This window comes from Python bivittatus, unplaced genomic scaffold, assembly GCF_059951505.1.
Source record: "Python bivittatus isolate LINGU-HERP-01145 unplaced genomic scaffold, Pbiv_v1 ctg000470_np1212, whole genome shotgun sequence".
NCBI lineage: Eukaryota > Metazoa > Chordata > Lepidosauria > Squamata > Pythonidae > Python > Python bivittatus.
In genome coordinates, this window is record NW_028277065.1 from 2,701,365 (window position 1) to 2,773,453 (window position 72,089).

The following is a 72,089-nucleotide window of genomic DNA, read 5'->3' on the forward strand; positions in this document are numbered from 1 at the left end:
TTAATAATATTATTTGTAATAATACCAACTTTTGTTCATTATTATCTACATTTATTTAATAAGGAGCACAGAGGAATATACTGCCAACCACACTGTAGAATTACATTGTAGAATGTAGAATTACATTGGTAGTCTTCTTAAATGATTTTAATTCCTCAGTATTTCTTAGAACAAACTGAAATGTTGAAGTTGCTTGCTACATGACGAGTTTCAATCAATGACATGTATTTCTTACCTAACAACTTGCTGAAAATTACAAATGGATCAAAAAAAGAGAAGTGAATGTTTTTCATAACATTTATATTGTAGTATCTTCATTTGACTGAACTTACCAGCTGTAAGCAAAATATCAGTTTCTGAAGTTACAAAATGAACATTTTAACTGATATTCCATCTTTTATTGCAAATTAATTTTGGCATGGAATTAAACTGGTTTCCCACTCTCCACTCATGTCTTTACTTTTTACATTATTAAACAATTTTAATGAAAAGACTTACACTGATCCTTACACTGAGGATATGCTCACATAACCCCTTTTACTTCTTTCACTATTTATCATTCTATATGGTTCATTTTAGTGAATATTCAGATGTTCTTATCCTCTAATTGCATCATAAAATTCAAAATGTTTCATGCTTTTTTGTGGGTGTTCATCTCCCATTAACAATCCAGTATATAATAGCAAAATCCTGATTTCGTATGTTTATTTTTTTTATTTATTCATTTATTTATATCTCAAATTTGTCACTGACTATCTCACTGCTAAGCAACTCTGGGTGGTTTACAGTAAAAATAAATATTATTTAAAAGAGAATATTGTAATTAAAAACACATTACACAAGGTTCCTATATGAATAATAAATAGCATCCAACAAGCTGATGTTAACTAAGAGTAGATTCAGGGAGCATTTTCAAGAGGAGCATCTTCAAGGGGCCAGCCACTCCCAGGGTGGGTTGTATCTCCATTCACTCCATGCAGTACAGTATATCAGATTTATATGGGCTGAACTAGGGATGAACAAAATTGTTTTCTGTTTAGTGCTTTTTTAAAATCATTTTCTGAATTTATTTCACATGAGCTCTTCCAATGTTCATATAACTCCAGGATATAATGATGAAAATGTAAAACAGCAAATTGTTTGGCTCATTTGTTTTATGTGTTTTTCTTAATAAATGGCATTTATACTTACATATGGTTTTGCAAAAAAATAAAAAAATAAAAATCCTAATACATAATATTTTATATGCATTTTTAAAATCAGTGTATGGCTTTGAAACCTTTACAGAATGTCAAGGGGGTGCAGACTTTCACTAATGTGTAATTAAGTCATACTAAAGATTTTGCAAGCGATCTTGACCCAATGATTCATTTTGAATATATGAAGACTTAGAGATTATTCAGATATACTTGTTTCTTATTTCTTCTTTCCAGATCAGCCCTAATGCAGGAAGTAGGAGAAAATGAGACTAAAGTGACTGAATTTATCCTCATTGGCTGGTCCAGTAGAACCAAGTCAAGGACAGTTTTAATACCAATTTATATTGTCTCCTATTTTGTAGCAATTGCTGGAAATGGCCTCATTGTCTTAGTAGTCATACGTGATCCACAGCTACACAAACCCATGTATTTTTTCCTTAGTAACCTCTCAATTATTGACCTTGGACTCACAACTGCCATAATCCCACAATCCATTGCCAATTGTTTAGTGGAAAGGCCTGTGATGTCTTTTGCTGGGTGTTTTACCCAAATGTATGCTATTCTTTTATTTGGCACAACGGAATGCTTCTTCCTGGCAGTCATGGCTTATGACCGTCTCATTGCCATCTCCAGGCCACTGCACTATACTTTCATCATGAACAGAAGAGTTTGCATCTTCTTGGCTGCTGTTACATGGGTTGCAGCCTTTATGCTTGGAATAGTCCCTTGCCTTGGAAAGCCATTGAGATTTTGTGGAAACAATGAAATTGACCATATTGGATGTGAAGTGAAATCTATCATGAAACTCATTTGTACTGATACCTCTTCAAGCCAAATAACCATGTATTCCACTAGCATATTTGGGCTCCTCCTTCCCCTTGGCTTTATCCTTTTTTCCTACATCCGCATTCTTCAGGCCATCCTAAGCATGCCCTCAGAAGGAGGCCGAATGAAGGCTTTTTCAACGTGTGGGTCCCACCTGTCTGTAGTGACTATATATTATGGTGTCGCCATATTTACGTATCTTCTTCCTCCAAGTAAGAAGATGCACGAAATTGAAAAAATACTTTCTATCTTTAATACCGTGCTTACCCCTGTGTTCAACCCCTTAGTTTATACCCTCCGAAATCAAGAGGTTCTGGGGGCACTAGGAAGAATTCTCGTTAAGAACAAGCCTGGCATACAATATTAGAAAACATCAATATACAATAGCTCTTTCAGCTGTCAGTTTTCTTTGTAACATTGAACAGTCTGATATATCTGTTGTGTATTTTCTACATGAGGCATATTACAAATCAATGGTGGAAGAATGTGAAATCCCTTTCCTTTTCCCTTTACTAAGTGCAGCTTTAAAAAATTCACTGCAGTATTGTGGTTATTGTTATTGCTTTCCCAGGCATCTGGACCAAATGTGGCAACCTGCTGAATAGCTTAATGGACTTATAGCTCTTTTTGAATAAACTTTGAAAATAGGAAAGTTTTTTGGATGAAATATGTATTCAGCTGTTGCTGTCCCTCAGACAAAAAAATCATTACCATTGGTACGGACAATAATGCAATTTTTATTAGCAGTTCAAAAACAAATACATGATTATTTAGAGGGCAGAGCATAGTTGGGTTTTTGGCATGAAGGAGTAGCTAAGATTCTTCCATTTATACTTAAAAAAAAAATAAAAACAGAACAGCACAGTCACATGCTGTTATTAACTCACTGGGGCATCTTTACAATTTAGGGGGAAAAAAGTTTCAGAAATACACATACAAACACACACACACACACACACACACATTCATTAGAGAAATAGAATTCCAATATTATTTCCCACCATAAAATACAATGTCAGTGTGTGCTATGTAACCATAGAAAGCTGTTTTCTGACTACAGAGGTTTTGTTGCATGTAAACAAGTTCAGAATCTAACACAATATTTCTGCAATTACATAAAGCCTTATTTAATCATTTATATATGTTCTGAAATCAATCTATCAATCTATATTTGGGTGCAAATCTACACACACATAAAAACATACAGATCTCTCTCTCTTTTTTTATTTATATTTATTTTAAAAAGTAACAGAATAAATCCCTAATCAAAAGGGAAAAAAAGGAAAGAAAGAAAGAAAGAAAGAAAGAAAGAAAGAAAGAAAGAAAGAAAGAAAGAAAGAGCAAGAAATAAAAAGAAAAAAATTAAAGTTTAGAAATATATAAATGACTTTCAACCTTCTTTTCAACAGATGATTATAATCTTATTACCCCTCCTCCCTCTTAGAAGTTATACAAATCCCATCAGCCCCTCATTAATCCACATCTTTCTTAATCTTCAAATCCATAAAACTTCATTTTATTTCTTTCTTCTTTCAGCAAAAAGTTCATATAAGGCTGTTTTTCTCTGATCAAGGAGGAAAGTTTTGCCAATTTGGTGAATTCTGAATTTTTCACAATCCATTCCTCCACTTTGGGAATGTCATTATTCTTCCATCACTGTGCATACAATAATCTTGCTGCAGTTACCATATACAAAGTCAGTCTACCATGAATCTTTTCTAATTCATTGTTCATAAGTCCCATTAAATACAGTTCAGGTTTCTTAGCAATATTACTCCCTAACAACTTTGCATCATTGCATGAATTAATACCCAAAATTTCTTAGCTTTCTCACAACTCCACCATACTGTACATGATAAAATGTCCCTTCATGATTTACACATTTCCAACACTGGTTTGAAATACCTTTGTACATTTTGATAATTTCTTTGGTGTCATATACCAAAGATACATTATTTTATTTTTTTTAAAAAAAGATCTCTTAAATAGTGACCCAATGTAAATTTACAGTAATACCAGTTACCCACATTCTGTCCATCTCTATAATACAGGAACGATGGTGCTGAAAAAATAACTTTGCGGCCCTTTACAACCATTTAGGACCTTTGCAGCATCCTTTAGTCATGTGATCACCATTACAGTCAGTACTCATCCTGTGCTTGACCTGAGATTTTTCCTTCCCCCTCCCCTTGGAGAGAGAGTAAGCTACCTGCTCTTTTACACATCGAAACGAATGAAATCACACTGGAAGCCAGGACTGGGATCCATCGGCACTCTACGCAAACAGCTTACAGTACTCTCTTGAAATCTCTTCCTCTCCAATATTTCTGCACTTAGAGGGGGAGGGACAAAAAAAAAAAAAAATTGTCTGACCCTTTCCTGCTGCCAGTGCGATCACATTGCTCTCAACATGTAGAAGAGCAAACAGCTTACTCTCTTGAAATCCCTCTCCAATCTCTCTGCTCTGGGGTCGAGGGAAGAGTCAGGCAAAGAAGAGATGTCTACAGAAATCACTTGCTTTTTTTTTCTCCCCCCCCCCCCCACAAACCTGTTCATGAAATAATCTAAACAATTCTGTTTCCTACAGAGGTATATTTGATTTAAAAAATTATTTCAACTGTTTCTAATTGTCAAATTAATAAAACTCCAAATCTGACTATTGCTTTATCCCGTTTTTACCATTGTTAGTCCAAACTCCAGGCAAGCTTTTGCTTCTAAATTCTCTTTATTTCCTCTGTTTCTTAACTTTTAATTTTTTTCATGGGCTGAAGGTCTACACATTTGCTTGGTATTAGTTTCTCTGTTGCCCCAAAAGTCTCTATTCACTGTACATTCTTTTTCCAAAAACTTGCTTTAGAAACTAGACTCAACAAGCCCAGTGACTGTTAACAGTCTCCATCTGATGTTTTGAGCTTGGTGTTGTCTTTCATGGCTCCTGGTGCTTTACTCAATAGTAGCTGACAGCATCCCTTTGGATCTTGCCAGTTTTCTCTCAAGGAGCACCCTCCAGAGCACAGATGGGTGATCTCACGCCTTCCTCCTTGTCTGTGGAAGATCCATTCACTAAGTCATAAAGCCCATCTACCAGCAATCTCCTCAGCATCATCTCTGCCATTTAGCAGAGGTGTGTTAGCCCACCATTGTTCTACCCAGAAGCCTCCAACGTACACGCCTATCTCTAGGGCTATATCTCCATGTCCACATGTGGGTGTTTGTATGATCAGTTTGTCATTTTTGAAATGTGTATATCACCAATAGAAAGCTATATAAGATAGGTCTTCAGCTGTTGGAAAGTAAGAACTAGGTCACCATTATGTTAACCAGAAAAACATACATAATAAAACAATGCTTGACCTATGATAATATCTTGCCCCGTATATTAACCAAATCTATTATCCCTTTCCAAGTATTTTCTATGAACCCCCATAAAATAATTGTTCTCCACTGTCATGTGTATACATTTACTGCAACTCACTGTTTCCAAGTTTTAGAAGTGGCAAAACTTTCGAAGATAATGAGGCATTGGGGAATATGCCTAAAGAGAACAAAGTATGTGAGTGTGTTTCTGCATATCCATACACATATTGTGATTTTGACTGATTATAATACATGCACTTTTAAAATGAAAGAAAAGTTGTTTGCCATTGACTGAAGAGATTCTGATTCTCCCTAGATTGTCATTAAAAGGATTTTCAATATTAATTTTTCTAATAGAGCATAAAGTCTTCCTGCAAGATCCAGTTACTAAGAGGTATTTAATATTAATCTTCAATTTTAAAAAATCTTTAACATAGGATATGTAGTTTGAGGCATAATTAAAATGTCTCTATTTTTTTCATTAAAAATAGATGTATATTTTATTGTTTTATTGTTAAAGAAGAAAACTTGACAGAACATGGAACACAGTAATAGTAAACATGCATTCAAGGAAATTAGTGCATTTCTTTTAATTATGCATTTTATTTCATCATATTATTTGTAATAATACCAAATGTGTTCATTATTATTTACAATAATTTAATTTATATATAGCCTATCAAGATATTTTGCTAACTCCAAAAGGACAGGATTACATTGCTTTTCTTCTTAAATTATTCTAATCTCTCAAAATCACTTAGAACAAACTGACATTTTTAAGTTGTTCAGTACATGACCAGGTTCAGTTAGCAGCATATGTTTCTTTCATAGCAGCTTCATTAAACTTACAAATGTAACAAAAAAATAATGGAATGCTTCTCCTAGGTTACTTATTATGGAATATTTATTTCACTGAACGTTTCCATTGCAGGCAAAGAATCTGTTTCTGAAATTCTGAATTAGACTGCTGGTTCTTCTTTCATTGCTAGGAAACTACATGTTATAACAATATTTTTGCTTCAGGGTCCCTTTGAAAATATCTTCTAAACTATTGGGAAATATTGTGAACATGAGAAATTTACACAAGTAACCATATATCTACAAAATATATCTTTAAACCATAGAGAAGAAATAATGAGACATTTGGGAATATACATAAAGGGAACAAAATAGTATACTTTGTCTTTTTTAAAACTATGGATATTATTTTTAAGGTAAAAAATGTAGTGACCATGAAACTAGTGTTTCTTTTTCATTACTATTAATATTAATGAGTTGGTTCTGTCGTAAGTGCTCTATTTTGTATGTTAATGAATCAGAAATGCCATTTCTTCAAACATGTCTTACTTCACTGATCAAATATAGAACATGAATTAAAACATGGTTCTGTCCTACAGGGAGACCATTTTAATATAGGAATGTGCATTTAGTTCTTCAGTTTTTCACACATGGGATTCAATTCATAATTCTGTTTTGAAATGAAAAAGAAATGTAAAAAATAACATTTTAGTTACTTGTTCCATTAATTTATAACAGCAGTATGACCAATGTATTATAATCAAGTATTTTCAGTGGAGAAACAGTCCCAGCTGATTTGATAGGATAAGATAAATTTCTAAATTTTCTTACTAATTCTGTAGCTAAGGAGGATTAATCATTAATTAATCATTGATAAATATTCTTACATATATTTAATTAAACATCAATCTAAATTTATTTCCTTTCATCATATACCTACTTTGTATATAACATCCTGGTATATTAAATTTGGAAAATTCTCTCTCTTACTGTCTGTCTTTCAGAAAAATCAAATAATGTTTAATAACTCTGTACATATAATGTAAATTCCCTGCTCCCACAACTGAATAATTTCCATGTAGTTTGCAGTTTACAATTTTTCCACATTATTTCATGTGCTTATGTTTAAAGTTTTGGACATGATTCAAAATACAATGCACCATGATCCCTCTAGCTGCAAACCTAGTTTTGCTCAACTTTAAAAAACTAAAATAAATTCATGGGATGAAGCTTATAGGGAGAAAAAAATATTCAATTTTCTCACACAATCAAAGGCACCACTGTATATATGTAGGAGAACTAGGAAAGAATTAGGACTAAGTTATGTGAGGAGAATAAGGGATCATATAGCTGTTATTGTACCTCAGTAATGGAAAGCTTTTGGTTTTTCAGCTATTTCTAAGTTCTAACTCCCAACTGACCTGCATTGGATGGACCAAAATTTCTTTACCTTTATTGTACATTAATATGATCTATCAGATTTCAGATATCTATAATGTTTATGAGATAAAAGAAAGGAGAATTTCCATGATTTGGCAAGAACCCAGATCACCTAAGAGGAAGAGCTTTCTTCTACACATAGATCTACTATAGAGGTTTCTAAGTAGGAGGGAAAAGAAATAATTTGAATTGCAGTCTCCATATTTATTCATTGACTGCATCTTAGAAAACAGAAGTGCAGAACGTTAATTGGTTGGTTGGTTGGTTTGTTGATTTAGTCATTCTTTATCTGTCTCAAAACTTTCTTTATTCCTTCCTATCCTCCCTTCTTGTTTCTGAATACAAAGTTAATCAATATTCAGAAATGAAATTAATCTCATGCCCTCTTTAACAACCTCCCACATCCATCTATCTAGCCTCTATAGAAAGAGAATATTAATGTTAGTTTCCTTTTCTCTGCAATAGTAACTTCTGCAGACACCAAACTGGAAATCGACAATGTTCCTTGAGTCCTTCCTGATCATTCATTGAAAACATACTTCACACACTTAGAAATGGATCATTTCAGAGATTAAACTCTATTCAAGAGCTGATTATATCAAAAGAACACTCCCATGCATTTTGCAAATGTTGAGACCTATGGCTGAGAAATGGATGTGCTTTTGGATAAGTAGACCAAATAATTTCCATCTTCTATTACAGGGTTTCATGCATTACAGAAACTTTCTCTGGCATTTGTTTGTTCTGTGCAGAGAGTTTGCTGTATGCAGCAGAATTAAATCAAAGAGTACAATGATGCAGTCAAGGTTTTCTTTTCTTTTTTCCCATTCATTTTCTAATAAGTATTAAAAAAAAGTCTTTGCCAAAAATTATTTGGCCTTATTTAAAGATTTCCAGATTCTTCAGATATATTTGTCTCTTTTTTCTTCTTCTCCTTTTCAGATCAACCCTAATGCAGGAAGTCGGAGAAAATGAGACTAAAGTAACTGAATTTATCCTCATTGGCTGGTCCGGGAGACCCAAGTCAAGGATGGTTTTAATACCAGTTTATATTCTCTCCTATTTTGTAGCACTTGCTGGAAATGGCCTCATTGTCTTTGTAGTCATACATGATCCACGGCTGCACAGCCCCATGTACTTCTTCCTTTGTAATCTCTCTTTTATTGACCTTGGACTCACAACAACCACAATCCCTCAGTCTATTGCCAATTGTTTAGTGGAAAGGCCTGTGATGTCTCTTGCTAGATGTTCTATCCAAATGTATGCTATTCTCTTATTTGGGACAACAGAATGTTTCTTCCTGGTAGTCATGGCTTATGACCGTCTCATTGCTATCTCCAGGCCATTGCACTACACTGTCATCATGAACAGGACGTTTTGCATCCTGTTGGCTGCTGTTTCATGGCTCACAGCCTTTATGCTTACAGTAGTCCCTTGCCTTGCAAAGCCAGCGAGATTTTGTGGAAACCATGAAATTGACCATATTGGATGTGAAGTGAAATCTATCATGAAACTCATTTGTACTGATACCTCTTCAAGCCAAATAACCATGTATTTCACTAGCACATTAGCACTCCTCCTTCCCCTTGGCTTTATCCTTTTTTCCTACATCCGCATTCTTCAGGCCATCCTAAGCATGCCCTCAGAAGGAGGCCGAATGAAGGCTTTTTCGACGTGTGGGTCCCACCTGTCTGTAGTGACTATGTTTTATGGTGTCGCCATATTTACGTATCTTCTTCCTCCAAGTAAGAAGATGCACGAAATTGAAAAAATACTTTCTATCTTTAACACCGTGCTAACCCCTGTGTTCAACCCCTTAGTTTATACCCTCCGAAATCAAGAGGTTCTGGGGGCACTAGGAAAAATCCTAGTTAAGAACAAGCCTGGCATACAATATTGAGCATTGATGTAGCCCTTTCAGCTATTGGTTTTCTATGTAACATTGAACAGTCTTTCCCTGATATACTGTATCTGTTGTGTATTTTCTATACAACGCATATTACAAATCAGATAGAATATTTGACTGAATTTGGTAGTTGTAGTTCCATATTGACCTTTAACCTTCTGTTTCTTCTTTCACTGCTAGAAAGTACATCTCATAACAATATTTTCCTTTCATCGTCTGAAAGTGATTGAATTTATCCTCATTGACTGGTCTGGTAGACCAAGTCAATTATGGTTTTGCTACCACTTTATGTTGTTTTCTATTCTGTAGCACTTGCTGGAAATGGCCTCATTGTCTTTGTAGTCATACATGATCCACAGCTGCACAATCCCATGTACAAGCCTAATTTAATCATTTATGTACTGAAATTGGTCTATCTATCTATATTTGGGTGAATTTTTACTTAGAATAAAAGATAAAAAAGAGGAGAGAGAGAGAGAGAGAGAGAGAGAAAGAAAGAAAGAAAGAAAGAAAGAAAGAAAGAAAGAAAGAAAGAAAGAAAGAAAGAAAGAAAGAAAGTGCAAGAAAGAAAAATGACAAGGGGGGGGGGAACCAAAGTTTAGAAATATATGAATGACATCCAAATTTCTTTTTGACAGATAATTACAATCTTAAAACCCTCCTCCCTCCCAGATGTTATACAAATCCCTTCAACCCCTCATTTAATCCACATCTTTCTTAATCTTCAAATTCATAAATCATTTCATTTATTTCTTCTTTCAGCAAAAAGTCCACAGAAAATAGACTCAACAACTCCAGTGACTGTTAATAGTCTCCATCTGATGTTTTGAGCTTGGTGTTGTCTTTCGTGGCTCCTGGCGCTTTACTCAATAGTAGCTGACAGCATCCCTTTGGATCTTGCCAGTTTTCTCTCAAGGAACACCCTCCAGAACACAGATGGGTGATCTCACGCCTTCCTCCTTGTCTGTGGAAGATCCATTCACTAAGTCATAAAGCCCATCTACCAGCAATCTCCTCAGCATCATCTCTGCCATTTAGCAGAGGTGTGTTAGCCCACCATTGTTCTACCCAGAAGCCTCCAACGTACACGCCTATCTCTAGGGCTATATCTCCATGTCCACATGTGGGTGTTTGTATGATCAGTTTGTCATTTTTGAAATGTGTATATCACCAATAGAAAGCTATATAAGATAGATCTTCAGCTGTTGGAAAGTAAGAACTAGATCACCATTATGTTAACCAGAAAAACATACATAATAAAACAATGCTTGACCTATGATAATATCTTGCCCCGTATATTAACCAAATCTATTATCCCTTTCCAAGTATTTTCTATGAATCCCCATAAAATAATTGTTCTCCACTGTCATGTGTATACATTTACTGCAACTCACTGTTTTCCAAATTTTAGAAGTGGCAAAACGTTTGAAGATAATGAGGCATTGGGGAATATGCCTAAAGAGAACAAAGTATGTGAGTGTATTTCTGCATATCCATACACATATTGTGATTTTGACTGATTATAATACATGCACTTTTAAAATGAAAGAAAAGTTGTTTGCCATTGACTGATGAACAGATTCTGGTCCTTCCTTAATTATCATTAAAAGGATTTCCAATATTAATTTTCTTAACAGAACATACTGTAAAGTATTCCTACAAGGTCCAGTTACTAAGAGGTATTTAAAATAATCTGTGTTCCATTAAAAAAAATATTCTTTAAAATAATATACTCAATTTGAGGCATATTTAAAATAGGCCTTTATTTTTAATTAAAAATAGAGTTATATTGTATTGCTTTATTCTTAAAGAAGAAAACTTGATAGAACATAGAACACATTAATAGTAAATATGCATTCAAGGAAATTAATATACATTTCTTTTCATTATACATTTTATTTCATCATATGATTTGTAATAATACCAAATTTGTTCATTACTATTTACAATAATTTGCTTTATATGGAGCACAGTGAGATATATTGCTAACTACAAAAGGACAGAATTACATTGCTAATCTTCTTAAATGATTATTAAGTCTCAATATCACTTAGAACAAACTGAGATTTTTAAGTTGTTCAGTTGTGAGGGAGTAAGGTTAGGGTTGCTGTCTGCACGTGGGAAGGGCACCTGCAGCCAGGCAGAAATGCTTCCCACCCCATTTCCCTCATTTATTCACTCACAACTTTACTTGCAAGCACCCAAGCCTGTGTTCCGGGTGCCTGTGATAACTGAGCCCACACTGGCCTTTTCAAGACATGCCCACATCCAGAGGCAGCTTCAACCTCCCCAAGCTCTTAGCTTACAAAAGCAAATGCTAAGACAAAGCGGGTCAGTGTGTTTGTAGAAGAAAAGAAAATCAACAAACAGCATACAGATGGGGAAGCAGAGGTGACATCTGGAGATTGGCAGCTATTACAAGCTCGCAAGAGGACTATCATTCAGCTGCCAGGACCACAAGTTATGGTAAGCAACATATCCTTGTGGGAGTCCTGCCTGCAGCTTGGAGCTTTGCTGGGAGGTCAGTAGCAACTAGAAGAGGAACAACCACCCTGAAGTAGCACCTCCCAACTACAGTAAAAAATGTTTGGAAAGGTTGTATACCGCTTTACAGACTTGTCGACTTTTGCTTGAACTAAGTATAAAAGGACTGAGTATTAAAGGCATATTTACATGGCAACATCACCTTGCAAGTCCTAGGTGGAGGGAGAGGAATAGTCTGTTGCTCGGGAAGGTGTGTGCTGCAATAAAGCATTTTGTGGAGATTTGCTACACTGTGGTGTGTCCAGTCCTCGGAAAGCGAAGTACACTCACATCAGAAAAAGGACCAGGTTCAGTTAGCAACATACATCTCTTTCACAACAGCTTCCTTAAACTTATCAATGTCTAATCTGAAAATATCTTCTAAACTATGGAGAAATAATGTGAACATGAGAAATTTGCATGAGTAACTATATAGCTACAAAGTATATCCTTAAAACATAGAGAAGAAATAATGAGACATTTGGGAATATGCATAAAGGGAACAAAATTGTATATTTTGCCTTTTTTACAACTATGGATATTATGTTTAAGGGGGAAAAAAACCTATTGACCATGAAACTACTGTTAGTTTTTTATTAGTATTAATATTAATGAGTTGTTTCTATTGTAAATGTTCTGTTTTGAATGTTAATGAATCAGAAATACCATTTCTCAAACATGTCTTACTTCACTGATCAGATATAGGACCTTGATATAGGACCTAACAACACCATGAATTAAAATTTCCTTCTATCCTACAGGGAGACCATTTTAATGTAGGAATGCGCATTTCTTTCTTCAGTTTTCTACATGTGAAGATTCAATTCATATTTTGAAAAGAAAAGAAATTTTAAAAATGAACATTTTAACAACTTGCTCCATTAGTTTATAACAGTATGACCAATGTATTATAATCAAGTATCTTAAATAGGGAAATGGTCCCTGCTGATTTGATAGGATAAGATAAATTACTGTATTTTCTTACTATTTGTTCAGCTGAGGAGGATCTTCAACATACACACACACACACACAAACACATAGAGACATTAATCATTGCTAAATATTCATACATATATTTAATTATATTCCAAATTTCTTCCGTTCCATCATATACCTATTTTGTATATAATATCTTGTTATATTAAATTTCGAAAATTATCTCTCTTACTGTCTCTCAGAAAAATCAAACAATATTTAATAATTGTGTGTACGCATTTAATTTAGATTCCCAGCTCCCACAACTGAATAATTTCCATGTAGATGAAACTGTTCAATTATTCCATATGATTTCAAGCTCTTATGTTTAAAGGGTTCAGACTTCATACAAAAAACAACGCACCATGATCCATCTAGCTGCAGATATAATTTTGCTCACCTTTAAAAACTAAAGCAAATTTATGGGATGAAGTTTATACGGTAAAGGTATTATTCAAGACTTCTTGTTTCTGAATAAAAACTTGGTGGAGACTCAAACGGAAACCATTATTAACCACTGTTTAACAACTGCCCTGTTTAACAACTTCCCATCCATCTAGCTATGCTCTATGGAAAGAGAATATTAATTTTAGTTTCCTTTTCCCTGTAACAGTATCTTCTGATGACACCTAGCTGGAAATTGACAATGTTCCTTTGTTGTTTCCTGATCATTTACTCAAAACTTATTTCATACAGAGAGACAAGGTTTACTTCAGAGATTAAACTCTATTCAAGAGTTGATTATATCAGAAGAACACTCTCATAGATTTTGCAAATGTTGAGACCCATGGCTGAGAAATGGATGTGCTTTTGGATAAGTACACCAAATAGTTTATATCTGCTATTACAGGGTTTCATGCATTTGTGAAGCTTTCCCAAACATTTGTTGGTTCTGGGCAGAGTTTGCTGGGGAGAATTAAATCAAAGAGTAAAAACTGATGCAGTCAAGAGGGTTTTTTTTCTTTTTCTTTTTAATTCATTTTCCAATAAGTATTCAAAATGTCTTTACAGTGCCAAAAATTATTTGGGTTTATTTAATAATTGCCAGATTCTTCAGATATATTTGTTTTCTTTTTCTTCTCCTTTTCAGATCAATCCTAATGCAGGAAGTCGGAGAAAATGAGACTAAAGTGACTGAATTTATCCTCATTGGCTTTTCTGGGAGACCCAAGTCAAGGATGGTTTTAATACCAGTCTATATTGTTTCCTATTTTGTAGCACTTGCTGGAAATTGCCTCATTGTCTTTGTAGTCATACATGATCCACGGTTGCACAGCCCCATGTACTTTTTCCTATGTAATCTCTCTTTTATTGACCTTGGACTTACAACAAGCACAATCCCTCAGTCTATTGCCAATTGTTTAGTGGAAAGGCCTGTGATGTCTTTTGCTAGATGTTCTATCCAAATGTATGCTATTCTCTTATTTGGGACAACAGAATGCTTCTTCCTGGCAGTCATGGCTTATGACCGTCTCATTGCTATCTCCAGGCCACTGCACTATACTATCATCATGAACAGGAATGTTTGCATCTTCTTGGCTTCTATTATATGGCTGATAGCCTTTATGCTTACAGTAGTCCCTTGCCTTGCAAAGCCAGTGAAATTTTGTGGGAACAATGAAATTGACCATATTGGATGTGAAGTGAAATCTATCATGAAACTCATTTGTTCTGATACCTCTTCAAACCAAATTACCATATATTTCAGTAGCACATTAGCACTCCTCCTTCCCCTTGGCTTTATCCTTTTTTCCTACATCCGCATTCTTCAGGCCATCCTAAGCATGCCCTCAGAAGGAGGCCGAATGAAGGCTTTTTCAACGTGTGGGTCCCACCTGTCTGTAGTGACTATGTATTATGGTGTTGCCATATTTACTTATCTTCTTCCTCCAAGTAAGAAGATGCACGAAATTGAAAAAATACTTTCTATCTTTAATACCGTGCTTACCCCTCTGTTCAACCCCTTAGTTTATACCCTCCGAAATCAAGAGGTTCTGGGGGCACTAGGAAGAATTCTCGTTAAGAACAAGCCTGGCATACAACTTTAGAAAACATCAATATACAATAGCTCTTTCAGCTGTCAATTTTCTTTGTAACATTGAACAGTCTGATACATCTGTTGTGTATTTTCTATATGAGGCATATTACAAATCAATGGTAGAGTTATATGAAATATTTTTTTCATTTCACTTCACTAACTGCAGGTATAAAAATTAGCTGCAACTTTGTTGCTATTGCTATTTCTTTCCCCAGCATCTTGATGAAATCCTACAGCCTGCTGATTTACTTAATGGACGTCACACTGTGAATAATCCCTAAGAATAGACAATGTTTCTGCATCAAGCAGTGGCTGAACACTTTCAATTTATTGTCTAAATTTTTGTGGCAAGGCAAACAACCGCAAGTTAAATTCAGGATGTTTCAAGATTACAAATAAGACGAGGTTTACCTTTACCTGATATGAGATTGTCGTTTGCAGCTTGCTGTTTAAACTGGATGAAAGAGTGGGTGACGCTGAGAAACAGAAAGTTATTGGACTTGGAGAGGCATGATTTGAGAGTTGGGTTGCACAGCTATTTATGATATGACAAAGTTAAAATTAATATAGATTTCAAAAAAAAATGTTTTATTAGGCATGTCGTTTTGAGTATTTGGGATAGATGTAAATCTAGGTTTTGTCTGAAAATGCTTTTATGGCTATCTCCATGAGAAGCACATAGAAGAGAAATGGTAATTAAGTAGAAATAGCTAAATTATGCTGACTTTTTTTTATTTTTACCAGGAAGAATTTAAAATAAAATCAAGAGAAGATTTAATATTAGAAGGATACATGTGCCAATGTTTTTCATATGTACAATTAGTAGAAATATTTAAAGTTGATGAAAGTACGTATGGTTTTGATTGTGATGAAACTGTATTTGAAATTTAGTTATGTATTAATGATGAACATCTTACTGCTAAAATGTGTAAATTTTTGTTGAGATTTGAAACTGAAGATGAAAAAGTTAAAGATTGTATGATAAAATAGGCTAAAAATGTTTGATATAATATACAAATGGAACAATAGGAAAGTATGTGGATGAAAGCGTTGACATTTACATTATGTCACAATCTTATTTTTTTTTTTTTATAAAATGATGTATCATTGGTATCTTCACGGGGAAGATTGTCAAAAATGTACAAATATATGATAACTACAGCAAGACTTTTATATGTACAAAGTTGATGGAGCTAGCTGAGATGGTGAAATTGACAGTTTTGATTAGAGGAAAGGCATTGATTATTTTTAATGCTAATTGGAAGCCACTTTTGGACTTTTTGCAGGAAACAGAAAAAAATGAAATTATGATAGATGGATTTGATGATTAGTAAAATGTATAGATTATATTAAAAATGGATGTTAAGTTGTAATCCTAGAGTAAGAGTTTAATGTATGTTTTACTTATATCTTCTAAAAGTCAGAAGTCTTTTTTTAAAATTTCCGTTTCTTTTTTTTTTTCTGCACCTGTGCATTCCTTCTATCATCTTTCTCTTCATTTCTTCTATTCTTTTTCTTGTTTATTAGTTTTTGTTAGTTTTTAATCTTTCTGTTTTTAAAATTTAATAAAGTTATGATATAAAAATCATTTATAGGTTTGTTTGTTTTTTTAAACACACATCGAAAAGCACAATCACATGCTGTTATTCACTGCCTGGGGCATCTTTACAGTTATTAAACAAAAGGATTAGGAATATGCACACAGAGATAGACACACACACACACACACAAACAGTAGAGAAATGGGATTCTATTATTATTATTATTATTATTATTATTATTATTATTATTATTATTATTATTATTTCCTACCAGAAATTGCCATGTCAATTTGTACTAAAGCTGTAAAAAGCTATTTTCTGATTAGAGAGGTTCTCTTACATGCATAAAAGCACAGAATCTAATCCAATATTTCAGTAATTATATAAAGTCGTACTTAACCATTTTTGCATGTTCTAAAGTCAACATATCTATCTACTGTATATGTGGGTGTGCATGCATATACACACAATCAGATACACATATATTTCTATGTCCATGTGTGGGTATTCACATGGTCTATTTGTCATTTTTGAAAGCTGTATATCACCAACAGAAATGCAATATAAGATAAGTCTTCAGCTGTTGGAAAGGATGCATTTGTTCAATCTATTGGTCATTTTTGAACTGTGTATATGAGCAACAGAAATGATAAGGAAGGTAGGACTTCAGCTATTGGAACATGAAAAACTGCCTCACCATTGGTGTTTTTCTTTTCTTTTCTTTTTTTTTTCCCCTTCCTTTTTTTCCCCCATAGGTGCAGGGTCCGCTTTTCGGATCAACCAAATGTTGATCTATTGTTTGTGGCAGGAATTGACTGACTGCTTGTTAACTGAGCCCAACATCGTGGGTTGAGAAAGAATGACTGGCTCAAAGTCAGCCAGCCAGCTTTCATGCCTCAGGCTTGGCTAGAACTTAACCACTAGACCAAAATTCCTCACCATTGTGTTTATAGGAATCCTATAAACCTATTAAGACGATAGTTAGATAATGGTAACATGCTGAATCCTATACTATCCAATTGTTTTTGGCCACTTGAGTGTCTTATATAGAGCCCTATAAAATAGTTGTTCTTTATTTCCAAGCTCACTTTTCTGAACATTTAAATATGGGATCAGTTCAGAAGATAGAGCCAGGATGGTATAGTGGTTATAGCACCAAGTTAGAAACTGGGAGACCATGGGTTCTAGTCTTGCCTTAGGCACAAAACCAGCTGGGTGGCCTTGGCCCAGCCACACCCTCTCTGCCCTAGGAAGGAGGCAACAGCAAACCTCTTCCAAAAGTCTTGCCAAGAAAACTAAAGGAACTAGCCTAGGCAGTTGTCAGTAATCAACACTGACTTGAAAGCACACACACATACACAGAGGTTTAATTAGACATTGGGGAATATTCCTAAAGAGAATAAAGTGTGTAAATGTATCTAAGTTTGGGTGTATGCATACACATATTGTAATTTTGACTGATTGATGATATAATGAGTAGTGTACTTTGACTGTAAAGGAAAAATGGTTTTCGCTATACATGAAAAGGTTCTGCTGCTTCCTTAATTTTCAAGTAATTGAATTCCAATGGTAGTTTTTCGAATTGTAGAGGAAATATAACTGCATGATTCAGCTGCTGAGAGGTAATAAAAATGAATTTCTGTTCAATCAAAAATGTACTTGGTTAAAATTATAAGCTTAATTTGAGATACAGTTTAGATATATCTGTAATTATCATTAAAATAAAAGTACAAATTATTGTTTTCATTCTTAAAGAGGGGATTTTGATAGAATGCCAAGCACAGTAACAGTGAATATAATTTCAAGGTTTGTTTGTTTTTAATAATGCATGTTATTTGAGAATATTTTAATCATACTAATATGGACATGAGAAAATAGCAGAAGTAACTGGATAACTACAAAATATATTTTTAAAGCTGAAAGGGGGGGGGGGGGAATGAGTCATTTAGAAATGTCCCTATAGGGAATAGTCTATTTTACATTTTTAAAAATATGCTGGTATTACTTTTAAGTTAAAGAGAAAAAAAACTTTTTTGACAGTGAAACTACTGTTTCTTTTCCATTAGTACTAGTATTAAAAACACAGTTCCATTGAAGATGTGGCTCTGTTTTTGGATTTCATTGAATTGGCCATGCCATTTCTTCAAAAATCACTTGCTGTATGAATCAGATATAGAACCTAAATTTAAATATGCTTTTGTTCCATAAGAAGATGATCTAAAAATAATATTTTGCATTTACTTCTTCAGATTTCCATATGTGGACATTTGATTCATATTTCTCTTTTGAAAGCAAATACAAATCATAAATATGTAGTTTTAATTAATTTATTCAGTTGACTTCCAAACTGTAGCATGGCCAATATAAAACACACAAGAATCTTCAGAGGGAAAATGGTCCTTGCTGAATTTATAGGGTAAAGAAAGATAATTACGGCTTGTTTTTTATGGGCTCTGTAGCTAAAGAGGATCATTGCTATTAAAGAATATGTTTTTCATATTGATCAATTATAAATATTCATTCATATATGTAATTAAGCATCATTACAAATTTCTTCTGTCATATACCTGTTTTGTATATCATATCCTGGTGTATTATATCAGGAAATGTCTCTTTCTTACTATCTATCAGGAAAATAAAAAAAGCCTTTAATGATTTTCTTTATAAATATATCGATTCCCACTCCCACAATTGAACAACAGTGGATCAGATTCTTGAAGTATTTGATATTATTTTCTGATTTTATGTTTAAAAGGATTGGACATGATACAAAGAACAGTACCCAAGATCCATGTGGCTTCCAATATAGTTTTGGTGAATTCTGAAAATAGGAATAAAGGAGGTAAAAAGGAGCATCAAGATTGAAAGAATTCTTCAACATTTCCCCTTAACTAATTTAACTCACTAACATCATATTTGGAGAAGCAGAACAGAATTAAGACTAAATTCTGAGTAGGGAATATGAGATCCTGGAGCCTCTGTTCTTCTACATCAATAGAGGAATTTTGGGGAGTTTTCCAGCTCTCATTAAGCTCCAAACCCCAGTAGCCTTGCACTGGGTGGACCAAAGTTTCTTCACTCTTAAATAAATTAATATGATCTATCAGACTTCATAATTATAATTTATAATGTTCATCTTCATTGGAGATAAAGAGAATGGAAAATAAAATATTCCAGTTAAAATCCAACCAGTTAGAAAGCCAGAAACTAACCTTAATACAGTATGATCCTTCAGGCAGGAACTCTAGTCACTCTGCCCCCAAAGTCTAATAGGCTGTTTAATATTAAGATGCTAAACATAAGCCATTTCCCTTTGTCTCTACACTTTCTCCATAATCTGTTGCAAAATGGTCTAATTAAACAGGATAGAAAAAGTCATACACACACACACAGAGCAAAGATGGATGGATGGATGGATGGATGGATGGATGGATGGATGGATGGGGAAAGAGAGAGAGAGAGAGAGAGAGAGAGAGAGAGATCCCCCAAAATAGACTGGAATGAGATTCATTTTGATCAGATCATACAATTTTGCAATCAAGTGAGTCTTTCATCACCTTACTAGGGAAATAATTTTCCCCATCCCCTCATGATACTGGATCCAGATGCTATCATATAAAACTAAACATGGAACACTTGCAATATATTTAAGAAACATTTCAAAAAAATATGTGTGACTGGTCCGAGGTCACCCAGATGGCTTTGTGCCTAAGATGGGACTAGAACTCACAGCCTCCCAGTTTCTAACCTGGCACATTAATCACTCCACCACACTTGCTCTCTCTTCAGACTTATTTTGGAAATGGATCTTGACAGTGGCAAATATTATGTGGGCTTATTTAAGGACTTCCAGATTGTTCAAATATATAAATATTATTCAGAAATACATATATTTCTTCTTTTCAGATCATCCCTAATGCAGGAAATAGGAGAAAATGAGACTGAAGTGACTGAATTTATCCTTATTGGCTGGTCCGGGAGACCCAAGTCAAGGATGATTTTAATACCAATTTATATTGTTTCCTATCTGATAGCACTTGCTGGAAATGGCCTCATTGTCTTAGTAGTCATACGTGATCCCTGGCTGCACAACCCCATGTATTTTTTTTTATGTAACCTCTCTTTTATTGACCTTGGACTCACAACAACCACAATCCCTCAATCTATTGCCAATTGTTTAGTGGAAAGGCCTGTGATGTCTTTTGTTAGATGCTTTACCCAAATGTATGCTATTCTTTTATTTGGCACAACAGAATGCTTCTTCCTGGCAGTCATGGCTTATGACCGTCTCATTGCCATCTCCAGGCCACTGCACTATACTTTCATCATGAACAGAAGGGTTTGCATCTTCTTGGCTGCTGTTACATGGGTTGCAGCCTTTATGCTTGGAATAGTCCCTTGCCTTGGAAAGCCATTGAGATTTTGTGGAAACAATGAAATTGACCATATTGGATGTGAAGTGAAATCTATCATGAAACTCATTTGTACTGATACCTCTTCAAACCAAATAACTATGCATTCCACTAGCATATTTGGGCTCCTTCTTCCCTTTGGCTTTATCGTTTTTTCCTACATGCGCATTCTTCAGGCCATCCTAAGAATCCCCTCAGAAGGAGGCCGAATGAAGGCTTTTTCGACATGTGGGTCCCACCTGTCTGTAGTGACTATGTTTTATGGTGTTGCCATATTTACTTATCTTCTTCCTCCAAGTAAAAAGATGCATGAGGCTGAAAAAATACTTTTTATCTTTAGTAGCATGCTAACTCCTGTATTTAACCCCTTAGTTTATACCCTCCGAAATCGAGAGGTTCTGGGGGCACTAGCAAGAATTCTAGTCAAGAACAAGCCTGACATACAATATTGAACATTGAGATAGCTCTTTCAGCTGTCTGTTTTCTTTCTAATTTTGATATACCTCTTAGAAATTTCCTTATATTGCTGTTGTATATTTGTTATCACAAGTTTTTGATAACTGAATGAAGGCACATTATAAAACAATATTAGAGATGTGTGAAGTTCATTTGCCTTCTACTTCATTTCATAAACTTCACACTCTTTAGTTACATTAGTAACTACATTACATTTAGTTACATACAATCTAAGATTCAAACTTCTCTTCCAGAGGTAAGTTTTCCAGGTTTCCTATCATTTAATCAATTAAAAACAATCACCAATATCTTTCAAGGAGATAAGATACTGTAAAAGGACATTGACTGGTTCTGTTAAAGGTCATCCATCTGCAACAGGGATGAACAACAGGAATGCTGTCCCTTAAGTAAGGCAGGACCTCCCACACTCACACCTGATTACCATCCCATTGATTAAGACACCTGACTGATAATCCTAAAAGTTCACATACTTTTGCCACACAAAAATGTGTAGCTTTGGATCATTTTCATCAATAAATCAATGAACAAGTATAACGTTTTGACTCATTGGTTTAACTGGGTTCTCTTTATCTAGTTTATCTAGAACGTACCATGTTTCTGTCTATTTTCCAGGGCAAATTCTTTGTAAGGCAATTACTTGCAAGTTTGTGAACACATGAACCAGTTTAGGAAAATGTTCTCTGCACAAGTCCAAAAACTAGATAAAGAGAACCCAGTTAAACCAATGAGTCAAAACGTTATACTTGTTCATTGATTTATTGATGAAAATGATCCAAAGCTACACATTTTTGTGTGGCAAAAGTATGTGAACTTTTAGGATTATCAGTCAGGTGTCTTAATCAATGGGATGGTAATCAGGCGTGAGTGTGGGAGGTCCTGCCTTACTTAAGGGACAGAATTCTGGGTATTGAAACACTAGAGAAATGGGATTCCGATATTATTTCCCACCTGAAAATGCAATGTCCGTGTATGCTCTAGCTATAGAAAGTTCTTCTCTGGTTACCACACTTTATCTCCCTTCATATATGTCTATTTGGCATTGTGAAAGAAGTTATCTGAAAACACAGTTACATAGATAGAGTCTAGCTGGAAGAGAAAATCTGGTTGGTTTATATTTGTTGGAAACAGATCATAAAGATAAAACTGCCATAGTGAAAAAGTAGAAATTAATTACTTTAAACAAAGGTAGTCTCATTCCCCAAAAGGGGTATCAACTTCCGCTATGATTGGAAAATCAGAGTATCCAAAATTGAATAGATTAAAATTTAGGAATGTGGTTTCAAAAATTTCCCCCTGAATACAACAAACTCAAGAAATTACAATATGTGACCAAAAGGCCTCCAGTGGCATAAATAGATTAAGTAGTTATAACAGGAATAACCTTGTCTCTACAGAAGTTCAATTATTTAGAGCCATGGTGTTAAGCCTTCAGCTGTAGATAAATAATGTTGTGCCTACAAAGTTAAAGCAGCCTTAGAAACAATCCAGTTAAAATTTAGAACTATGTTTCGCATTCTTTGTTCTGTATCAAACTTACTCTGGTTAAAATTAGGTTGTGCTTATGTGGGGCCCCACATAAGAATTTGACTGTTGAAATACTGGCTGAAATACATTTCTGGGATGAATTCTGGCTAGTCTAAATTTGCTTTTTTTTTTTTTTTTTTAATTTTGTATTGGAAAAGAGGCAGAATCTTTGATTTGTCCTATAACAGCTTCTCCCTGTTAATAAATGGAACAGAGAAAGCTACGTATGTCAGCTCTTTACTTGAAATAAGCGGTTGACTGGAAATAGAGATTGTGGACTTTCTGGTACTTGATCAGTCTATTGATATTTCCACAAAAATTGTTAAATTCTGCTCAGCTGTGTTGGACATCAGAAGGTCTGAATCATGGTTAGGCGTGTGTGGTTTGATTAGCTATGTTGAGCCTAGGTCAATAACTATTTGCAATTATCTCAGTCTGTCCAACATGTTTCTCACTTAGTTTATTAATTGATATTTTATCTGTGCTTTTAATCTTTGTGCATTCAATAAATAAAAATAAATGAATAAATATACACAGTCCTAAGAAGCCCTCCATGTTATGAACTGTAAAGACCTTCATGTGAAACCTTATAAAAATAATAAATGGAGTTTGGGGACATAGCATGAAAGCATAATGTGCATTACGCTTTCACTTTTCCATGTTTATGCTAATAGAAATATAATGATTTTATTCTTTCTTTTTTCAGTTTACAATGTTAGCTTCTGTGCTGAATATCTTAAGCACATTATTAAAAGTGCTGATTTGAGGATCCTCCTGGGATCATGCACAAATGGGATTGTCAAGAAAGAAGGAACATATTGAAAATATGAAAGAGTTAAGAAGAAAACAGACCTATTGCTCTGTTCCTTCTCTTTCCTGGATTCATAATAAAAAGGTCAGCCCTTGCTTTCTGCTCTGCCCTTCTCGAAGTTGGGTTAAGAAAAATAACCAATTACAAATTATTAAATTTTTAGTTGATTGATTGATTATTGAGTATTCACTCAAACAGGCCCTGATAGATGTAAAAATATATCTAAAATTACCAATAATTATGCCATCATATTACATGGTGACAAATGAAAGAGTGAGAGGGATCTTATTATGTATTATAGGTCCTTATTTAATTGTATTTCTAAAAATTCTAATTAAAGACAAAGGCAAAAGTTGATTCAAATAGGATTATTTATTGTTCTTCCACATATTCAAGACTGATACAATTTGAATATAATTTAAAGAATGCTGTTTCTTGATTTAAGAAGAGAAACTGACAAAGGACATCTAAGAAGTCCTAAAGGTAATTTTTGGTACTGTAGTTGTCTGGATATATTTCTGTATGTAGAAAGAGAAGACTTATTTATTACATTATCTTTTATCTTTTGCCAACTACAGTATATTAATCCAAAAGAACATATAATATTTATTGATTTAGGATGATAACCTTAAATTCTCAAATAGAAATTAGAATGCTATGCTTTAGATGTGTTATTATGAAATCCATGTCTGTAAATCAAGAAGAAAGGGAGGGAGGGAAGGTAGTGATGGCATAAATGCCATCTCAAGAATATACTCATTTTTTAAAAAAAGAAATATGTGATGGGTATTGTGGTTGTGATTCTTTTTTTGTGTCTTATAATAATCCAAGACTTTGTATAAGTACCCCCCACCCATCATGGCAGAGGGATGTTCCTGGAAGGTATGAGTGAAGAATGTCAGAACTGTATTCCCAGAGAATCTATTCCCAGCAAGGTCACCCAAGATATGAAGGTCATCCCACCTGCCCAGCTAAAGCAGTTGGGTTTAGTTTATTGGGCAGCAGTGATATAGGAAGATACCAGAGGCAGATTATCACTTTAATGATAATCCCAAGAGCATCAATTCATACCATGCAGGAGAAGGCAAAGGTAAACCACTCCTGCATTTTTACCCAGAAAGCCACATGGATAGAAAATATAAAATGATTGACGATGGTCATGGAGAAAATCTAAGTGGTTGCTAGGAATAAAAAAATGACTTGATGGCACATAATCAATAAATCAATCTGATAAGATTATCTCTACTGATAAGTAGAGAGAATTTGGTTTGTACCATGACAAGTGGAGCAGGGATTAGTTCCTTAATCCATGGCTGTTTAAAGAGCTTACCTAAATGGAACTGGAATATCCACATCAAGCAGCACAACTCTGCTTCTCATTGTTATAGATAATGCTTGGAAAGAATTTAAAATCCTTTTGTGAAATGATTCTTTGCTTTAAAATACCTTCTTGGCCACCTCATTTAAGCATCTGTCCAAGCCAATCTTGTTTTCCCAGGTTTTTATCAACCACTACTTTTAGTATGTGAAGTTATAAACAGTTGATTTTTCTTTATACTATAGCTGAACTATTGCTTTTTAGTGTTTCATAATGGTCCATATATTTCATTACTTCTCTGACTTTATGGTATTTTCACAATATTTTAGGACTCTGGAAATAATTCTGGAAACAGAAATCTATGTTGCATGATCAGTTACCATTCAAAATGAATATATAACATAAGGGAATAAAATACAGGTGTCTGTCTGTCTGTCTGTCTGTCTGTCCGTCCGTCCGTCCATCCATCCATCCATCCATCCATCCATCCATCCATCCATCCATCCATCCATCTCGCTAAGGCTGTAAAACCATTGCTAGCTGTTATCTTGTAATTATGTCAATTCATAATTTCCCAAGTTGTTGTACATGAACAAATTAACTCTAATTCATGTGAAAGTAAATGGAGAGAGATGGGAAGCTGAAGAACCCCTTCTGCATTTTGAGCATCTCATAGCTATACACATAGCTATACACCACCACAACAGCAACACCCCACAAGGTGGCCAAATGTGGAGATCAAGAAGTCACTGCTAAAGATGTGGATAGCAGAACCATTAAAAAAAAAAAAGGATTTAGAGCAGTTTGTTGTACTGCTTCACAGGAAAAACTGAATGAATAACATTCATGATTTTTTTCTTTGTCTTTTAATGTTCATGACATTTAATATGTAAGCTGCTCAGAGTTTTTTGGAGTCAGGTGGCCTCTAAATAAATAAGAACAAAGGTACAAAAATTCTAACATTTAGGTTTTTTGTTACATTAGCACATTTTTGCAATATATATATATATATATTTAATTCAATTAAAAATGAGGATATAATTCTTTTAAAAAAAATAAGAAACTCTTGGATTTTCTGTTAGTGAGGGAGAAAATATATTTCTTCAGTTATATAGTATTACCGTTTTCATTTAATTCTTCTTCCTGTACAGGACCTTTTCAGTCTTTCTTTCCTAAATGGAAAAATGTCCTCCTCACTTCATACATTTTCAGTGCTTGGTTACATTTTGTATTTCTTTACAGATAATAGGAACAGAGAATATGGAGAAGGCAAATAAGACTGCATTGACTGAATTTATCCTTATTGGCTTTTCTGGTCGACCAAAGTCAAGGCTGGGCTTAATGGTTTTCATGGTAATTGTGTACTCTGTAACAGTGGTGGGAAATGGCCTTATCATCTTGGTGATCACAATGGATTATCATCTCCATAAACCCATGTACTTTTTCCTCAGCAATTTGTCCTTCCTTGACATAAGCTATTCAACATCTTCAGTCCCACAGGTCATTGCAAACCTTCTAGTGGACAAACCTACCATGACTTTTTCAATGTGTTATCTTCAAATGAGTAGTGGTGTCTGGTTAGGTATAACTGAAGGTTTCGTCTTAGCTGTTATGGCTTATGACCGATATATAGCAATTTCTGCTCCTCTTCATTATATGATAATCATGAGCAAGAAATTGTGTATTCAGTTAGCAGTTGGGACATGGGTTGCTGGCTTAGTTTTAGGGGTCATCCCCATTTATGTAATGCCAGCTCACTTTTGTGGGGATAATGTGATTGATCATTTTGCCTGTGAACTCAAAGCCATTTTCAAACTTATATGCTCAGATACTTCCTTGAATCAGGTAACTATGTTCACCACTGGCGTTCTCACCTTCCTTGGCCCCTTTGCCTTTATTCTTTTCTCCTATTTGCAGATTGTTGCAGCAATTCTGAGAGTTCACTCTGCAGGTGGAAGATTAAAAGCTTTCTCTACATGTGTATCACATTTGATGGTAGTAACAATTTTCTATAGCACAGCTATATTCTCATATCTTCGACCTCAAACTAAAAGTGTGCAAGAGATGGACAAAATCGTTTCTCTGTTCTATGGAGTACTTACTCCCATGTTAAACCCGTTGATCTACACACTCAGAAATAAAGAGGTTATAAGGGCTTTAAAAAATCTTACAGGTCAAAAGCTTTGAACGTAGAGTTGGAGAAATACTTCATAATCATGTTAATGTTGTTGGTTTTCTGTAAAACATTTTCCATTTGTGTGTGTTTCCTTGACTTCTGTACTACATTTTAATTATTCCTGGTTTCCAAATAAGTCATTCATGCTAGTGCCAATGCTATATTACTACATATAAATGGATGATATTTAATTTGAAATGTCTTCTAAACTCTAATACTTATCACACTAATGTAATTTTATGTCATTTTGGTTAACCAGCCTTCCATTCTAATATAAGGTTACTTATATTGTTTAAGGATATAGTTTACTTTCATTGAGTTGAACTGAGTTTCTTCTACAAAGACATCATTATCTTCAGCATGGTATTAATATTTTCAAGGGCCTGATATTTAAAGTTGGTGTTTGCCACCTAACATGGAATGGCCAATAGAAAAGAAAATTGAGGCAATAATTTTGAAAAATGAGAACAAAATCATTTGAAACTCTTGAGGGTAGGAAAAGTGTATGTCTTGTATTACAAATTGGAGTTACTGTAATAACAATATTATTTCCTAGCATTTTTTTTTAATTGAAATGCAGTAGAACCCATTGATGACAGTGCTGGCTCTAAGAAGCCCCCAAGGAATTAATAAAGTTATTATATTCTGATTCACTGCTGAGCAATGTCATCCTGATCTCTGTTAGTGCAATGCATGATAAATAAAATGGCTGGTGAAATCTTTCAGCTTTTCTTTCCCTCTTGTACATTTCACTGGCAGTGGAAAAAAACTGTGCCAGTCACAGTGCCAAAGCAGGAATAGGGGTCAGGTAGATGCAGGACTGTCATCTTTAGGCTTCTGTGCCCCTTCTCCTGCACCCCATTTTATCATGACTCATAACAAAGGGTTAAAAAAATGAATTGGAGCCATGTAGGGAGCTGAGTCATAAGCAGGACTTCTACTTAGGATCTTTCTCCCTTTCCATCCCTTTATTTATGTAGATAATGAGTCCCAACTTCTCCATTCCTCTGTGTTCTGTTTTGGAAGCCAGTTAAGGAGATTGGTCCTATCATTCTACTGTGTCCCAGTTTTCAGCTTTGTGCTAAACAAGTACTGTAAGTGTTAAAGTTAAAACACTTGCAGCATTGGCAGCTGAGCAGTGTAGCATTATTATGTAGTTCTGTTAGACCTCTGACACAGTGCTACCATGTTGAATTCTTTAGGGAGACAACAGCGGAACAGTGGCAGATACCACTGATCAGGGATTGGAGAAGAGGGACACGCCTGCTTCAACCTGAAATGGCTAATGAGTGCTGCTCTGCTCCTTCTCACTAATGCTTACCAGATTTTTCCTCTGATACAATTGGAGGTGATTTTACATGTCTGGCAGCTGTTGTTGGATGCTGCCAGCTTAAAGGGGAACCATTGCTTTAATGCTAGTCCAGTTGGTGGTTTAAACATCTCACTCAAGGGCTGGGACAAGATGAAGGCAATGTTATGAGGATGCAGATGAAAGAAAGATGTTGCCAAGGACCTTTATCTGAAAGTTAGGTGCAAGTGAGTAAAGCCTCTGATTCTAGCATTTTTGTGACCTACTCCTCTTCCCCAACAGTTTCCACTGAATCTTTAAATATTTACAGAATATAGATTAAGCATTTAGCTGAGTCTAATTCTCACCTAATACTTTTTCCTCCTATTCCTTAGAGTGACAGAGGAGGAAAGAGGGACTGCCTATGATCCTCCATGTAGGAAGTCCAGATGATCTCTTTATAAATTCTGAAGTAGAGAACATCTTATTAAGGGCTGGGGTCTGCATATAAACAATACATAGTAAACTGAGATATGGGTAATACCCTGAGATGGACAGACCAGAAAGTCTGATAAGCAGATGTCCAAAACTAGCACTCCATGATACCCAAGACCTTCATCCCAAGGACTAACTATATGAGTTTAAGGTAAATAAATTCATTGTGTAGCCACAGGTCATAACAATGTAGGATAGGATAGGATAACAATAACAATAACAATAACAATAACAATAACAATAACCTAATAAAAAGATTGTTAGATGCAAAGTGGAAGGAAAGAGAAAATAATGGAAGGAAAGAAAAGAGGACAATAACCAGCAGCAAAGTGGATGGACTCAGTTACAGTGGCAATGAGTGCACCATTGGAGGACCTGAAGGACCAGGTTAGGAACAGATTGTCATGGAGAAAACATATCTCTTTGGTAACTGAAAGGTTACACCAACTTGATGCCATGTAATCAATCATAAGTGCAAAGAGGTCAAAACAAAAGAAAACTAGAGCTATGATTAAGAACTTAATTATTCCTTTTCAAGTTTAAATGGCAACACAGCAAAAGTAGCAACTGACTACTAACATTTGGAAATTTATCTGCAAGAAGATCATTCAGTCAAGGTCATTGAATTCACCCACCATCAATATTTTGCTCCTCATATTGTTAATAGGGCAATAGTGAATAATGTCTTTAACTTGGCTGACATTGCAGGGACAGAGATTCTGTTCAAAAGGGCACTTACAATATCTCCCTTCAAAATATTCAAAGGGATGATCTGCAAGTGAAAGGATATACAACCTTCTATGTTATTTTTAAAATTATGAAAACAAGATGAAAATTTGGATGACTATACTGCAATAAAATCGTTATCGGCATGCCTTTCAAAAAGCCTTATTAAGTTCCTCCAAAGGGGGTATGGAACACATTTATAAGATAGGTGATATTGATTCCCAGTTGTAGTAATGGAGAAAACAACATTTACAAGGTGGGATTCTTGAAGGCTTTCTAGTTTCTTATATGGCCCCAACAATGCAAGATGTACTTTAATGATGTATCATAATTTATTCTCACTTTTCCCTTTTACAATAATCAGTTAAACTGGCCAATAATCTTCTAAGGCCAATCTTGGTACAGAAAATGAGAGCCATGTCATTGGCGTACATTAAAATTGAATGTTTCCATCCATTAAATGAAAGAGAAAAAAAGTTTTGTGACTTCAAGGCCATTACAATGTCAATATAAAAGCTAAATATGAAAGGAACAAGTGAACAGCCTGATTTGACTGCTATCTCCAATGAAATAGGAACTGACAGAGATCCTTGTGGATTCATTACTTATCTGGCCATAATATCAGTGGGTAATTCAATTATTATTTTGAAGAGACACCTGTTGATGTCTGTCCTTGCAAGTTTGTCCCATAATTGGGACCTGTCAATTGAATCAAAGGCAGAGGTAAGATCAATGAATGCGACACAAAGTTGTTTTGTGCATCTGTTGGTATATTTCTGAATAAAAGCCCTCAGAGTGGTTCAGTGATCTATTATATTAAGTCTTTTTTGATCAAATCAATTTTTTATTATAGTTATAGACCAGCATAAATGTTTTTTTCAACATCCTGTGTATTCCATATAGAAAAATGTCCTCCCCCTCCCAATCTTTTAATTTACTCAACAGATGTCAGACGTAAGATTCAGAGGCATGCCCAAGACTTTGGAAAGGTGAATCTTGAAGAACAATTCAACAACTTGATGCAAAAGTGTCTAAAAATAGAAAGATATCTCCTAGAAATTGAGTACCTTTTCAGGATAAATTCTGCAATGGCACAAAGGGGCGGGGGGAAGCCCCCGGATATCCTCATTAGATTTTTACACAAGAGAACAAGAGATGCTATTCTAAAACAGCAGATTGAGACCTATTTGATTATAGAAAGAAAGATGATTCAAATATTTTAAAATATCTCCTCCATAATATATTTTTTAAAAAAGAAGAGAATTTGAATTTCTTACAAGTGTTTTAAGAATCAAACAAATCAGATACATATGGAGAATTCCATTTGCCTTAGAAGTCTTTTTAGAAACAAACAAACAAAAAATAACCATGAGGACAACGTTAGAGGCCTCTTTCCTACATGAAAAATTGACTGTTCAGAATACAATAAACTTTTTGACATGTGAAAGAATATTGGAAATGAAGATGAAAAAGTGGATATAGCATCAGCACTGAATTGTATTCCAAATGGAAACGATAACATTGATTTTATTGAATGTAAATGAATTAAACTCACCCAACCAAAGAAATATATATATATTTTAATAAACTTTAAAAAAAACACCACAATGCTAGGACAGGAATATTTAGCAGCAGAAGGAACAAGAAAAAAACTGAGTAGTAGTTTATCTTCATGGGAACCATTAGAACAATCAAAAAACAAGCAACAAAGAATTTTAATTCTGCTATTAGGAAAAGAAGGCAAAACTTTTAACACTAGAATCCACTTATGTCCCATATAAGAACAAGGAAAAAATTTATGAAAGATTTTTTTTTCCACATTCTTATAGAAATTGCAGATGGAGAAATTTATTTATTTATTCACAAAACTATAAAAGAAAAAAGAGAGACAAAAACATACAAGATGTATATTTACAGACATACATATGTATCAGTAAATTGAAGCCATGCAGCCATTACATTTATCCATTGCTGATCTATATTAATCAAATCTTTAAACCACTGAATATTAAAGCCATATGTTTGTCTTTCTGATGCTGAACAGTAAGTTTTTTGACTGTCCATTTTCTTTGTTCAGAACTTAACTCTCATGAGACAGAGTATAACGAATATAAACATCTGAAAATATTAAATCTTGAAGTTGAGTTAATATAAGTAATTGCTTCTTACCAAAATAGAACTATATATTTAAATAAAGCATTAATTTTGCTGCATTTCCAATAACAGAAATACAATGAGGTCATTTCCAAACTAGTATTTCTTGTTGAAAAGGACGTAAGCCAAAAACCTATTGAATTTTTTTCCCCCAAGATCTCTTCTTTTTGGTTGGTTAAGTAAAATATGTAAGCAAAATGAATGAATGAATGAATGAATGAATGAATGAATGAATGAATGAATGAATGAATGAAAAGATACACACTTAAAATATTTTGAAAAAAAAGTAAGAAAAAGCAAAACAAAAAAGAATTTAAAAAATATAAAAAGGGCATTCTGGTAGTCCCCTTCTCTTTCTTTCTTGCCCCCTCCACCCATTTATTTATTATTTCAATTTCAAGGTTCTATGACTCAAGGCTTACAGATAAATAATAAAAGAAAACAAAATATATCAAAAGGAAAAAGAAGAAAGCTAACCAGAACCAAAAGCTCAAAAGCCAAATGACCAATAACCAATCAAAGGGGCTTGACCCCCATTCTAGTTAAGGCCTGGGAGAACAACCAGGTCTTAAGCAGTTTTCAAAAGATCAGCTTGGTGGGAACAGTCTGAATCTCCAGGGGGATATCATTCCACAGGCCAGGAGCAATCACTGAGAAGGCACTTCTAGGGTCCTGTAAGATGACACAGTTTAATAGAAGGACCTGAAGCCTGCCCACTGTAGGTGACCAGACTGGATAAAAACATATGGAGATAGGTGGTGGCTCAAATAACAGGCCTTATACCATGGATAGCAACTTGAATCACAACTGGCAACCAGTGCATCTCATGAAGCAGCAAGCATATTCTGCAACACACCCATCACTGCCCACGCCACAGCATTGGATAAGTTGTAGCTTCCAAGTGGTCTTCAAGGGCAGTCTCATGTAGAACACATTATAGTAATCCAATTAAACGGTGACCAAGGCATGAGTCACTGTCTGAATGGGCACAACTGATATCCAAATTGAACCTGTCCAAAGGCCCTCCTGGCCATAGCTGCCACCCCCATCCAGGCTCATAAAGCCTCCAGGCACTGGGTCAGAACTTGACAGCATTACTTGGTCACCCTGGGATCAAGATGTATAATTGGGTATCTGACTCCAAACCCAGAAGTCTCATGTAAATGTTAAAAGGGGATGGGGGAGGGTAGAGCCCTCCATCAACCAACAAGTGAGGGGTCATGGATACAACCTCTTAACCCCTGTCAACACTGATTGGATCCACAGAGAAAGGAGGAGATCCACTACAAAACTATGGGCCCCACAGCAATCCCTCAAGCTGGCCCAATAGGATACTGTGGTTGACAGTATTGAAATCTGCTGAGAGATCAAAGAGCACCCAGATAAATGCATCTCCTCCATCATGCTTCACTGCTCATTGACATGTGTGACCAATGTTGTCTCCATTCTGAACCACAACCTAAAGCCCAAATACCCTCTCCATCACCTCCCTAGAAAGGAGAGGAGACTGTACAAAAATTATCCAGGATGGTTGGATCTAACAATGGCTTCTCAAGGAGGGAGCACTTCATAGCCTTAGTCAGAGCTGATGGAACAACCCCCTCCCCCAGAGAAAGAGACACCACCACATGGGTCCAACTACAATCACCTCATGGGTGGCCTTAAATATCCAGAAGCACCCTGGATCTAACAAATAAAACACCATCTAACAGAGCATCCTATCCATTCCCTCAGGAGTTACAAAGTCAGGCTTCCTCCAGATAACTCTACAAGTTTTAGAGTCCAATTCTGAGTGAATCTGAATGACTTTATATCTGGAATAGTGAGAATATTCCTCAAGGCAGCCCTGCAGATGGTCCTGTGATCCATCTCTCCCCAGCAGGGATGGGAACAGGTGGCTATTGGCAGATGTCATAAGGACAGAGAAATAACATCACATTGCCACCTTTATGATCATGATATAATCCCTAAGATGTTCAGCTGGATTCATTCTTTGTCTTCTTTCATTGGTGTTCTAGGCTTCTCTTCATCACTTCATCTCCTGGAGTGCTCAGTGAACCAAGGTTCACAGCAGGACTGGCATAAGAGGAGAGGTTGCAATGCAGTCTAAGGCCTCAGCCACCCACCCAAACCAGGCTGCAACTAAGGCCTCAGGTGGACTACCCATCAGATCCTTGGGGAAAACCCCAAGCTCCTTCTAAACCTTACTGGGTTCATCAGATGCCTGGAGCTAGCAATCTAACAGGCCCTCTCTCCCCATGAGATAGGGTGACCGTAGTAAGCCAAAATGCAACTAGAGGGTGATATGACCACGAGAACAGACTAATGTCAATGTCCTCCAAAATGTTATCATGTTGTAAGTGCCTCAAGACAAGACCCAGGTCTAGTGTGAGACCACTAGTATGTATTGGGATTGGGACTTTATCTGACAGGATGCAACAAATACATTTCAAAACAATTATGGAAAGAAATAAAGCAAGATATTTATAGGTAGGAAAACCTAAAACTTTCTTAGCTAGGGCTTATTAAGCAGGAAAAAAGAATACATAGTAAATATACAGTAAAAAAGAATACACCACCAAAGTTATTTAAGGCAGATAAATACCCTAAAGAGAAAATTCACCTATTTGGATCATCTTCTCATATAGTGTTCAGCATCAAGAGATTGCCACATGTAAAGAACTGTTCTTAGGATGTGCAAATCAAATTTGAATCACAAACCACTGCCAAAAATTATCCTCAGAACCATTTACAATATACATGGATTCAGTGAGAAAATCCACTTGAGCGAGTGTGATTAGTGAACTGTGCTGTATTTTGGGGACTTCTTGATCATTCTGATTAATGGACTCCTGAATATCTGCCCAAAGTCTCAGCTTAATAGTACCATACATACAGAACTCTGTTCTGTTCCTCAGAGGTGCAAATGGAATTCAAGCTACATATTGTGTGTTATTTCACAACATTTCTGAAGAGAGATTTCTCCCTTCTTTCATATAATACATAAAACAAAGCTGTAATCTGAAATTCCAAACTGCCAGAGATAGTGAAGACACATGTAAGAGAAACAGAGATTTGTAACTCTTTCTTTTCATATTCTTTTTCTGAATATTCCTATGTTTATTAATACATGCACAAACCACAGCTCGATTGATATAAATACAAGATTCCAGGGTGTAGAATAAATAATCTCCACCCGTTTCTTCTATTTCTGTTTGGCTCCCCATAAGCACTCAAACCATTATAGTACTGGCAAAGGTTCATTGCAACAATATTCTGTTTCCCATTGGCCAGGCAGACAGCAGTGGGCATGACTTGAATGCTGCAGCTGATCAGTTGTGTTCAGTGGACTTTCAGCTGCCAGACTTTCATAGTGAGTTTTTCTTTTCCTTTTTTAAATGAAATAAAAACTTTTTTACCCACATGTGGTTTACAACTTCAATTTCTTTCCTGAGCAAATGACTGAGAAAGGCTAGAATACAACTCAATGGTTTACCAGGTTTGGAGTTTGCAGAAGACAACTGACTAGGGGAGGTAGTTAGGTTCAAACATGATCAATGTAGTTTTGAATTACATCTGTCCCTTTCTTCTGCCATCCTAATTGGATTAGTGTATTCATACAACATGCTGTCCTCTGAAATGTGGTATATTAGTTAGGATGGAATTACTTTATACTCTGAAAGTATTTTAATCCTAAATAATATACCTAATTTAATAGCTAACTCAATCTTTAAAATTAGGTGAATTATATTAAAGTTTCTTCTACAGATACAGATTACCAAAGAACATACTGGTTAAGACAGTGCATCTTCACGGTCATGTCCGAGTTCGAAGTGATTCTAACTGAATATATATATATATATATATATATATATATATATATATATATATATATATATATATATTACAATGGGAAGAAAAAATATGTAAAAGTGCTTTAGCATAAAAGTGAAAAAATACAACAAAAAGTAACAAAATGTTATTGTATCATTATAACAGTGAACAATTACAATTCTATATATGTTTATCAAATGCAAATATTATTCACGTACTTTTTTTTTTAACCCAGTGTATTTTGTATAAATGAGTCCCATATTTCATTATACTTGTCCATACAAACTCTTCATCTATATGCAATATGTTCATAAGTAGCAAGTGTAATCCATTGACTAAATGGGGCCATACATTTATTTTTCCAATGCTGCAATATCAGTCTTTTGCTCACAGTAAGGGCACAGAGAATCCATTTATGTCATCCTGTTGTCAAGTTCCATGTACAAGTTATATAGTTCAAAAGAATATTATCTTCTGAAAATGTTAGCTTTTGTCACACGATCTTATTTACTGTATATATTACTTTCTCCCAAAACTTAATAAGTATAGGACATTGTAGAAACATATGCTTTAAAGAGGCATTACCCTTATTACATCTCCCACAAAATACTGTTTTTGACAATCCTTTTCTATACAGACACAGTGGTATTCAAAAAATTCTAAATAAGTTAGGAAATCTAGTTAACAAATTGTAAACAAGGTTGTTGGTTAAGAACCTGTCCCAATGATGAAGATATATATGAAATATATTAAAAGCACTTTTTCAAGCTGCAACCATTTTCACACTTGAAAATAAGTCCCTTTCAAGAGAGTTGGATTTAACCCTGACATGTAAACATATAGAGGTTTCTCTTTTAATCAACCTTCAAAAAGAACTCATTATAAGGTCAGTGGTAAAACCATTTCCTCTTTATATCTAGAATGTTAGTGACTTTTAGAAAGCATTGTGAGTATTTTCTTCATTGCTTCCTTTACTTCTTTGTTCCTTAAACTATAGACAATGGGATTAACCAAAGGAGTGAGCAGAGTGTAGAACAGGGAAAACAGTTTCTTCAAGTTACTCAGTGAACTTAAGTTTGGTAAAACATAAACAATGATCAGAGAGCCATAAAAGCAACCAACCACTGTGAGATGACAGGAACAAGTTGAGAATGCCTTTTGTTTTCCTTTTATGGATGGGATTCTCAAAATGTTCTTAATGATGCAAACATAAGAGGTCAAAGTTATAATAAATGGAGCCAGAGTTCCTAAGAAGGAGATAATGAAAGCTATAGTTTCCACCAAAGTGGTATCATCACATGAAAGCCTTATCAATGGGATCAGATCACAGAAAAAATGGTTAATTTTGTTGGGTCCACAGAAACTTAGCTGAGATACCAAGTATATGATAAAACTGATAAACAATGAACCACTTATCCATGACCCAGTAATAAGCACAATGCAAATTTTGCTATTCATAAGCATTGCATAATGCAATGGTTTGCATATCGCTAAATAACGGTCATAAGACATCACCGCCAGAAAATAGCATTCTGTAGTTGCAAGATACCCAAAGAAATAAAGTTGTGCAAAGCATCCACTAATAGAAATGGTGTTATCTTCACTCAGAAACCTGGCTAGCATCCTCGGCATGATGGTACAACTGTAGCAAGTCTCCAGGCAGGACAGGTTTCCCAGGAAGAAATACATGGGGGTGTGAAGCTGTTGGTCAATGATCACCAGAAGAATTATGAGAATGTTCCCAGTCATAGTTACAAGGTAGATGGGTAGAAAGAGTATAGAAAATAAAGCCTGAAATTCCCTAGTGTTGAAATCAAGAAGAATAAACATCACAGGAACTGTCTGATTTTCTCCACCTGGATTGTTTTTTACAGACATCTAAATAAAAAGAAACAGCAACAATGAATTTCACAGGAATTATTTTAAATTATCATTTTCTTAGGGCCTTTGCTTGAAAATATCAAAAATTAACTTGGAAGTAGTCAATAGTGAAGTAGGTCATTGTATTCTTGGTTTTTAGTGGAAGCCATTCCAACTGATATATACAATTAATTTAGTTTCTCAGTTCTGATTTATGTATGATGAGAATGAATGCAGTTCTCTCAGGAGCTCATAAACCTAGAATATAGCTGAGGGCAAAGCAAAAGAAAGAATAAATAAATCGCACAAACAATTGCTGGACACAAGAATCACAGACTGAATTTTAAATTTCTGGGAAAGATTGCTCTCCCACATTTTATTTTACCATTTCTGACTATTTCACAACAAGATACACCAATTTGGAGCTCATCACAGATTAAAGGATAGATCTATATCTATATCTATATCTATATCTATATCTATATCTATATCTATATCTATATCTATATCTATATCTATATCTATATCTATATCTACATCTACATCTACATCTACATCTATATCTATCTATATACACACACAAAATGTGCATATCATTATCTTGGCTCATTTTAGTTATGTGTCATTCTTGAAAACATGTGAGACCCTCAATGGTTGTATGTTGCTTTCTTTGTGCTAAAAACACAATCACGAGAATAAAAAATAAAACAACCTCCCTCCCCCCAGAGAAGAACACTAAACAAAGAGGGACTTGAACCATAATTCCTAACAGTGTCCATGCTCACTGGAGAATCCTTGGAGCTGAAGTTCATGCTCCTGGAGAGCACCCATCTTGGGGAAATGGATGGAGCGAGATTGCATTTTTTCCCTGAGTATTGTTCAGAAGGATCAGTAGGATCAGTATAGTGTATGCAACGTTGTAAGAAATAGTATTTAAGTAGAAGGCTGTGTGGGAGAGGAAAGGATAAAATAAAATTAAAATTAAAAAGCCCTAATCAGCAACACCCCTTCATGGATCACTGCCTTGTCGTGGCGAAGGGGCTTGCGTAACTCAGTGAAGCCATGAGCTATACCGTGCAGGGCCACCCAAGACGGACAGGTCATGACAGAGAGTTCTGACAAAATGTGGTCCACTGGAGAAGGAAATGGCAACCCACTGCAGTATCCTTGCCAAGAAAACCCCATGGACAATGTTAAAAGGCTAAAAGATATGACGCCGGAAGATGAGCCCCTCAGGTCGGAAGGTGTCCAATATGCTACTGGGGAAGAGCGGAGGGCAATTCCAAGTAGCTCCAGAAAGAGTGAAGCGGCTGGGCCAAAGCCGAAAGGACGTTCAGCTGTGGATGTATCTGGAAGTGAAAAGAAGGTCCGATGCTGCAAAGAACAATATTGTATAGGTACCTGGAATGTAAGATCTATGAACCAAGGCAAGCTGGATGTGGTCAGACATGAGATGACAAGACTGAACATCGACATCTTGGGAATCAGCGAACTGAAATGGACGGGAATGGGTGAATTTAATTCGGGTGACCATTATATCTACTACTGTGGGCAAGAAACCCTTAGAAGAAATGGAGTTGCACTCATAGTCAATAAGAGAGTCGGAAAGGCAGTAATGGGGTACAACCTCAAAAACGACAGAATGATCTCAGTGCGTATCCAAGGCAAACCATTCAATATCACAGTCATCCAAGTCTATGCCCCAACCACTGATGCTGAAGAAGCTGAGGTTGACCGCTTCTATGAAGACCTACAACATCTTCTAGAACTAGCACCAAAAAAAGATGTCCTTTTCATCATAGGGGATTGGAATGCTAAAGTAGGAAGTCAAGGAGTAATCGGAATAACAGGCAAGTTTGGCCTTGGAGTACAAAATGAAGCAGAGCAAAGGCTAATAGAGTTCTGTCAAGAGAACAAGCTAGTCATAGCAAACACTCTTTTCCAACAACACAAGAGACGACTCTACACATGGACATCACCAGATGGTCAATACCGAAACCAGATTGATTACATACTTTGCAGCCAAAGATGGAGAAGCTCTATACAGACAGCAAAAACAAGACCAGGAGCTGACTGTGGCTCAGATCATGAGCTTCTTACTGCAAAATTTAGGCTTAAATTGAAGAATGTAGGGAAAACCACTAGACCACTCAGGTATGACTGAGATCATATTCCTTGTGAGTACACAGTGAAGGTGATGAATAGATTTAGAGGATTAGATTTGGTAGACAGAGTGCCTGAAGAACTATGGACGGAGGTCCGTAACATTGTACAGGAGGCAGCAACTAAAACCATCCCAAAGAAAAAGAAATGCAAGAAAGCAAAATGGCTGTCTGATGACGCTTTACAAATAGCTGCGGAAAGAAGGAATGCGAAAAGCAAGGGTGAAAGGGAAAGATATAAGCAACTGAATGCAAATTTCCAGAGAATAGCAAGGAGAGATAAGAAAGCCTTCTTAAATGAACAATGCAAAGAAATTGAGGAAAACAATAGAATGGGGAAGACTAGAGATCTCTTCAAGAAAATTGGAGATATGAAAGGAACGTTTAGTGCAAAGATGGGCATGATAAAGGACAAAAAAGGCAGGGACCTAACAGAAGCAGAAGAGATTAAGAAGAGGTGGCAAGAATACACAGAAGAACTAAACAAGAAAGATCTTAATGTCCCTGATGTCCACGCTGGTGTGATCGCTGACCTTGAGCCAGACATCCTAGAGAGTGAAGTCAAGTGGGCCTTAGGAAGCATTGCTAACAACAAAGCTAGTGGAGATGACAGTATTCCATCTGAGTTATTTAAAATACTAAAAGACGATGGTGTTAAAGTGCTGCACTCAATATGCCAGCAAGTTTGGAAAACGCAACAGTGGCCACGGGATTGGAAAAGGTCAGTTTACGTTCCAATTCCAAAGAAGGGCAATGCCAAAGAATGCTCAAACTATCGCACAATTGCACTCATTTCACATGCTAGCAACGTTATGCTCAAAATCCTACAAGCTAGGCTTCAGCAATACATGAACCGAGAACTACCGGATGAACAAGCTGGGTTTCGAAGAGGCAGAGGAACTAGAGATCAAATCGCCAACATTCGCTGGATCATGGAGAAAGCACAAGAGTTCCAGAAAAATATCTACTTCTGCTTCATTGACTATGCAAAAGCCTTTGATTGTGTGGATCACAACAAACTGTGGCAAATTCTTAAAGAGATGGGAGTACCAGACCACCTTACCTGTCTCCTGAGAAATCTGTATGCAGGCCAAGAAGCAACAGTTAGAACCAGTCACGGAACAACCGATTGGTTCAAAATAGGGAAAGGTGTACGACAAGGCTGTATACTGTCACCCTGCTTATTTAACCTATATGCAGAGTACATCATGAGAAATGCCAGGCTGGAAGAATCACAAGCCGGAATTAAGATTGCAGGGAGAATCATCAACAACCTCAGATATGCAGACGATACCACCCTCATGGCAGAAAGTGAAGAAGAACTAAAGAGCCTCTTGATGAGGGTGAAAGAGGAGAGTGCGAAAGCTGGTTTGAAACTCAACATTAAAAAAACTAAGATCATGGCATCTGGACCCATCAATTCCTGGCAAATAGAAGGGGTAGAAATGGAAGCAGTAACAGACTTCATTTATTTGGGCTCCAAGATCACCGCAGACGGAGACTGCAGCCATGAAATTAAAAGACGCTTGCTCCTTGGGAGGAAAGCCATGGCAAGCCTAGATAGCATATTAAAAAGCAGAGACGTCACCTTGCCGACAAAGATCCGCATAGTCAAAGCTATGGTTTTTCCAGTAGTAATGTATGGCTGTGAGAGCTGGACCATAAAGAAGGCGGAGCGCCGAAGAATTGATGCCTTTGAACTGTGGTGCTGGAGAAGACTCTTGAGAGTCCCCTGGACTGCTAGGAGGTCAAACCAGTCAATCTTAAAGGAAATCAACCCTGATTGCTCATTGGAAGGATCGATAATGAAGCTCAAGCTCAGATACTTTGGTCACCTAATGCGAAGAGAGGAGTCTTTGGAAAAGACCCTGATGCTGGGAAAGACTGAAGGCAAAAGGAGAAGAGGACGGCAGAGGATGAGATGGTTAGATAGCATCACTGAAGCAATGAGCATGAAACTGAGCAAACTCAGGGAGGCAGTGAAGGACCGGAAGGCCTGGCGCAGTATGGTTCATGGGGGCACGGAGAGTCGGACACGACTTAACGACTAAACAACAAATCAGCAACAAGAAGTCTTACAGAGTCACTAGGTGGATGGATTCCGATGATTATGGCAAAAATACTACTTTTATTATCAATCAATCAATCAATAAAATTATACCTATCCCTATAAAACTCTGTAGATGTAGGTATCCACTTTAGTTATATTTCTTCTTTCACTTTTTGAGGATGCCTCCAGCTGTTGAGATGAGAGAGAAACTAAATCCTTCCAATAAATAAATAAATAAATAAATAAATAAATAAATAAATAAATAAATATCATTTTAAGTGTTTTGAATTAAACAAGAAACCCAGTGTATTAGTATGCTAAAAAAAGCCTTTAAAAAGCATTAAGTGTTTGACTTAGATTGCATTGCAGGCCATTAGCTTTGTGCTAAAGAGTTCAGAAGAGGTATTACCTTAAATCAGTATGTGCTAGCCTTTAACACATAATTGTTCACTATGGATGCTGTGTGGAAACCATCCTGTCAATGAACATCCTGCATTCAATGCTTCAGAACATCTATCCAGAAGATTCCTTGAAAATGTATATCTTTTATTCGAATGTAGATGAGGATATATCTTTTCTGTAAGTTGAATATCATTTGTTTAGGCTTTATCTAAACAAGGATATCTATTAATCTGTAAAAAATAATAATCAGAAAATAATTAATAATGAAGGAGTGAATCACTTGGGACATGGGGACTCCCATATCATTAGTGTTATCTCCCAATGGTTTCATTAAATCAAAAGCTATGAAATACCTGTCTGAAAACAAATAGTTGATCCATTTGAACTGCAGATTAAGAGTCTATTAGCTGTTTTCTTTCCTGTTCTCTTCCATTTCCTCAGATATCTCTCAGCATGGGGACATGCAATCCAGGTAGCCTGAGATAAGCTGGCACTCACATACTGTATGGCTAAGAATGGAATCCAATTCTAGCTTCTTATCTCCATCTCTGTATCCCTAATTCTTAATCCAGAATCATAAAGCATTCCTATCATGAAACCAAAGATACAGATACTTCACCTTATCTATCTATCTATCTATCTATCTATCTATCTATCTATCTATCTATCTATCTATCTATCTATCTATCTATTTTCAGTACTGCCTCTTTGAGTTCTTTGTTCCTCAGCTGTAGATGAGGAGATTGACTAATAGAGTAAGCGTAAAACAGGAGTAATTTCTTCTATTCAGTCCATGAATTTATATTTGCTAAGGCATAGATGGTCATCAAGGAACCATAAAAGCAGGAGACCACTGAAAATACCAAGTAAAGAATGTCTAAATCACTGGAAAAAATAGCTAATTGTGTTGGGTCCACAGAAGTTCAGCAGAGATACAAGAATACAATACTTATTCTGCTTATACTGAGCAGTTTATGCATGATCCACTAATAAGCAGGATGCAAATTTTGCTATTCGTAAGCATAGCATAATGCGTTGGATTGCATATTTATTAGTCCTCTAAGGTAGCCCAAACTTGAAAACCAAAGACATGCAACTTAATACTACTTTTATTATAAGGTTATAGTAACAGAAACTTGGAAGTCTGAATCTACTTTCCCCCTCCCTCCCTTTTTCTTCATAAGAACTAGGGAGGGTCATGTCTGAAACACTTTCTCAAATTACATTTCTGCAACAGACTCAGATTTTATATATCTGACTGTTGTCTTGGTTGCGGCTCTTCCTCCTGCTCCTTAATTATTGTTCCTTCATCCCATTATCATTGCTAAATAATGATCATAAGATTTCACCACCAGAAAATAGCATTCTACAGTTGCAAGGTACCCACAGGAATAAAGTTGTGCAAAGCATCCACTTTTAGAAGTAGTGCTTTCCTCTGAAAACTCTCTCTCTCTCTCTCTCTCTCTCCCCCCCCCCCTACACACACACACACGCATATACACAAAAAAACAAACATATTCTGGAACTTTTAAAATAGCAGCAGTACTATAATGCTCATGATGGGGTTGGGAGATGGTAGTAGGGGAGTTTCTGTATTATGAAAACAGTGTCCTCAGAATTGGCTGAGGAGCTGGAGATGCTTTTCAAGAAAGATTCTTCCAGCCATTATGGTCATCTTACTTGCAGTGTGGCCAAGGATTATGAGTACTTGTATAGAGTAAGTTGCCTATTCCTAGTGCCTTGCATTCAGATATTTTCCCTCTAAAGTAAGCCCCTTGATTACTTTTACTGAATATTTGTCATGGCACAGGTGGAGAAGAGGGTGGCACAAGAAGGTGCATCATCCTCCCTATTATCCATAATCTACCAAAGAGCTATTTGAAGGGCTGGAAGGAAGGCACAGATGCTGGGAAGGATGACATCCAAGAAAGTTATCCTAGTATGTTCACTTCTTCTCTGAACTCTCCAAGCTCGCCAAAAACAATTTTGTGAGATAAGAGGACTACAGTTTTCCTTGGAAAGAGAGCAGAAGTGCAGAGTCATTGCTGTAGGCCCTCAAAGCTTGTCCAGCAGCTGATGATGAGTTGGGGAACTGCAACTGTAGTTGTAGCAGAAGGCAGATAAAGACCATAGATGAAGATCTGAGAGAACCATATCATCCATTGGCTAAAATTATCTACTATGTTGTATAAAATTTCATCACAATTTCTAGCTATGTGGCATATATTTTTACACAAATGCTCTCTGCTGAATAGCATGGAGCCATGAGCATCGGTGAGGCCAAGATATGCTCATTTGCAGTTTACCACCATAAAAAATTAAAACTGATGTTAGTTTTAAGGAAAGCTACAATAAACCCAAATAAAATATGGGAGACCAAGATAGAATGCATGAAGATAATGAAGATGAATTTTTAATGTATTATGTCTTAAGAGATAAACATTGAAACAGATGTAACCCAATGACAATATTTGCAGTTACAACATTTGTTAACAACATTGTTTGGACCAGCAGCGTTTTTAGCTTCTGAGACACCTGAGATATTAGAACAACTTCTTAAATCCTTTAAGAATATAAAGCCTACTATTAGTTTGTATAGATATTTGTTATCAATAAATCAGTTTGATATGCAGATGCTGAGGGATGAGTGGTATAAAGAATTAGAGGTTTCTATATTGCCTAGACAATGGGAGACTATCTTAACTTCTATACCAAGAGTGTCAACAGACCTTAAATTATGACTTATACAAACTATAACAAAAATAATATTTAGAATGTATTGGACTCCACTATATATGTATAGAAAAGGACTGTTGAAAACAGGATTTTATTGGAGATATAATAAGGAAAATATTTCTTTAAAACAAATGTTTTTACAATGTCCTATACTTATTACTTTGGAGAGAAAGTAGTATGTGTGTGTGTGTGATTGTGCGACAAAAGCTAAAATTTTCAGAGGATAATATTCTTTTGAACCATATACCTAGTACAGGGAACTTGACAACTGGACAACATAAATGGATTCTCCATGCCCTTACTATGGCCAAAAGATTGATATTGTAACTTGAAAAGATAAATATATGGCCCCACTTAGTCAATGGACTGAAGGCCTGATTACACTTGCTACTTATGAGTGCATTGCCTACAGATGTAGATTTTGTGTGGGCAAGTATAATGAAATATGGGACTCATTTATACAAAATACACTGGGTTGAAAACAAAACAAAACAGGATAGTCATATAACTCTATTAGAAATATATATCTACTTGAATAATATTTGTATTAGATAAGTATATATAAAATTGGACTTGTGTACTATTATAATGATATATTAATTTTTTGTTGAAGTTTTTCACTTTTATGTTAAAGCATTTTTCTGTATTTTCCCTTTTTTATAATTAAAAATAAATAATGAAAAAGAGAGTTTTATATAATCTTTTCATAGATACACATGTATGTGTATTATGTTTAATATAATTCAATACCGTTATTAGCTCAAGATTGTACACCTTGAAATCTCTCAAAACATTGTCTGAGTACCACAAAAGGTCATTTCAAAGTGATACGCTTTAAGTGATATCTATAAGAAATGTTGAATCCGTTAGTAGTGAAAAAATAGAAGGAAAAAACTGCAAGAGAGAGAAGGAGGTATTGATTTTCAGTAATAAAATTACATTGATTTTCCCATTCAAAGTCCATTCTGTTAATTTAATTTGATGAAGGGAAAAAGGTATTTCAAATGCTAGTGATCCAATTCATTATAAATAAATGTAATTTAACCATAGAACTGAAAGAATGTTGTAACTATAATTGGAAGGATATTTATATTGTGTATATAAATATCGATTGGGAGATACGTTGGTGCTGTGGTTAAAGGTACTGGACTGGAATCTGCGAGACCATGAGTTCTAATCCTCTAGTTACCAGGAGACAAGGCTGATTCAAAGGCACACACACACACGCACACACACACACAGACACACACAGACATATACACAAACTATTAATTACGTCTAAAAAATCTCCTAAATTAGCACAGTGTATTTCTAAGGATTACCTTTACCACTCTGTTTCTCAGACTGTAAATAAAGGGGTTGACCATGGGGGTAAGAACAGAATACATGAAAGAAAAGCTCTTATTCATATCTTTGAATCCGCCAGTGGTTGGCATAATGTAGACAAACATTAAGGATCCATAGAAAATGGAGACTACAGTGAGATGGGAAGAACAGGTGGAAAATGCCTTTCGTCTCCCATTCACAGAGGGGATTTTCAGGATTGCTCTGATGATAAAGGCATAAGATGAGACAGTTATGAAAAATGTAGGTAGAATTCCTAGAGATGATGTTATCAAAGCAACACTTTCAATCTCCCAAGTGTCACTGCAAGACAGTCTTACCAGCGGTGTGAAATCACAAAAGAAATGGTCAATTTTGTATTGATCACAGAACGTAAGTTGTGCCAACAAGGATGTTAAAATTGTGATAAGACACAATCCTATTATCCATGACATTGAAACTAGCAAGATGAATGTTTTGTTGTTCATAAGTGTGACATAATGCAAGGGTCTACATATGGCTAGATAACGATCAAATGACATTGCTGCCAAGAGGTAGCATTCAATAGCTCCCAGAGTGGAAAAGAAATGCATCTGTAAAATGCAGCCCCAAAGAGAAATTGTTTTCTTGCCAGTAAGAAAACTGGCCAGCAGTTTAGGTAATATAGCTGAGCTGTAGCAGATCTCCAAGCAGGAGAAATTAGAAAGGAAGAAGTACATCGGCGTGTGAAGATGCTTCTCCACCACAACCAGGTTAATTATGAGAAGGTTCCCAGATAAAGTCACAGTGTAAATGATCAGAAATAATATGAAAAGAAGAGTGTTGAAGTTCTCCATGTTCCCAAACCCAGGAGGATGAACTCTTTTATCCTTGTTGTGTTCTCCCATTCTGAAGACATTTCAAGCTGCATCTATTAATAAGACATCAAATGTTGAGGATCTGGAAATTTATGGACAGTGTAGGCATACCCAAATATCATTCAGTTTTGTATAAAGTCAAAACTTGTTGAATTATATGAAACATTTTTTGCAAATTTATTCACTTTCCATCAGTTGTAGCAAAATTTGAATGGATTCCACAAAAAAATATAGAGCTACCTTCTTAGTAAGTCAGATTCGTATAAGGCCTACTGAAAGTATAAAGAACTGATAGGACTACATAGATGTGTTTTATTGTAAGTATTTCCTGCAAATAGAATTAATGGAGCAGATTATTTACAAATTGCATATGAGTTGGATTTAAAGGGAAAATATTCCTACTGCAAGGAAACTGTATACTAGCAACACATTCACACACTTAGAAACCAGATATGAAATTCATGAATTTCATTGTACGTAAATATTACCATTTTTAAAATTCTGAGCTTAAATGTTTGAATAGAAAGAAATCATTTTCAAGATTATTTCTGCTGACAGAAAAGATAAGAAAATACTAATAATGAAGTGAAATGAAAAAAAAAAAAAAAAGAGAGCATATAAGCAGAATACCTATGGTTTTTGTTCTCAAATGAAGTCCCAATGTTCCAGTTATAATCAAAATTAAGTCTTTCAAGGTTGTGATATTTCAAAAGAAACAGACAATGTTTTATTTGGGTATTTGTAATGAATACTATCATCCAACTTAGTTGCATTGTCAGCGGCAAGGTTGTGAAATTTCAAAAGACAAAACAAATATTTCATTGGTTATAGATAGTGAATATGAACACTCAACTCACTTATATGTCGTCTCGATGGTATGATGTGAAGTACAAAACAAACAGAATAGCCCAAGAGAAATGTTTGTTCCAGAAGAACAAGGCCTAGTAAAAAGGAAGGTTTGGGGGAGGGAGGAGGAAGAACAAAAAACCCCACAAAGAGAATAAAAAGGGCTTTTTATTTTTTCTTCTCCCTGCCCCCTGCCCCCTTCTTTTCTTAACATGTCCAGTATCTGCCAATCAGGGAGAATATTACTGCTTCTCCAACTGATTTGGGATTACACAGGGAAGTTGACTGAAGGAAATTGCTAACAGAGGCAAATATGTGTAGCTCAAAGTTGAACTGTGGAGTCCTTGGGGTTCTCTGAGTTTGGTTCTTTTCTTGCAAACATTTCATTACCCGGCTAGGTAACATCTTCAGTGCTAGAATAGGATGGTCCAGAACAGCTCCTCACCAGCAATCATCATCCAGATAAGCGGAGGTTACCACCAGGCACACAAGCAAGCAGTAAACAATACCCTAATCAAGGAACTACCAGAGGAACAAAACCAAACCCCCACCCCCACCAACACTGGCAGGGCATGCCACAGTATACAAAAAGAGAGCAAACCCCATCCCATTCTAGCACTGAAGATGTTACCTATCCGGGTGATGAAACATTTGCAAAAAAAGAACCAAGCTCAAAGAACCCCAAGGACTCCACAGAAATTGCTAAATAATACCACTCTTTGGGAATTCTGAGATAGAATCAATTTGTTGTAATATTTATATTTTTATTTAAACTCTACTGTACACATTATTCCATTCCTAATGTAACACACTGGCATTACCAAAATTAAGATGGTGTGAGGTAAATAATAAAAATAGAAAGTAAGAGTTGCCAGGGACCTTGATGATAATCTCTTGATAGGCCCTGACCAGGGATGAAATCCAGCACCTCCAGCAGATAACCATCTAGCTCCTGTCTATATAAATCCAGTTAATAACCATCGCCTCCCAAGACAGTGTATTCCACTTTCTTACAAGGAGGGTGGAGGAAAGATGGTCATGAGGAAGCACCTCCTGAATATGGTCTCTCAGAAAGGTTGCTCCTATTCCCCTTTACCTCCTGCATCTTAATTTACTTAAATTTACCTCACTGTTTTAACTCTATCCCTATATTATCTTTTTTATCTTAATTTATAACACTTCCCACTACTTGCCTGAACTGTCTGATGCATGGATGAATTAGATCAGAGAAAAGGATCACTGTCAATATGTGTTGCTTCATTCCTATAATTCAATCATTATTAGTCATTTAAGAAAAAAAATCAAAAGAGTTTTATTTAATAACTGGACAACCAGTGACCTGTTGGGTCATCATTTCAGAGATTTTTCCTTACCTAAACAGAGAAACAAAATGATCAAGGGGAAAGAAGGAGTGGGAGTAGGAGTGACTTGTGACTTGGTGCTGGCTTCCCCATTGACTTTGCTAGTGGGAAGATGGCAGAAGTCTTCCTTCCTTCCTTCCTTCCTTCCTTCCTTCCTTCCTTCCTTCCTTCCTTCCTTCCTTCCTTCCTTCCTTCCTTCCTTCCCTCCCTCCCTCCTCCCTCCCTCTCTCCCTTCATTTCCATATATAATATAGGCTTGTGCCATTTGCCCTCTCCTCATGACCTTCATGATAGCTCTGGTAAAGTTGCCTCCTCCTTCTTCCTTCTCCCTGGCCGGCCACTGTGCTGGTGGGCGGTGGACCCAAGGGAGCCATGGTCTGTGAGGAAAACTGCACCCCTGCTCCACATTCTGGTGTGTTCCCAAGGGCCCATTCTCTCAAGGGAGGAAGAGGGTTCACCCATTGACCACTTGCACCCCCAGCCAGCCCTACCTTGCCAACAGGGATCCAGGTTGCTCCCTCATCCTTCCCTCACTGCCAGCTGCCATTAAGAGATTTCAACTTTCTGCCTTGGTTCTAAAGCAGCCAATCACTGCTCACCCCTCAGACCTTGCTGCCAGTCAGTTGGATGCAGGAGACATAGGGATACGGGAAAGAGGTCAGGAATATGCCCGTGATGATCACTTAATATGGGCTGAGTGCTGCAGTGTCGTGCTGAAGCAGCTATAAAGTTTCCCAAATTTCAATCCCACAGAAGTTATGGGTCCTTACATTCTGTCAGTTAGCCCATTTCAGGTACCTTTGTTAGGAAATTGTTGCCCTCCCGTGCACCATTTTGCCCAGTTAAAGGTTACAGACAGGAGAGTTTTAGTAGTATATAAATATTTTCATAGATGTACACACATACGTATTATGTTTAATATAATTCAATATTGTTATTAGCTCAAGGTCGTATAGTATACCTTGAAAACTCTCAAAACATTGCATGAGTAATACAAAAGGCCATTTCTAATGATAAACTTTAAGTGATATCTATAATAAATGTTGAATCTATTAGTAGTGAGAAAGGAGAAAGGGAGAAATGCACTGATCTTCAGCAATAGAATTACATTGATTCTGCCATTCAAACCCCATTCTATTAGTTTAAATTGCAGAAGGGAAGAAGGTATCTCAAATGCTAGTGACCCAATTCATTACAGATAAATGTCATTTAACCACAGAACTGAAAGAATTCTGAACTATAATTATCCTTCCAATTTATACTGTATATATTAACATTAACTGAGAGGTAATTTGGTGCGGTGGTTAGAAACCCTGGGCTGGAAACTGGGAGACCATGAGTTCTAGTCTTGTAGTTACCAGGAGTCAAGACTAATGAAAAGGCATACACACACACACATACACACACGCACAGAGACTATTAATTACTTTTAAAATATTTCCTAAATGAACACAGTGTATTTCTAAAGATTACCTTTACCTCTCTGTTTCTCAGGCTGTAAATGAAGGGGTTGACCTTGGGGGTAAGAACAGAATACAGGAAAGAGAAGCTCTTATTCATATCTTTGAATCCGCCAGTGGTTGGGATAATGTAGACAAACATTAAGGATCCATAGAAAATGGAGACTACAGTGAGATGGGAAGAACAGGTGGAAAATGCCTTTCGTCTCCCATTCACAGAGGGGATTTTCAGTATTGCTCTGATGATAAAGGCATAAGATGAGACAGTTATGAAAAATGTAGGTAGAATTCCTAGAGATGATGTTATCAAAGCAACACTTTCAATCTCCCAAGTGTCACTGCAAGACAGTCTTACCAGCGGTGTGAAATCACAAAAGAAATGGTCAATTTTGTATTGATCACAGAACGTAAGTTGTGCCAACAAGGATGTTAAAATTGTGATAAGACACAATCCTATTATCCATGATCCTGAAACTAGCAAGATGCATGTTTTGTTGTTCATAAGTGTGACATAATGCAAGGGTCTACATATGGCTAGATAACGATCAAATGATATTGCTGCCAAGAGGTAACATTCAGTAGCTGCCAGAGTGCAAAAGAAATGCATCTGTAAAATGCAGCCCCAACAAGAAATTGTCCTGTTTCCTGTAAGAAAACTGGCCATCATTTTGGGTAATATAGCTGAGCTGTAGCAGATCTCCAAGCAGGATAGATTTGAAAGAAAGAAGTACATGGGAATGCGGAGGCGCTTCTCTGGCACAACCAGTGTTATGATGAGAACGTTTCCAGATACAGTTACAATATAAATGATCAGAAATAACACAAAGAAGAGAGTATTCAAGTTCTCTGTGTTCCCAAATCCAAGGAGGATGAACTCATTTATCCTTGTTGTGTTCTGCCATTCTGAAGGTTTCAGAAGCTGCATCTAACAGCGACACATCAGATGTTGAGGAACTCAGAATTTAGGGACCATGTGAGCGTGCCCACATTTCTAGCACTATTGTATGAATTCAAAACTTTTTTCCAAAACATGCATGCATTGAAAGACAGACAGGCAGACAGACAGACAAACATAATAGACAGACAGACAGAAAGATTCTTATGAAGTCATATTTACTCAAGGCCCACCAGAATCTTGTAAAACTGATAGTCATGACTATTCTCATATACTTGAGTTTTTCTCGAAATCTGATTAGTGGACCAGAAAATTTTGCATTTCATAAAGTGTATCTAATACACTATCATTTGCAATATTATATTCTAATACACTTCAATCCTTCCTTAAAGGGAATATATTCTTATTGCGAGAAAATTTTGATTTAGCAAATAGGCACCAGATCTGGATTATTTGCACGTTTTTAATAACATTACTTTAAAAAAATCTGAGTCTGAGTTTGTTTAAAGGAATACTTTTTCATCTTCTAAACTTGGTGGGATTTTCAAGATTGTTTTTGCTGATGGAAAAGGTAAGAAAGATTTTTAAAAAATAAAATATAGTGATATGACATGAAATAAAAGACATATAAGCAGAATACCTATGATTGTTCTGAAAATTGTAGTTGCAGTGTTGAAATTGTCACTAAAAGAAAGTCTTCTGAGGTTGTGAAATTTCAAAAGAAACAATCAATATTTAATTGGCTATAGATAGTGAATATTAACACTGAATTCATTTATATATTTTCTCAAAGGTACAAAGTACCAAACAACCAGAATAACCCCAAGAGAAAAGTTTGCTTCCAGAAGATAATTGGTCCAGCAAAAAGGAAAGTTTGAGGGAGGGGGGAAAAAAAGGAAGGGGGGAAATGGAAAGAAAATAGCGAAAAATGAACAGAATTTTTTATCTCTTCCATCCCCCCCACCTTTTTTTTCCTATATTTTCAGTCCCTGCCAGTTAGAGGGAATGCTTCTGTACCTATAGGTTTGGGATTGCTAGAGAAGCTGACTCAAAGAGAATGTAGAGAATTTTACAGGCTAGAAATTCTAAGAGAGAATGAATTTCTTTTAATATATTTATTTAAATTTTAACTCCACTATTTTTTTTCCTTCCTTCCTTCCTTCCCCTCCCCTCCCCTCCCCTCCCCTCCCCTCCCCTCCCCTCCCCTCCCCTCCCCTTCCCTTCCCTCCCCTCTCCTCCCCTCCCTTCCCTTCCCCTCCACTCCCTTCCCCTTCCCTTCCCTTCCCTTCCCTTTAAATGCAACGTAGGATAATGGCATTCCCCAAAATAAGAAAGTGGTAGGAATAAAATAATACAATTATATAGTATAAGGATTGTGGGTATTGATGATAATCTAGTCCAAGCTACTGACCAGGAGAGAAAATAACTATCAGAGCATCAAGCATTCCCAACTCATACACTAACACAGTTTGTTCCACTGTCTCACAATTTATATTATGAGGAAATCTACTACTCTTTCATTTACATTCATTATGTTCCTTGTCTTGCATTCTGGAACATTTCCGAATAAATCTCTTCATTTGCAGGGCCACCCGGAGGAATTTTCAGAGCATCTGCCAGATAAAATCACTCGGATTCGTTCCAAGTTAGACTCCAAGTGTGGTGCAGAGTCTAGGGAGATACCAGGGGATCGTTCTTGCCCAGTTAACTGGGAACGGTTTGATCCTGTTGTTCCTGAGGAAGTAGACAGGATCCTCTGGACTGTGAAGGCCACCATTTGTCATCTGGATCCATGCCCCTCCTGGCACGTGAAAGCAGCTCAGGAGGTGACATGCAGTTGGATCCAGGTGATAGTTAATACATCCTTGTGGAAGGGAGTGTTTCCAGCTGCATTTAAAGTGGCATTGGTGCACCCTCTCCTCAAGAAACCCTCCCTGGATCCTACCATACTGGATAATTTCCGTCCAGTCTTCCACCTCCCTTTATTGGGGAAGGTGGTTGAGAAAGTGGTGGCATCACAGCTCCAAAGGGTTCTGGAGGAAACGGATTATCTGGATCCCTTCCAGTCAGGTTTCAGGCCCAGTTATGGAACAGAAACGGCATTGGTCACACTTATGGATGATCTATGGCAGGAGCGGGATGGTGGAAGTGCGACCATCCTTGCTCTCCTTGATCTCTCAGTGGCTTTCAATACTGTCGACCATGGCATCCTGTTGGGACAACTTAGGGAATTGGGGTTGGGTGGCATGGTCTTGTACTGGTTCACCTCCTTTCTCCGGGCCGATCCCAATTGGTGGTGTTAGGGAGAGAGAGGTCCCATCCTTGGCCCCTCCTTTTGGGGTGCTGCAGGGTTTGGTTCTTTCTCCGCTTCTTTTCAACATCTACATGAAACCGCTGAGTGAGATTATCCGCCATCATGGGATGAGGTATCATCAGTAGGTTGATGATACTCAATTATACATCTCCATCCCAGGTGAGGTAAGTGATGCTGTGACCACCTCTTGCAGTGCCTGGAGGGTCTGGATGGGGAACAACAGGCTTCAGCTGAACCCTGGTAAGACAGAGTGGGTGTGGGTTAATGGGTCATCTGTATCCAGGACTTTGTCATCGTTGGTGTTGGATGGAGTAGCACTGCCCCAGACAGACCCAGTGCATAATCTGGGGGTCGTCCTGGACTCATGGCTCTTGTTCGAAGAGCAGGTGGCAGCTGTGGCCAGGTGGGCTTTTGCACAACTTCAGGATGTGCACCAGTTACTCCCTTTCCTGGATCAGGATGCCCTTCAAACAGTCACTCACACCCTTTTTATCTCCCAACTGCAATGTGCTGTACATGGGACTACCCTTGAAGAGTATCCGGAAGCTTCAGCTGGTCCAGAATGCAGCCGTGTGAGCTACAGTATTTTTGGAGCCTGAAGGACCCATATAACACCACTGATTCACGAGCTGCATTGGGTACTGGTTTGCTTCTGGGTCTAATTCAATGTGTTGGTTATTACCCTTAAAGCCCTACATTGCATGGGACCAGGTTACCTGAGGGACCATCTCTCCCCCATGAGTTCATCCCTTCCCACCCAATCACACAGAGAGGGCGTGCTCCGGACCCCTTTGGCAAAAGAATTCCAATTAATGGTGTCCAGGAGATGAGCCTTCCCTGCTGTAGCCCCTGCCCTTTGGACTACCTTGCCCTTGGAGGTGAGATTGGCACCTTAACTCCAGGCCTTTCACAGGGATCTGAAGACCTGGTTCTACCATCTGGCCTGGGGTGAAGAGGGGGATCATCAAATGTGGAGTTGGCTAGTCCCTTAGTGGCCTGGGGTTGCTGCCTTGAACCATCGGCCTCCTGGATTTTTTCCCTTTTATTTTTGTGAATGTGAATTGTTATAAGTTTTAATTGTATATTTATTTATTGTTTTAACGTGTTGTGAGCCACCCAGAGTCCCCCATTGGGGGAGATGGGCGGGGGACTAAATAAATAAATAAATAAATAAATAAATAAATAGTTTCAGTTACTTGTTACAGTACATTACCCACCAGTGCCCTAATATTTTCTTGTCCCAGCTGAACACCTTCAATGATTTATCAGTATCCTAAAATGTGGCACACAGAACTGGACAGCATAATCTATGTGTGGTATGACATTTCTTGAGCATGACACTGTATTTTTGTCAGTGCAGGCTCAGATTGCTTTTTATTTTTTTATTTTATATTATTATTATTATTATTATTATTATTAGTAGTAGTAGTAGTAGTAGTAGTATTTTCTAAACCTTTATCAAAGTCAAAAATAAATATTTCTAATATCCAAAATATAGAAAGAGCCCTGTGGTACACTCCATGACTTTCTTCTACCTTGAAGTGGAGTTATTGATTGCAAATTTGTATTATTCAAAGAACTATGAACACAGCATTCCCATAGTCACCTAAACTGCTGACTCTGTCAAAAAAGGAGACCTCTTTTGTTTAGCACTATCTATTTTTCATAACTCTGTACTGGCTTCTGTCATTCAATGCATTCTTTTGTAAATGCTCATAAACCTATTCGTTAATAATCTGTTCCAGATGTCCCAGTATAGATACCAAGGTTAACTATGATTGCACAGATACTCCTCCCACTTTTTTTTTTTTTTTAAGATAGGAGTAATTTTATTTTTCCTTTTCAAGACTTCTAGCAGTAGGTCCATCCTTGACTGATTGATTGATTGATTGATTGATATATGCTCTGTGTGTGTGTGTGTGTGTGTGTATGTGTGTGTGTATGTATGTATCTATGTGTATGTGTATGTGTATGTGCATGTGCATGCATGTGTGTGTATGTATGGGTATATATACACACACACAGAGAGATTATGTGTTTGTGTGTGTGTGTGTGTAAAGAAATGTACTCCAGGTTGACCTCCCCAAATTTCTTGAAGGCTCTTGAATATGACTGATCTAGATTAACAGATGAAAATAATACATGGTAACCAGATGAACCCTAACCATGTTTTTACTGAATTTTGATTGTCATTTGTTCCTTTTCTCAATTGTTCCTTTCAATGGGTCAATTCTATAGAAAAGAAAACAATTGCCACTTGAAACTTAGGAGGGCCCATCAGGAGGTGATTCATCCAGAGCAGGTCTTAGGTAGCCAGGAGCCTGGGCTGAACTATGGGCAAGTCACTGCTCAAACAACCGAATCCAGGCAGGATTTTCTTAAACTAATTTAGAATCCAGCTGGCATAATAATCAAGCTTTCAGCCCAAAGAAAATCGAAGAAATTATCAGTCTCTTTGAATATGCATTAATGTAGTATAAGAAGGATGCTTGTATTACTATGATATGAAGTAGAATAGATGCAGTTTTCTCTGATACATAACAAATGAAGATAAAACCTGTTATTCTTTAATACTTCATAATGCAGTGGTTTAAAATTAGTAGCTGTCATTAGTAGCAAAACATTACTATTAAAAAGTGACTTCCTGGAAACCAGAAGAACCAACACAAATAAAACTGGACTGAACAGATATTTATTGAATATTTCTTTGTCCAGTAATAAATACATAAATTCATGTCTCAGATAATTCTAGACTGTTATTAATTCAGAATTTTATACCTTGAAGTGTGTGAAATCAATATATGAGTAATACAAAATACCATTTCAGTATTGTAGAATTTAAGTGTTATTAATGGTGAATGTTGAGTCCCTTTAGTAGTGAATAAGGAGAAAAAGAGAAGCTTTAAGAGAGAGAAGGAGGAATTGATCTTTAGTAGTACAATTGTTTTTCCTATTTTGAGCCTATTCTCCTAATTTAAGTTGCTGAAGGGAAAGCTGTATTCCACAAATCATTAGAAAGAAAAGTCATTAAGCACATACAATAGAATGAATGTATTCATACTGCATCTCTTGATATTAATGAAAGTCAGAAAATCTCCCACATCTGAAGAATTCTTTTCGAAAGGTTTCTTTTATATCTCTATTTCGTAGGCTGTAAATGAAGGGGTTGACTATGGGGGTAAGAACTGTATATACAAAAGAAAAGCCCTTTTTCATATCTTCGAATTGTCCAGTGGTTGGCAAAATGTAGACAAACATTAAGGATCCATAGAAAATGGAGACTACAGTGAGATGGGAAGAACAGGTGGAAAATGCCTTTTGTCTCCCATTCACAGAGGGGATTTTCAGAATTGCTCCAATGATAAAAGCATAAGATGACACAGTTATGAAAAATGTAGACAGAAGTCCCAGAGATGACGTTATCAAAGCAACACTTTCAATCTCCCAAGTGTCACTGCAAGACAGTCTTACCAGCGGTGTGAAATCACAAAAGAAATGGTCAATTTTGTATTGATCACAGAACGTAAGTTGTGTCAACAAGGATGTCAAAATTGTGATAAGAAACAATCCTATTATCCATGATCCTGAAACTAGCAAGATGCATGTTTTGTTTTTCATAAGTGTGACATAATGCAAGGGTCTACATATGGCTAGATAACGATCAAATGACATTGCTGCCAAGAGGTAACATTCAGTAGCTGCCACAGTGCAAAAGAAATGCATCTGTAAGATACAGCCCCAGACAGAAATTGTTTTCTTGCCAGTAAGAAAAATGGCCAACATTTTAGGTAATATAGCTGAGCTGTAGCAGATCTCCAAGCAGGAGAAATTAGAAAGGAAGAAGTACATCGGCGTGTGGAGATGCTTCTCCACCACAACCAGGGTAATTATGAGAAGGTTCCCAGATAAAGTTACAGTATAAATGATCAGAAATAATATGAAGAGAAGAGTGTTGAAGTTCTTTGTGTTCCCAAATCCAAGGAGGATGAACTCTTTTACCCTTGTGGTGTTCTGCCATTCTGCAGACATTTCAAGCTGATCTATTAGTAAGACATCAAATGTTGAGGATCTATAAATTCAAAACTGGTAGTAAGGTGTGAAACAGTTTTTGCAAATATATTCACTTTCCATGACTTGTAGCAAAATCTCCATGGATTCAATAAAAAATATAGAGCTACCTTCTTAAGTCACATCATATTTAGTTATTTTTTTTCTTTTTGTAATTTTTTTTACTTTTATGTTAAAGTACTTTTATGTATTAAAAAAAATAATAAATAAAAAGTCACTATCACATAAGACCCACTGAATTTATGAAGAACTGATAGGACTACATAGATTTCTGTCATTGTAAATATTTCCTAAAGACAGAAATCTATGTAGTCCTATCAGTTCTTCATAAATTCAGTGGGCCTTATGTGATAGTGACTTTTTATTTATTATGTTTTTTAATTTATTATTATTTTCTGTCATTGTAAATATTTCCTCCCCTTCATGGATTACTGCCTTGTTGTGGCGAAGGGGCTTGCATAACTCAGTGAAGCCGTAAGCTATACCGTGCAGGGCCAACCAAGACGGACAGGTCATGACAGAGAGTTCTGACAAAATGTGGTCCACTGGAGAAGGAAATGTCAACCCACTCCAGTATCCTTGCCAAGAAAACCCCATGGACAATGTTAAAAGGCTAAAAGATATGACGCCAGAAGATGAGCCCCTCAGGTCGGAAGGTGTCCAATATGCTACTGGGGAAGAGCGGAGGGCAATTGCAAGTAGCTCCAAAAAGAGTGAAGCGGCTGGGCCAAAGCCGAAAGGATGTTCAGCTGTGGATGTATCTGGAAGTGAAAAGAAGGTCCAATGCTGTAAAGAACAATACAGTATAGGTACCTGGAATGTAAGATCTATGAACCAAGGCAAGCTGGATGTGGTCAAACATGAGATGACAAGATTGAACATCGACATCTTGGGAATCAGCGAATTGAAATGGACGGGAATGGGTGAATTTAATTCGGGTGACCATTATATCTACTACTGTGGGCAAGAAACCCTTAGAAGAAATGGAGTTGCACTCATAGTCAATAAGAGAGTGGGAAAGGCAGTAATGGGGTACAACCTCAAAAATGGCAGAATGATCTCAGTGTGTATCCAAGGCAAACCATTCAATATCACAGTCATCTAAGTCTGATGCTGAAGAAGCTGAAGTTGACCGCTTCTATGAAGACCTACAACACCTTCTAGAACTAGCACCAAAAAAATATGCCCTTTTCATCATAGGGGATTGGAATGCTAAAGTAGGAAGTCAAGGAGTAATTGGAATAACAGGCAAGTTTGGCCTTGGAGTAAAAAATGAAGCAGGGCAAAGGCTAATAGAGTTCTGTCAAGAGAACAAGCTAGTCATAGCAAACACTCTTTTCCAACAACACAAGAGACGACTCTACATATGGACATCACCAGATGGTCAATACTGAAACCAGATTGATTATATACTTTGCAGCGAAAGATGGAGAAGCTCTATACAGATAGCAAAAACCAGACCAGGAGCTGACTGTGGCTTAGATCATGAGCTTCTTACTGCAATTTTTAGGCTTAAATTGGAGAATGTAGGGAAAACTACTTCATTGACTATGCAAAAGCCTTTGATTGTGTGGATCACAACAAACTGTGGCAAATTCTTAAAGAGATGAGAGTACCAGACCACCTTACCTGTCTCCTGAGAAATCTGTATGCGGGCCAAGAAGCAACAGTCAGAACCGGTCATGGAACAACCGATTGGTTCAAAATAGGGAAAGGTGTACGACAAGGCTGCATACTGTCACCCTGCTTATTTAACCTATATGCAGAGTACATCATGAGAAATGCCAGGCTGGAAGAATCACAAGCCGGAATTAAGATTGCAGGGAGAATCATCAACAACCTCAGATATGCGGACGATACCACCCTAATGGCAGAAAGTGAAGAAGAACTAAAGAGCCTCTTGATGAGGGTGAAAGAGGAGAATGCAAAAGCTGGCTTGAAGCTCAACACTAAAAAAACTAAGATCATGGCATCTGGACCCATCAATTCCTGGCAAATAGAAGGGGTAGAAATGGAAGCAGTAACAGACTTCATTTATTTGGGCTCCAAGATCACCGCAGACGGAGACTGCAGCCATGAAATTAAAAGACGCTTGCTCCTTGGGAGGAAAGCTATGGCAAGCCTAGACAGCATATTAAAAAGGAGAGACGTCACCTTGCCGACAAAGATCCGCATAGTCAAAGCTATGGTTTTTCCAGTAGTAATGTATGGCTGTGAGAGCTGGACCATCAAGAAGGCTGAGCACTGAAGAATTGATGCCTTTGAACTGTGGTGCTGGAGAAGACTCTTGAGAGTCCCCTGGACTGCTTGGAGGTCAAACCAGTCAATCTTAAAGGAAATCAACCCTGATTGCTCATTGGAAGGATTGATAATGAAGCTCAAGCTCAGATACTTTGGTCACCTAATGCGAAGAGAGGTGTCTTTGGAGAAGACCCTGATGCTGGGAAAGATTGAAGGCAAAAGGAGAAGAGGATGGCAGAGGATGAGATGGTTAGACAGCATCACTGAAGCAATGAGCATGAAACTGAGCAAACTCAGGGAGGCAGTGAAGGACAGGAAGGCCTGGCCCACTATGGTTCATGGGGTCACGAAGAGTCGGACATGACTAAACGACTAAACAACAACAAATATTTCCTGCAAAAGGAATTAATGGATCAGATTATTTAAAAATAGCTCATGTGTTGGATTTAAAGGGAAAGTATTCCTATTGCAAGAAAACTGTATGCTAGCAATGCATTACCAATTTTATTTGCCAATGCATTATCACGTATGAAATTTATGAATATCATTGTAAATATTACTGTTTTAAAAATGCCAAGCTTAATTGTTCAAATAGAAAGCCATTCTTTTCAGGACGTTTTCTGCTGATAGAAATGAAATGAAAGAAGACATAAAAGCAGAATACCTCTGGTTCTTGTTCTCAAATGAATTCCAATGTTCCAGTTATGATCAAAATTAAGTCTTTCAAGGATGTGATATTTCAAAAGAAGCAGGCAATGTTTTATTGGCTATTGTCAGTGAATATTATCATTCAACTCAGTTTATCTTTCTTTTGTTCTCAGTGGCATGAAGATATGTGCATAACAAACAGAATAGTCCCAAGAGTAAAATTTCCTTTTAGAAGATAATTGGGCTTAGGGGAAAGGAAGGTTTGGAGGAGCAAAGAGAAAGGACCAAAAAGGAAAAGAGAGAAATAGAGAAAGAGAAAGAGAAAGAGAAAGAGAAAGAGAAAGAGAGAGAGAGAGAGGGAGAGAAGAAGAAGAAGAAGAAGAAGAAGAAGAAGAAGAAGAAGAAGAAGAAGAAGAAGAAGAAGAAGAAGAAGAAGAAGAAGAAGAAGAAGAAGAAGGAGGAGGAGGAGGAGGAGGAGGAGGAGGAGGAGGAGGAGGAGGAGGAGGAGGAGGAGGAGGAGGAGGAGGAGGAGGAGGAGGAGGAGGAGGAGGAGGAGGAAAGGAAGGATGGAAGGAAGGAAGGAAGGAAGGAAGGAAGGAAGGAAGGAAGGAAGGAAGGAAGGAAGGAAGGAAGGAAGGAAGGAAGGAAGGAAGGAAGGCAGGCAGGCAGGCAGGCAGGCAGGCAGGCAGGCAGGCAGGCAGGCAGGCAATGTTTTATTGGCTGTTGTCAGTGAATATTATCATTCAACTCAGTTCAACTTTCTTTTGTTCTCAGTGGCATGAAGATAAGTGCAAAACAAACAGAATAGTCCCAAGAGTAAAATTTGCTTCTAGAAGATAATTGGGCTTAGGGGAAAGGAAGGTTTGGAGGAGCAAAGAGAAAGGACCAAAAAGGAAAAGAGAGAAATAGAGAAAGAGAAAGAGAAAGAGAGAGAGAGAGAGAGAGAGAGAGGGAGAGAAGAAGAAGAAGAAGAAGAAGAAGAAGAAGAAGAAGAAGAAGAAGAAGAAGAAGAAGAAGAAGAAGAAGAAGAAGAAGAAGAAGGAGGAGGAGGAGGAGGAGGAGGAGGAGGAGGAGGAGGAGGAGGAGGAGGAGGAGGAGGAGGAAGGAAGGAAGGAAGGAAGGAAGGAAGGAAGGAAGGAAGGAAGGAAGGAAGGAAGGAAGGAGGAATAAAAGGGGCTTTTTCCCCCCCTTCTCCCTCAACCCTGCTCCCTTCTTTTCTTAATATTTTCAGTATCTGCCAATCAGGGAGAATATTCCTGCTCCATTTTATTTGGGATTAAATAGGGAAGCTGACTAAAGGAAAGTGCTGGATAATACATTTTACTTTGTTGTTTTAACTCTATCCCTATACTGTCTTTTTCATCTTAATTTATAACATTTCCCACTACTTGCCTGAACCTTCTGATGCATGGATTAATTAGATCAGAGAAAAGGATCACTGTCAAAATGGGGAGGAGGAAGAAAAGGCAGCGCTCACATTCTGCAACACAGGCTTCATCCAAGCCCTCGAAACACCTAAAAGATGTCAGATATGTTCAAACCAAGCAAGTTTGGTCCTTAAGTAATAGAAACCCTCTCCTCAATACTTTAGTATGAGAACTCCAGGATGAGACTTAAACTGACAACTGATAGATCGGTCCTCATCTCTACAAGAGGATATTTCCTCCCCTCAGATTCTAGATCTTAAATCTCATTAAAAGATGACTGCATAACTGACTTCAAAGAGAAAAGTCTAAGTAAAGAACGTTATATTTCAGATTCATGCTGATCTGGAAAAAAATGTTTCATTCTTTTAGAGGATATATCTCATTTACACTCATGAGATCCAGTTTGGTGTAGTGGTTAAGGCACCGGGCTACAAACCAGGAGATCATGACTTCCAGTTCCACTTAGGCACAAGGCTAGTTGGGTGACCTTGGGCCAGTCACTCTCTCTCAGCCCTAGAACGGATGCAATGGCAAACCATATCTGAAAACCTTGCCAAGAAAACTGCAGGCACTGGACCAGGCAGTCACCAGGAATCAAAAACTGACTTGAAGGCACAAAACTAAAACAAGCAAACAAACAAACAAACAACAACACCCACTCATTGTCAGCCTGTGTGCTATGATCTTAGTGGATATTTATAAGCCTACATGTTCACTAGTTGACCTGAGCCCTTGCTCCTCAACTAAGTTGCCTCTTCAAGAAATTGAGGAACGCTTCTGAAGACTAATGCCTAATTCTCCTCCAGTCTCACTGATTAATGTGGACACAAAGATTTTAACAGCAATGTTAGCGAACAGATTACAGCAAATGATATTGTTCCTTATCAAGAATGATCAAGCAAGGTTTATAAAAACTAGGAAAGCAGCAGACATTAAGTTAGCTGTAGATCTATTAGACTCGAATAAAAATAAATATCAGTCTGTAATTTTATCAGGTGCTGAAAAAGCCTTTGACAAAATAGATAAACAGTATACATTTTGAATTTATAAAATGGATTAAGATATTATATGAGTCACCCACATCTAAAGTAAAGATGTGGCATGCTTTCTCCTCCTTTTCCACTATTTAGAGGAACTAGATAAGGATGTCCACTTTCACCCTTGCTTTTTAATAGCTGCATAGAACCCTTGGCTTGTGCTATTAGACAAGATAGGGAGATCTATGTAGTAGTACACAACTTGGTTGAACACAATTTGGTTTGATTTGCAGATGATATTCTTTTGTTTATTTGTAAACCTCACACTACTATTCCAGTGTTGATGCAAAAGATAGATGCCTTTAGTAAAATATCAGGATACTTTATTAACCCATCCAAATTGGAATCAATGCCCGTAGGTGAACATTTGGTTACCCATCCATTTAAAAATGGGATGGTCCAGAACAGCTCCTCACCAGCAATCATCAGCCAGATAAGCAGAGGTTACCACCAGGCACACAAGCAAGCAGGAAACAATACCCTAATCAAGGAACTACCAGAGGAACAAAACCAAACCCCCACCCCCACCAACACTGGCAGGGCATGCCACAGTATATGAACAGAGAGCAAACCCCATTCCATTCTAGCACTGAAGATGTTACCTATCTGGGTGATGAAATGTTTGCAAAAAAAGAACCAAGCTCAGAGAACCCCAAGGACTCCACAGAAATTGCTAAATAATACCACTCTTTGGAAATTTTGAGATAGAATCAATTTGTTGTAATATTTATATTTTTATTTAAACTCTACTGTACACATTATTCCATTCCTATTGTGACACACTGGCATTACCAAAATTAAGATGGTTTGAGGTAAATAATAAAAATAGAATGTAAGAGTTGGCAGGGACCTTGATGATAATCTCTTGATAGGCCCTTGTGGGACTAGGCTGAAGCTGCCATAACCTAAAGATAAAGCAGGCAGGTAAGCAGAGAGGACAAAAGCCAGGAATCTTATCTATGAGATCCCTTCAGGGAAGTCATAGATAAGTCAGGAAGGAAGCAAGTCATTAAGGAAAATTAAGGAAAAAACAAAGACCTGAACCAGAAAGAGGAAGTTGGGCCTGAGCACATGGAGGCCCTCACCCCAATCCCATCAACTTGTACTTTTGGGGATAAAAGGGTCCCAAGGCCCGCCCACTCTGAGTCGTCTGAGTCATCTGAGTCATCCAGACTTGGCAGATTCCATCCCTCTAGCTAGTCCCTGGCAGCCTAGTTGGGAAGGACGTGGGTAAGTGTGTGTGTGTATGAGAAAGAGCAAATGTACCTTGCAACCAGTAAAGTTTTGCTGTTACTTTAAATTCACTGGGTCTCCGTGTATTACAAAGAACCTCTTGTGCCCCAGTGTTTGGTTGGAAGTGATTTGTGTGTATCCCCAATTATTTCCTGGCTGTTGACCAGGGCTGTGTGTCTGTCTGCTCCAGCCGCACCTATCTGGAAACCCAGGTAGAAAGCAAGGGGGGCTGACAAGATCCGTGTGCCTCAACAGGCTGTGAGTGTGTGAGTGAGTGACCATAATCTGAACCTCGGAGCAGTTTGTGTAACACCGGACCAGGGATGAAATCCAGCACCTCCAGCAGATAACCATCTAGCTCCTGTCTATATAAATTCAGTTAATATCCATCGCCTCCCAAGACAGTGTATTCCACTTTCTTACAAGGAGGGTGGAGGAATGATAGCCACAAGGAAGCACTTCCCATATTGAGAAAGCTCTCAAAAAGGCCATTTTTTACAACTGAGTAAATTTACTCAATTTACTACATTGTTTTTACTCTATCCCTATAATGTTCTTTTTTATCTTAATTTATAAAACTTCCCATTACTTGCCTAAACTGTCTGATGCATGGGTGAATTAGATCAGAGAAAAGGATCATTGTCAATATGTGTTGCTTCATTCCTATAATTCAATCATTATTAGTCATTTAAGAAAAAAAATCAAAAGAGTTTTATTTAATAACTGGACAACCAGTGACTTGTTGGGTCATCGTTTCAGAGATTTTCCTTACCTAAACAGAAACAGAATGATCAAAAGGGAAAAAGGAGTGGGAGTAGGAGTGACTTGTGAGTGGTGTTGGCTTCCCCATTGACTTTGCTAGTGGGAAGATGGCAGAAGTCTTCCTTCCTTCCTTCCTTCCTTCCTTCCTTCCTTCCTTCCTTCCTTCCTTCCTTCCTTCCTTCCTTCCTTCCTTCCTTCTTTCCTTCTTGCCTGCCTGCCTGCCTGCCTGCCTGCCTGCCTCCCTTCATTTCCATATATAATATAGGCGTTTGCCATTTGCCCTCTCCTCATGACCTTCATGATAGCTCTGGTAAAGTTGCCTCCTCCTTCTTCCTTCTCCCTGGCCGGCCACTGTGCTGGTGGGAGGTGGAACCAAGGGAGCCATGGTCTGTGAGGAAACCTGCACCCCTGCTCCACATTCTGGTGTGTTCCCAAGGGCCCCCTCTCTCAAGGGAGGAAGAGGGCTCACCCATTGACCACTGGCATCCCCAGCCAGCCCTACCTTGCCAACAGGGATCCAAGTTGCTCCCTCATCCTTCCCTCACTGCCAGCTGCCATTAAGAGATTTCAACTTTCTGCCTTGGTTCTAAAGCAGCCAATCACTACTCACCCCTCAGACCTTGCTGCCAGTCAGTTGGGTGCAGGAGACAGAGGAATATGGGAAAGAGGTCAGGAATATGCCCGTGATGATCACTTAATATGGGCTGAGTGCTGCAGTGTCGTGCTGAAGCAGCTATAAAGTTTCCCAAATTTCAATCCCACAGAAGTTATGGGTCCTTACATTCTGTCAGCTAGCCCATTTCAGGTACCTTTGTTAGGAAATTGTTGCCCTCCCGTGCACCATTTTGCCCAGTTAAAGGTTACAGACAGGAGAGTTTTAGTAGTATATAAATATTTTCATAGATGTACACACATACGTATTATGTTTAATATAATTCAATATTGTTATTAGCTCAAGATCGTACAGTATACCTTGAAAACTCTCAAAACATTGTATGAGTAATACAAAAGGCCATTTCTAATGATAAACTTTAAGTGATATCTATAATAAATGTTGAATCTATTAGTAGTGAAAAAGAAGGGGGAATTACATTGATTCTCCCATTCAAACCCCATTCTATTAATTTAAATAGCAGAAGGGAAGAAGGTATCTCACATGCTAGTGATCCAATTCATTACAGATAAATGTCATTTAACCAAAGAACTGAAAGAATGAATGCTTAACTATAATTATCCTTCCAATTTATACTGTATATATTAGCATTTACTGAGAGGTAATTTGGTGCGGTGGTTAGAAACCCTGGCTGGAAACTGGGAGACCATGAGTTCTAGTCTTGTAGTTACCAGGAGTCAAGACTAATGAAAAGGCATACACACACACACATACCCACACGCACAGACACTATTAATTACTTTTAAAATATTTCCTAAATGAACACAATGTATTTCTAAAGATTACCTTTACCTCTCTGTTTCTCAGGCTGTAAATGAAGGGGTTGACCATGGGGGTAAGAACAGAATACAGGAAAGAGAAGCTCTTATTCATATCTTTGAATCCGCCAGTGGTTGGGATAATGTAGACAAACATTAAGGATCCATAGAAAATGGAGACTACAGTGAGATGGGAAGAACAGGTGGAAAATGCCTTTTGTCTCCCATTCATAGAGGGGATTTTCAGAATTGCTTGAATGATAAAGGCATAAGATGAGACAGTTATGAAAAATGTAGGTAGAATTCCTAGAGATGATGTTATCAAAGCAACACTTTCAATCTCCCAAGTGTCACTGCAAGACAGTCTTACCAGCGGTGTGAAATCACAAAAGAAATGGTCAATTTTGTATTGATCACAGAATGTAAGTTGTGTCAACAAGGATGTCAAAATTGTGATAAGACACAATCCTATTATCCATGATCCTGAAACTAGCAAGATGCATGTTTTGTTGTTCATAAGTGTGACATAATGCAAGGGTCTACATATGGCTAGATAACGATCAAATGATATTGCTGCCAAGAGGTAACATTCAGTAGATGCCAGAGTGCAAAAGAAATGCATCTGTAAAATGCAGCCCCAACAAGAAATTGTCCTGTTTCCTGTAAGAAAACTGGCCATCATTTTGGGTAATATAGCTGAGCTGTAGCAGATCTCCAAGCAGGATAGATTTGAAAGAAAGAAGTACATGGGAATGCGGAGGCGCTTCTCTGGCGCAACCAGTGTTATGATGAGAACGTTTCCAGATACAGTTACAATATAAATGATCAGAAATAACACAAAGGAGAGAGTATTCAAGTTCTCTGTGTTCCCAAATCCAAGGAGGATGAACTCTTTTATCCTTGTTGTGTTCTGCCATTCTGAAGGTTTCAGAAGCTGCATCTAACAGCGACACATCAGATGTTGAGGAACTCAGAATTTAGGGACCATGTGAGCGTGCCCACATTTCTAGCACTATTGTATGAATTCAAAACTTTTTTCCAAAACATGCATGCACTGAAAGACAGACAGGCAGACAGACAGACAAACATAATAGACAGACAGACAGAAAGATTCTTATGAAGTCATATTTACTCAAGACCCACCAGAATCTTGTAAAACTGATAGTCATGACTATTCTCATATACTTGAGTTTTTCTCGAAATCTGATTAGTGGACCAGAAAATTTTGCATTTCGTAAAGTGTATCTAATACACTATCATTTGCAATATTATATTCTAATACACTTCAATCCTTCCTTAAAGGGAATATATTCTTATTGCGAGAAAATTTTGATTTAGCAAATAGGCACCAGATTTGGATTATTTGCATGTTTTTAGTAACATTACTTTCAAAAAATCTGAGTCTGAGTTTTTTTAAAGGAATATTTTTTTATCTTTGAAACTTGGTGGGATTTTCAAGATTGTTTTTGCTGATGGAAAAGGTAAGAAAGATTTTTAAAAAATAAAATATAGTGATATGACATGAAATAAAAGACATATAAGCAGAATACCTGTGATTGTTCTGAAAATTGTAGTTGCGGTGTTGAAATTGTCACTAAAAGAAAGTCTTCTGAGGTTGTGAAATTTCAAAAGAAACAATCAATATTTAATTGGCTATAGATAGTGAATATTAACACTGAATTCATTTATATATTTTCTCAAAGGTACAAAGTACCAAACAACCAGAATAACCCCAAGAGAAAAGTTTGCTTCCAGAAGATAATTGGTCCAGCAAAAAGAAAAGTTTGAGGGAGGGGGGAAAAAAAGGAAGGGGGGAAATGGAAAGAAAATAGCGAAAAATGAACAGAATTTTTTATCTCTTCCATCCCCCCCACCTTTTTTTCCCTATATTTTCAGTCCCTGCCAGTTAGAGGGAATGCTTCTGTACCTATAGGTTTGGGATTGCTAGAGAAGCTGACTCAAAGAGAATGTAGAGAATTCTACAGGCTAGAAATTCTAAGAGAGAATGAATTTCTTTTAATATATTTATTTAAATTTTAACTCCACTATTTTTTTTCCTTCCTTCCTTCCTTCCTTCCTTCCTTCCTTCCTTCCTTCCTTCCTTCCTTCCTTCCTTCCTTCCTTCCTTCCCTCCCTCTCCTCCCCTCCCCTCCCTCCCCTCCCTCCCCTCCCCTTCCATTTAAATGCAACGTAGGATAATGGCATTCCCCAAAATAAGAATGTGGTGGGAATAAAATAATACAATTATATAGTATAAGGATTGTGGGTATTGATGATAATCTAGTCCAAGCTACTGACCAGGAGAGAAAATAACTATCAGAGCATCAAGCATTCCCAACTCATACACTAACACAGTTTGTTCCACTGTCTCACAATTTATATTATGAGGAAATCTACTACTCTTTCATTTACATTCATTATGTTCCTTGTCTTGCATTCTGGAACATTTCCGAATAAATCTCTTCATTTGCAGGGCCACCCGGAGGAATTTTCAGAGCATCTGCCAGATAAAATCACTCGGATTCGTTCCAAGTTAGACTCCAAGTGTGGTGCAGAGTCTAGGGAGATACCAGGGGATCGTTCTTGCCCAGTTAACTGGGAACGGTTTGATCCTGTTGTTCCTGAGGAAGTAGACAGGATCCTCTGGACTGTGAAGGCCACCATTTGTCATCTGGATCCATGCCCCTCCTGGCACGTGAAAGCAGCTCAGGAGGTGACATGCAGTTGGATCCAGGTGATAGTTAATACATCCTTGTGGAAGGGAGTGTTTCCAGCTGCATTTAAAGTGGCATTGGTGCACCCTCTCCTCAAGAAACCCTCCCTGGATCCTACCATACTGGATAATTTCCGTCCAGTCTTCCACCTCCCTTTATTGGGGAAGGTGGTTGAGAAAGTGGTGGCATCACAGCTCCAAAGGGTTCTGGAGGAAACGGATTATCTGGATCCCTTCCAGTCAGGTTTCAGGCCCAGTTATGGAACAGAAACGGCATTGGTCACACTTATGGATGATCTATGGCAGGAGCGGGATGGTGGAAGTGCGACCATCCTTGCTCTCCTTGATCTCTCAGTGGCTTTCAATACTGTCGACCATGGCATCCTGTTGGGACAACTTAGGGAATTGGGGTTGGGTGGCATGGTCTTGTACTGGTTCACCTCCTTTCTCCAGGCCGATCCCAATTGGTGGTATTAGGGAGAGAGAGGTCCCATCCTTGGCCCCTCCTTTTGGGGTGCTGCAGGGTTTGGTTCTTTCTCCGCTTCTTTTCAACATGAAACCGCTGAGTGAGATCATCCGCCATCATGGGATGAGGTATCATCAGTAGGCTGATGATACTCAATTATACATCTCCATCCCAGGTGAGGTAAGTGATGCTGTGACCGCCCTCTTGCGGTGCCTGGAGGCTGTAAGGGTCTGGATGGGGAACAACAGGCTTCATCTGAACCCTGGTAAGACAGAGTGGTTGTGGGTTAATGGATCCTCTGTATCCAGGACTTTGTCATCATTGGTGCTGGATGGGTTAGCACTGCCCCAGACAGACCCAGTGCATAATCTGGGGGTTGTCTTGGACTCATGTCTCCTGCTCGAATAGCAGGTGGCAGCTGTGACCAGGAGGGCTTTTGCACAACTTCGGTATGTACACCAGTTACGCCTTTTCCTGGATCAGGATGCCCTTCGAACAGTCACTCATGCCCTTTTTATCTCCCAATTGCAAAACACTGTACATGGGGCTACCCTTGAAGAGTATCCGGAAGCTTCAGCTGGTCCAGAATGCAGCCGTGTGAGCTACAGTATTTTTGGAGCCTGAAGGACCCATATAACACCACTGATTCACGAGCTGCATTGGGTACTGGTTTGCTTCTGGGTCTAATTCAATGTGTTGGTTATTACCCTTAAAGCCCTACATTGCATGGGACCAGGTTACCTGAGGGACCATCTCTCCCCCATGAGTTCATCCCTTCCCACCCAATCACACAGAGAGGGCGTGCTCCGGACCCCTTTGGCAAAAGAATTCCAATTAATGGTGTCCAGGAGATGAGCCTTCCCTGCTGTAGCCCCTGCCCTTTGGACTACCTTGCCCTTGGAGGTGAGATTGGCACCCTCACTCCAGGCCTTTCGCAGGGATCTGAAGACCTGGCTCTACCATCTGTTCTGGGGCGAGGAGAGGGATCATCAAGTGTGGGGTTGGCTAGTCCCTTAGTGGCCTAGCATTGCTGACTTGAACCATCGGCCTCCTGGATTTTTTCCCTTTTATTTTTGTGAATGTGAATTATTATAAGTTTTAATTGTATATTTATTTATTGTTTTAATGTGTTGTGAGTCACCCAGACTCCCCCATTGGGGGAGATGGGCGGGGGACTAAATAAATAAATAAATAAATAGATAAAAAATAAATAGTTTCAGTTACTTGCTACAGTACATTACTCACCGGTGCCCAAATATTTCTTTTTCCCAGCTGAACACCTTCAAAGATTTATCAGTATCCTAAAATGTGGCACACAGAACTGGACGGTATAATCTATGTGTGGTATGACATTTCTTGAGCATGACACTGTATTTTTGTCAATGCAGGCTCAAATTGCTTTTTCTTTTTTTATTTTATATTATTATTATTATTATTATTATTATTATTATTATTATTATTATTATTATTTTCTAAACCTTTATCAAAATCAAAAATAAATATTTTTAATATCCCAAATATAGAAAGAGCCCTGTGGTACACTCCATGACTTTCTTCTACCTTGAAGTGGAGTTACTGATTGCAAATTTGTATTATTCAAAGAACTATGAACACAGCATTCCCATAGTCACCTAAACTGCTGACTCTGTCAAAAAAGGAGACCTCTTTTGTTTAGCACTATCTATTTTTCATAACTCTGTACTGGCTTCTGTCATTCAATGCATTCTTTTGTAAATGCTCATAAACCTATTCGTTAATAATCTGTTCCAGATGTCCCAGTATAGATACCAAGGTTAACTATGATTGCACAGATACTCCTCCCACTTTTTTTTTTTTTTAAGATAGGAGTAATTTTATTTTTCCTTTTCAAGTCTTCTAGCAGTAGGTCCATCCTTGACTGACTGATTGATTGATTGATTGATATATGCTCTGTGTGTGTGTGTGTGTGTGTATGTGTGTGTGTATGTATGTATCTATGT

At 37.2% G+C, this 72,089-nt stretch overlaps 8 protein-coding genes across 8 annotated transcripts; 4 read left to right on the top strand and 4 right to left on the bottom strand.

Annotated features, from left to right (window-relative positions):
• The first annotated feature begins 1,443 nt into the window (after nt 1-1,443).
• Nucleotides 1,444-2,391, top strand: LOC148215607 (olfactory receptor 13H1-like). Its single transcript, XM_088143036.1, has one exon. The coding sequence runs from the start codon at nt 1,444-1,446 to the stop codon at nt 2,389-2,391; it is 948 nt and encodes a 315-aa protein (XP_087999162.1).
• Nucleotides 2,392-8,571: 6,180 nt separating this feature from the next.
• LOC148215608 (olfactory receptor 13H1-like) lies at nt 8,572-9,519 on the top strand. Its single transcript, XM_088143037.1, has one exon. It carries the CDS (start codon nt 8,572-8,574, stop codon nt 9,517-9,519), a length of 948 nt encoding a protein of 315 aa, XP_087999163.1.
• Nucleotides 9,520-20,519: 11,000 nt separating this feature from the next.
• Nucleotides 20,520-21,467, top strand: LOC148215609 (olfactory receptor 13H1-like). Its single transcript, XM_088143038.1, has one exon. It carries the CDS (start codon nt 20,520-20,522, stop codon nt 21,465-21,467), a length of 948 nt encoding a protein of 315 aa, XP_087999164.1.
• A 4,938-nt stretch (nt 21,468-26,405) lies between these two features.
• On the top strand, nt 26,406-27,332 carry LOC103059692 (olfactory receptor 13H1-like). The gene has a single exon (XM_007438183.1). It carries the CDS (start codon nt 26,406-26,408, stop codon nt 27,330-27,332), a length of 927 nt encoding a protein of 308 aa, XP_007438245.1.
• Nucleotides 27,333-36,742: 9,410 nt separating this feature from the next.
• On the bottom strand, nt 36,743-37,567 carry LOC103059450 (olfactory receptor 6B1-like). Its single transcript, XM_007438182.2, has one exon. It carries the CDS (start codon nt 37,565-37,567, stop codon nt 36,743-36,745), a length of 825 nt encoding a protein of 274 aa, XP_007438244.2.
• Nucleotides 37,568-50,834: 13,267 nt separating this feature from the next.
• LOC148215610 (olfactory receptor 2AP1-like) lies at nt 50,835-51,800 on the bottom strand. The gene has a single exon (XM_088143078.1). It carries the CDS (start codon nt 51,798-51,800, stop codon nt 50,835-50,837), a length of 966 nt encoding a protein of 321 aa, XP_087999204.1.
• A 5,359-nt stretch (nt 51,801-57,159) lies between these two features.
• LOC148215611 (olfactory receptor 2AP1-like) lies at nt 57,160-58,113 on the bottom strand. The gene has a single exon (XM_088143079.1). The coding sequence runs from the start codon at nt 58,111-58,113 to the stop codon at nt 57,160-57,162; it is 954 nt and encodes a 317-aa protein (XP_087999205.1).
• An 8,792-nt stretch (nt 58,114-66,905) lies between these two features.
• Nucleotides 66,906-67,871, bottom strand: LOC148215612 (olfactory receptor 6F1-like). Its single transcript, XM_088143080.1, has one exon. The coding sequence runs from the start codon at nt 67,869-67,871 to the stop codon at nt 66,906-66,908; it is 966 nt and encodes a 321-aa protein (XP_087999206.1).
• Nucleotides 67,872-72,089: the final 4,218 nt, after the last annotated feature.

Excerpts from the sequence above, each read along its gene's own strand:
- LOC148215609 (XM_088143038.1), top strand. The coding sequence starts at position 20,520 with ATGCAGGAAATAGGAGAAAATGAGACTGAAGTGACTGAATTTATCCTT.
- LOC103059692 (XM_007438183.1), top strand. The coding sequence starts at position 26,406 with ATGGAGAAGGCAAATAAGACTGCATTGACTGAATTTATCCTTATTGGC.
- LOC148215611 (XM_088143079.1), bottom strand. The coding sequence starts at position 58,113 with ATGTCTGCAGAATGGCAGAACACCACAAGGGTAAAAGAGTTCATCCTC.
- LOC148215607 (XM_088143036.1), top strand. The coding sequence starts at position 1,444 with ATGCAGGAAGTAGGAGAAAATGAGACTAAAGTGACTGAATTTATCCTC.
- LOC148215608 (XM_088143037.1), top strand. The coding sequence starts at position 8,572 with ATGCAGGAAGTCGGAGAAAATGAGACTAAAGTAACTGAATTTATCCTC.
- LOC148215612 (XM_088143080.1), bottom strand. The coding sequence starts at position 67,871 with ATGCAGCTTCTGAAACCTTCAGAATGGCAGAACACAACAAGGATAAAA.
- LOC103059450 (XM_007438182.2), bottom strand. The coding sequence starts at position 37,567 with ATGACTGGGAACATTCTCATAATTCTTCTGGTGATCATTGACCAACAG.
- LOC148215610 (XM_088143078.1), bottom strand. The coding sequence starts at position 51,800 with ATGCAGCTTCTGAAACCTTCAGAATGGCAGAACACAACAAGGATAAAT.